Below are 72089 nucleotides of genomic sequence, written 5' to 3' on the forward strand. Positions count from 1 at the left end.
ACAAAAGGACCAAGGCACAATTACTCTTATACCCAAACCACATAAAAAAGAATTATAAGCCAATTTTCCATATGCATACTCTCAACAAAATGCTTTCAAACTTATTCAAAGAACACATGAAAAAGAATATCATGATGCTGTGTGCTTCATTTCAGATATGCAGGATTGTTAAAGTATTCATACCTCAATACATGTAACCCATTATATAAACAAACTGAAAGTCAAAGGGCACATAATCATATCATTAAATACAGAAAATTTTCCTTTGGCAAAATTTAACACTCCTTCCTGATAAATGTTCTAGAGAGATAAAGGATACAAAAGATATTCAAAAACATGATAAAAGCAATTTAAAGCATTCCATAGTCAACATCAGATTAAGTGGAGAGAAATTCAAAACAATTCCACGAAAAATCAAGAACAAAAGAAGGCTGTTCTCTCTTCATATCTATTCAATATAGTACATGAAATCTTTGCTGAAATAATAAGAAAACTAAAGGAGATCAAGGGACATAAATTAATTCCAAAGAGTATCTTTGTTATTGACAATATGATATCATATATTAGTGAGCCTAAAAATTCCTATCAGGAAACCTCCACAGCTGATAAACACTTGTATCAGTAGCTGAATTTCAAAACTAACTTATAAAACTCATTTCTCCTACATTCAAGAAACAAACTTACTGATAAAGAAACCAAGGAAATAATTTCTTTCATCATAGCCTTAAATAAAATATCCAATCAAGCAAGTGAAATACTTGCATGTTAAGAATGTTAAGACATTGTAGAAAGAAATGGATGAAGATATCAGAAGATGAAAAGATCTCCCATGTTCATGAATCAGTAGTATTAACATAGCAAAAATATTCATCATATCAAAAGCAATCTACAGGTTAAATGCAATCCTTATTAAAATTCCAACACAATTCTTGAAAGAACCATTCTCAGCTTCATTTGTAAACACAAGTATACACAAAAACAGGATAGCTAAAGCAATATTGAACTGTTGGAAGTACATTATCCCTGAGATCAATTTGTACTACAGAGGTAAAGTAATGAAAACAGTATTGTATGGATGCAAAATAAACATATATCCATATGCCTATTGACATCTGGAGAGATAGATAGATAGATAGATAGATAGATAGATAGATAGGTAGGTAGGTAGGTAGGTAGATAGAGAGATAGATAGATATAGATGATATAGATATAGATTAGAGATAGAGATAGAAATATATGCATATAAATATATATATGTATATATATATGTGTGTGTGTGTGTGTGTGTGTGTGTGTCTGTATAAATGCACACTGGAACAAAAGCATTTTTAAAAGTGGTGCTTGTCAAATTGAATGACTGCATGTAGTACATGTAGTAGAATTAAAATAGATCCATACATATTACTGCAAACAAAATTCAACTCCAAGTGGCTCAAAGAACTCAACATAAAACCAGATTCACTGAATTTGTGATAAAAGAGAAAGTGAGAATAGCCTTGAACTCAGTGACAGAGGAAAAGACTTTCTGAATGGAACACTGTTATCACAGGCACTGAGATTGACAATTAGTAAATGGTACCTCATGAAAATGAAAAGCTTATGCACAGCCAAGGACACTCTCACTCAAAGGGACAGTCTATAGAATAGGAAAATAGTTTTCACTGACTGCACCCTGAAAAGGAGCTAATATCCAAAGTATATAAAGAACTCAAAAATCTAGATATCAAGAAAACAAATAACCCTATTTGTTTACAATATTGAGTACAGATCTAAATGGAAAATTCTCAAAGGAAGAAATTCAAATGGCTAGAAACACTTAAAGAAATGTTCAATATCCTTAGCCATCAGGAAAATGTAAATCAAAACTACTTTGAGATTTCATCTTAACACCAGTCAGAATGACTAATATCAATAAAACAAATAACAACTCATGCTAGCATGTGGAGTAAGAGGAACATATATTGCTCGTAGGAGTATAAATTTGGACAGGCACCCTGGAAATTAGTATGGCATTTCCTCAAGAAAATTATAATCAATCTATTTCAAGATGTGGCTTTACCACTCTAGCACATAAATCCTAAGGATGCATATTTTTTCTACCACAGAGACACTTGTTCAACCACGTTCATAGCTGCTCTATTCATAATAGCCAAAATTGGAAACCATCTATATTTCCCTCAATAGAGGAATGGATAAAGAAAATATGGTACATTTATGAACTAGAGTATTACTACACTGTTAAAAAATGGAAGTATGAGACTCACAGGTAAATGGATGGAACTAGAAAAACTAATCCTGAGTGAGATAACCCAGACCCAGAAAGACAAATATGGTATATATTATATATTCTCCTTTTCACCCAGTGGACATCTTTATTGTTAAATGTTCAGTGTCTCCAAACTACAGCTGGAATTTCATCTTATTTCCATGCTAAGTCCTGAATTTTGACAAAGCTAACCAGAGGCTACAAACACCAGAGATTTAAGCTTTTACAGCTCACTTCCTTTCACAGGCAGAATAGAAATAGATGCCCTCTACAATGCACGATGGTTTGAATCACTAAGGAATTTAAAGGAGATCTTGAAGAATGTAGACAAATCCCAATGCAGCAAAGACAAGCTGAGATGCTTGGAAGCTGTTTGAGGAATCCTGGTGCTGCGTCTTGCACTAACACCAAATGGAGATGCAGGGAACATGGGCTTAGGGGCTGTGTGCAGGAACCAAAGGCAGAAAAATACTAAACATTGCTGAAAGCATCCACCCCAGGAAGGACTTCACCTTCCAAGAGCTCTAGACTGGCACTGCCCCCAGTGCTCACATGGCTGACATTATCCTTTGTGTTCCATTTGGCACAGCAAGTGACAGTGTCTCTACCACCTATGATAGAGATGCAACCCCTAGAAGTGGCTTTCACCACCTCATCCATGAGTGACTTGATTCCCCTAGCAAAGGCTTCCCATTCAAATACCCCAACAGGACCATTCCAAACAACCTGCTTAGCTTGAGGCACAGCCTCATCATATTTCTTGCTGCTCTCAGTACCACAGTCCAAGCCCATCCCTCCAGCAGTTTTCCGGAAGCCACCGTAGCTTGGCCAATCTTGGCATTCTCATATTTGTCAGCAGTGACAAAGTCAAGGTAAACTTCACACCATTTTTCTCAGCTTTGGACATGAGATCTTTGACAATCTTGGCTCCTTCTTCATAACGCAGAGATGTGCCAGTCTCTGTGTTGTTGAGCGCTCTAAGGAAGGTAAAAGCCATTCCACCATCAATGATCATCTCATAGACTTTTTTTTAACATATTACTGATCATCTGGATCCTGCCTGCAACTTTAGCTCCTCCCAACATAGCCAGGGAGAGTCACTCTGGACTCTCCAAAGCCTTGGCAAAGTAGTTCATCTCCTTCTTCATCAAAAATCCACCAGACTCACACTCACTATGGAGCTGTGGGCTCAGTGTGCAGTCCCAGAAGCATCATTGACATGGACATCTCCTAGTTTGAATATTCTCTTGTATGGATATATTAGCTAGGTCAATGTTTTTCAATCTACAGTTCATAGAACCAGAGTTTAAGTACAGAGTAAGGGACAGATAAATCTCTGAAGTAAAGGGAAATAGAGTAGGTAGTTATGGGTGAATGGCATGTGATAGAATGGGAAGATAGTAGAAACAGGGAGAAGATAATGAGACAAGGGTGGAAAGATGGGAGAGATACCTAAAATTAAATGTCATTTGATTGGGTAGTATGGAAACCTAATGCCGTCAAAGATTCCATATATGGTGGTCCAAATAAAATTGCCAAATAACTGGTGAGATAGAGCTCCAACTAGCCATTTCTTGTCATTAAATGAAACCCCTAGTAGCAAGATTGGGTTACATCTAGCTGATTTGTTGGCCAAAAAGGTTTCATGAATATCTGCCCAAAATCTAAGGCTTTGCTAAGACTAAAGCTTGCTCCCCACAAACTTATGACAAGGTCCTATTTCTGAGAACAATACCTACAGAACTCAGTGAACATAGAGAAGTCAAGTGGGTACCTACAGAGATCCTTTACTCCTATGTTCCAGCATCTTTGGTACATAAGGGACTCTGCATGCTACCAAAATAGAAACAAACACCAACCCAGGCACAAAGCCTTTGATATAGTATTGCCCTGCCTGCAAGATATGCTAGTGGAGGCAGTGGTGGCACAAAGCTCGTGGGAATAACTAGTATCTGATTTGTCCCACTTAATGAGATGAAATTCTTGCCCAACTCTGCTTGTATGACCAAGTATCTCAAACTAAATATCCCAGGGATCTACAGTAAAACCAAATATTACTATTCTATGTAAATAATTAAATGTAGCAATAGAATCCCCCTGATTACATTCTATTATACTCACAGACCTTCTCTTTTTATCTCTAGGATCCCATCTTGTACAGACTCATTCAGTCCCTGTTCATGCTGCTGTAGTCTCTGAGTTCAAATGTGTGCCCATTGTGCTGATTTAGAGGGCTTTAATTTCTTTGTGCCTTCTTTCTACTCTTCTTCTTGCATGCTTTCTGCCTCTCCAAGGTTCACCAAGCCCTGAAGTGAGGGATTTGTTGGAAACATCTCATTTAGAGCCGAGTGTTCCAAGATCTTTTATTCTCTGCAGAACACTCAGCTTCCATTCTCTTCATTTGTTTCCAACTGCTGCAGGAGGGAGCCACTATAGTATGGTCGAAGGGAATATATAAGAAGAGGGCCTCTGCCCCATCCATAACCCAGAAATAAACTATACCCAAGCATAAGCTGCATGCCCATTATAGATCACTAATAAATAAATCAGTGGCATCTTTGGAGGTTCCTTGTCTCACAGTGTCATATTAAGGCTTTTCCTTGGTTGTTATTTTCTGGGTTTGTTCTTATTTTTTAATTTTATTTTAATTATATTTTCTATTCCTGCTTTCTATGTTACAAGTCCTTTGTGTACATATTATGGCTTTCAATTTAGTCTCAGAGGGAGCCCATGTGGTATCAATTGAATAGGCTAAGCAGAGAAATCTAAGGGCTTGTATTTAAGCAAGGTTATACAAAGTAAGCCATGACTCTCTTTTAAAATATCCTTTTCAGAATTTATTTTATTTTTAATAATCTGTGTGTCTCAGCATGGATATGTGCATGTGACCCTAGGTGCCTATGGAAACCAGACATATTGGATTTTCCTGAAGTTTTAAATAAAGCATTAACTTTGCTTTTCATTCATGTATATGTGTATGTGTATGCATGTATGTGAACAGGGATGCTCCCAAGGGCTGTAAGAGGGCCACTACCTGGAATTCAAGTTATAAGAGCCTGCCTTCGTTGCAAGCACTAAACTTGGTCTTCTGTAAGGGCAGGAAGTGCTCTTACACAGAGAACTGTCTCTCGAGCCCCAACAAACACTTTTAATATCAATCTCCTTTAGTGCATGTTCATCTTGAAATAAATCTTCTGACTTCTTTAATGTTTTGATAAAAGGAACTTTATAATGACTGTATCTAGAACACAGGAATATTAATGAAAATATAGAGAACTGCATTATCCCGTTATTTGTCATTGCTTTCTCTGTACTCTTTACATAGCATTCACCCATTTTTAACACTATATCTGCGATCTTATTTCTTAACTGCCTCCAGTCATCTCATCTTTGTATTTGCGTTACATGATTTCCTGTGAAGAGGAGTTAACAGTTGTATGCATTCTAGGTGTAAAACACTATAGCATTTAGTACATTCGTAATCATGTAGGACTCACTACAACCAGCTTGGCATGTTTCATCCTTCTTCCTTCAGCAGTCTGCTCCCCTCCTCCAAGTTCATCAGCTAGCGAATATTTGGGCTGTTCTTAATTTTTGCTTCTTGACAGAGTTTAGAAGCTCCGGGTAGATAAAAAGTTTGTATCTGTTCCTCAGAATCTGTTCGCAGAGAACTCAGGGAAGCCATTCTTACATTCACAGAGCTGTGAGATCACAAATTTGTATTTCTTCATTGTGGGCATGCGTGTGTGTATACCCAGGCAAGTGCGTGCTGCAGAGCACATGTCGTCAGAGGACAAGCTTGAGGTGTTGGTCCCCATCTTCTGCCCTTGTCTGAGCCAGACGTCCTCTGTTTCTGCCTTAATCAGGCTAGCTACCTAATGGGATTCTGGAGACTGTCCAATCTCCACCTTTCGTCTCCTGTTAGGGCACATGGATTATAGACCCTGCACTACTGAATCTAGCCTTTATGCAACTTCTAGGCATAGGACCTCAGATTGTTCGGCTTACACAGCAATACTGTGTATCTCCTGAGCCATCTCCCAAGACTCAAATTTGTATTTTCTTAAATCATTAAATTCATTATGACTTGTTACGTGGTAAAAAACATGTAGCTAATGCAACAACATCTCCTGTAATATAATCCCATGAAATAGTGTGCCCAAGGTTCAGCCGTTAATGGAATTTATCCCTCAATATACCATTGGTGTTCCATAAATTATATCATATGTGAATGAGTAATCATGATATTTGGGAACTATTAATGTAACAGAAGATATAAATAAATTTGTAAATGTGATTAAAATGTAATATAACTTATTCTAGACACAGTTTGGAGAGATTGTACATTCAAAATTTTATTTATATCAACTTGTCAACAGTTGTTCCATATTCTAAATACATATATGTTGGATATGCATTTATATTAACTGCCATTGTATCATGGTGTGTCTACTATACAAAATTCTGAGTATATAAGCATTACACATTACTTTAAAGACTTAATAAATGAAGTTAAAAATATAAAAATGTGTAGGAATCCTGGGAGTGTGAATGAATGAGTCTCTGACTTGTGTGCCTACTCTTGAAACTCCTTTTTCTCCCTTTGTGTCCTAAAGTTTTCCCAAAGTTGTGTACAATTTTAATATGATGAGATTTGCTTTATCTTGTATTTTATTTTGTCAAATTCGGTTGTTATCTCTTAGATGTTTCTTCTTTTCTAGTCAGAAACAGAAAGAGAGTAGATCGAGAAGGGAGGGGAGGAGAGGAGAAACTTGGAGGAGTACAGGGAGGAGAAACTATAGTCAGGATATATTGTATGAGAAAAAAATTATTTTTAATAAAGAAAATAAACTATAGGTTTCTGCACCTTGAGATTTATTTTGTAATTGATAATGATATAAAACATTTTGTGTCGGTATCTATAAAACAAGAAAGTATAATATTTGTCAGCAAATTTCTGTCTTTCTGAACCCATCCCATGTGCAAGCACCAATCTCTGACACTATGAATGCTACTTTACTATGCTTTCAGACAGGAGTATGATGTCCTCTGAGGGAGTCAATCCAGCAGCTGACTCAGACAGATTACAGACACCTACACACAGTCAAACAGTAAATAGAACTTGGGGACTCTTATGAAAGCATAGAAGGAAGGATTTCCGGTCATGCCAGAGTCTGATATGTCCCACTGTATCAAATAATTTAATTTATCATGTGATGTTTAGTGCTGTGACAGAGACATGAGTCAACATCTTTGAAAAATGACTGAGAGATGTGGGCGAAGGTTCATGAAACTTATTCATTTGTTGAGAATAGACACTTTTGATTAAGATGATGTTACTGTTAGTGGGCACTGAATAATTTTAGGCAAGAGAAAATTAAGACACAAATGAAAACAAATGCTATGATGGGGGGGGAGTACACCACAAGTGTTTTTGAAAATGAGATGAATGAAGACGGAGAGAGGGGCCAATTATCAGCTGGTATGTGGAGTCTGGTATTTTCTTTAATGGAACAGGACGTTTAAAAGTGCTCCTCATTCACACTAGACATTTTTCAACATACAATGGTCACATGTGGCAGGTGACTATTACATTAGGCAGTGCAGGTTATTGAGGATTTTCATCACTGCAGAAATTTTTATCAGCTGCACTGTTCTTGACACATAAATCTTCCTTTTTATAGGTGAAATTTGAGCATTAAGAGTGAGACCTGGCTCACTGTGCATGATGACTAAATATTTATTTAAATGAATAAGAATGCTGGATTTTTTTTTTTGAGTTATTCATTGCTACCCTTCACGTATGAGTGTTTTGAATTTCTCTATAATAGAATTTTGGTATATGTTTCCAGAATGTGAAACTACATGCCACAGTTACACAGTTTTCCTGTACCATGATGTCTGAAGTGGAACATGCACAATCCCATGTGTTAAAAAATACTCTCAGCCCATCATAGCAGTTTACTGTTTTACCCCTACTATCAATGACTGGGAAGATGTTTGTAATTCAAGATTACAATAAGGGATGATTTCTACCTGGTTTCTCCTGTTTTGGCTCTTGAAAGGCCTTCCTCTTCCAATAGCCAGCTACATGCTAGGACAGTAGACTCCTTTCTACCTTAGCCACTACCAATAGCCCTGCCACCCAAAACTGTCACCAGTTCAAAGACACATGAACAAAAGCAATAATTCAGTGATTGTACTGAGTGCAAAGAACTCACACCAAAGTTTTGGCTTTTAGTTTGTTTGATCAGATCTCTAATGAAGACCAAAGTTATATAAATCTGCTCAAACAAATTCAGGCAATTTTAAGTCCACACACCTGATATGTGGAACTATGTTCCATAGTATAACAGTATCTGATTGGATCTAAGGCCAGCTCTACAAGAAAGAACCCATACCTGACACTGCTTGAATACTCAAGAGTCAGAGACTCATTCATTCACAATCTCAGGAGTCCTGTAAAAATGCTAAGCTAATAGCTATAATACATACACAGAGGACTGCTGTATACTCATGCAGACCCTGTGCTGCCTTCTTCCAGTCTCTCTGACCTCATATGCACCTTGCTTAGGTGATTCAGAGGTCTCTGTTCCCCTGGTCTCCTCCATAAACTCTGGCTCTTGCAATCCTTCCACCTCCTTTACCACAGGATCTCCTGAGCTCTGAGGAGAGGGATCTAATGGAGATCTCTCATTTAGACCCTCTTTCTCTGCCTAATGTCTGGCTGTGGGTCTCTGCATCTGTTCCCATCTGCTGCTGGAGGAAGGCTCTCTGATGATGCCTGGGTAAGGAGCTGATACAGGAATAAAACAATATCTTTAGGAGTTACTTTATTGATTTTTTTTCAACCCAGTAGTAGTGACAGTGCAGCTCTGGGAATCTACAATCCAATTCCTGTTAGGGATGAAGATAATCTGTCTTAGTGCAGTGTGGACACTGAAAGTCTTTGAACTTCTGAGCAGATATGTAGAAAGCATAAATCACATCACTTGCTCTACCCATACTTAGTGCACTGGCTGGTTTTGTGTCAACTTGACACAAGCTGGAGTTATCACAGAGAAAGGAGCCTCAGTTGAGGAAATGCCTCCATGAGATCCAGCTGTAAGGCATTTTCTCAACTAATGATCCAGGGTAGATGGCCCAGCCCATTGTGGGTGGTGGCATTCCTGGGTGTGTAGACCTGTGTTCTATAAGAAAGCAAGCTGAGCAAACCAGGGGAAGCAAGCTAGTAAGTGACATCCCTCCATGGCCTCTGCATCAGCTCCTGCTTCCTGACCTGCTTGAGTTCTAGTGCTGACTTCCTGTGGTGATAAACAGCAATGTGGAAGTGTAAGCTGAATAAAGCTCTTCCTCCCCAACTTGTTTCTTGATCACGATGTTTGTGCAGGAATAGAAATCCAAAGACACTTAGTTATGGAATGCCCGTGTGTCGAAATCATGGGGAGAATAAGAAGATGGCTATATCATGGAGCAAAAGTGGGGTCTCACCTGTGGGCTTCGCAACCCTATAGGAAGAACAACAATATCAACCAACTGGAACACTCAGAGTTCCCAAGAACTAATCTACCAACCAAAGAGTACAAATGGAGGGGCCTCTGGTTCCAGATGCAAATATAGTAAAGATGGCATTGTCTAGCATCAATAGAGTGAAGGTTCATTTTGCCAGTAAGGAAGAATGCCAGGCTGGTGAGGAAGGAGTAGGTGGGTGGGAGGGAGAGCACACAGGAGACAAAAGACATATACTCCCACAGACTTTCACGGCACCGTTGGAGCAGACAGGGAACACTTATCCTATATGAAATCGTTAGACACTCATTCCTCAGGAGGTGATTATGAGCAGTTAAGGGCATAGGAGAGTGTACTGAAGAGGAGGGGAGGGTAGAGGCATTGGTGCCTGAATGATCAGGAGATGAGTAGTTCAATGGAGTAGACTCATTTACTGAATAGTTACAGACAATTTAGGGAGTTTGGACTCTTCTCATGAAACTGAAATCAAATATATATATTTCCATAGTGTAGTGATGTCATGATACAGCTGTGTAAAATATGTCAGCCAACTGTCAGCACATTGTCTAGAAAACATTTCAGAGCTCCGAGTATCCTCCAGGAACTTCAACAGCTTTGATATTGATGGCCGTCTTTCCAGTGGATCTAAGCATAAAAATATTACCCCATTATCAGCTGTCGACAATTTGCACCATTCTTGTCCCTTAAGAAAAATTTGTATAACTACTGACTTAAGTGGACAAGTGTCCCCATTTACAGAGAAATGTTCACAGGCCATTTAAGCATTGGTGCCAACCACTTCTTTTTAGCCTCAGTAGAAACCGTAAATGGACTTTTGAATCCAGCACACACTGCCTATCTCCCTTCAATTAAACTTCCAATCATGGCTCATTCACACCACAACACCAAAATCAAGTGCTTTTTACTCTGCCTTTATACTGAATTACATGTAAAAAAATGTCTTCTGAGCACAGTCCTAGAATTACAGGTGGCACCTGCATGGTTAGTCTTCAAACCTCCCTGAGATACATTTTCTGTCGTGTACTGGGCACTGAAGCTCACATTTCGGGCTGTCCTCTAGTTAACTCTCACTGAAAAGACTGTATTCTCCTGACATCGTCTTGTATGAAAATCTTTCTTGAAGCTTCTTTACGTGAAATGTTTAATTTAAAATATAATGTGACACCTTGGCTGGCAGATGTGTAGTATTTTCATGCATGGGGTTTTGAACATTTCATCGTTCATCTCATTTGTTATATTAATGCATACGCAACCAGGCCAGACACTCAGCACTTTCTATACATTACATACTCTCTATACATTACTCTGCCCTAGTTATCTTTCTTCATGTCCATTCAAGGCTGACAGCCAGTTGACCATATACCAACAAAGAGGGAGCAACTTGAAAAGTGAAAGGGTGAATTGAGTGTCACTGAAGATATAAATCACAGGACTGGGTTTCCAACTAAGCTGGGGTCATCTCAAAGCCCAAGCCCTAAACCAAAGCCTGCTTTTCTGTCTGCTACCTTCCAGCCTTTTTTTTTTTTTTCCTAAATTTGGGGGCAAATAAATCATAGGTACCATCTGTGAGCAGCTTGCCAATTTTCAACAATATACTGGTGTTTTTATGAAGGGAGTTTAAATTAAGATTAAAAGATCTCTAAAACTCCATTTTATTTTAATGTTTCTAATCATTTCTGGGTGCCTCCTCATAAAAATAAAAATGAAGTCTTGTGTGGGAAGTTTCTTCCTATGTATAAGATCCACAAGCACTTATGTTTTAAAAACATTATTCCAATAATAACAAATACAACGAGAAGAGAATGTATTATGGTTTTGACTAAAGATTGAAGTCAAAGTTATTACTTGTATTTATTAACATGTCTTTATTCAGTTGTATCGAAACATCACCTAATGAAGTCAGAAACACATTTCTGGTGTTCATTCCATACACGTGTCTTATTTAAAAAATATATCAAATTTCTTTTCAAGTATTGAACATTTGTCTGTGCTCTACAATGCAAAAATTATCATTATTAAAATCAAGGGAATATTGGATTACATATTTGAGATGTCTAAAATGATACCACCTTTGTGGGAAATTGGCAAGTCATCATCTTGCAGACGGACATGCAATTTAAAAAAAAATTTTTTACTGAATAGGTAGCAGATAGAAATGTAATATTTGTCTCTATATATGTAGTTACCTCATAAATTAATATGAAAAGAGTCACGAAAACTTAAGTAATAAGAATCACATTCAAGAATAAAGTTGTCTTGGGAGACCTCATCTTGGATTCTAGTCTTGATGAATTCAAATTCTTTCTAATCTAAGCAAAAAGTTTGTCGAAAATTAAATACAGCCAAATTGGACATTTGGAAAGGTGGAGCTGGTTGAGGACCCAACCCACGAGAGAGTGGTATTGGAACGTGTTGCTCATGCAGTATCTCTAGCATTTAAACACCTGAATGAACGCAAGGATCAGGGAATGTTGGCTTGAGGCAAAATTGTGAAGTAAACGAGTGTTATTCATCTCCTCATACTTTTTCTTTCTTCCTTTTAAAAGCATGCTGGTCTATGTGGCTTCTTTCTATTTCAAAAAATTCCAATAATAATCCTCCTATTTAAGAGTCCCAGTTTCTCACAGAATCCTGACCATTACAACTGAAAAGTCTTCCATGAATCATCTTCTTCCTTCTGCCTTCTCACAGCTTCAGAAGCCCTGATGAGAAACGAATTAGATGAAAAAAATAATAACAGAAGTCTGATAATATACCTAGGATACTTGGGATAAAATCGAGTATATGAGTCAACCTTTGCTTCTTACAGGTTTATATCTCTAGAAGAAAAAAAATTCAAATATGAGTGACTAAAATGTGTGGGGGAAAAACAAACAAACAAACACTGAGTTTCAGGCATTGTAAGGCATGCAATCTGACTTCTGGGGTCAGGGCATGTGTTACAGTGGGTTAATTTCTAAACTAGTTCTGAAGAAATGAAAGCAAACCAGAAGACAGAATATTCTAGGCAGAGGGCATGGCTCTTCAAAGACGATGCAAAGATTGTGCAAAGAGAGCATGGGTGTGTGAAGAGTGGAGTTTTAATGGTGTGCACACAGTCGGTCGGGACTGTACAGGAAGGACCAGGAAGGCAGGGAAGGCAGGGATGGCAGTGAGGATGTCTCACTGAGCAGACTGTGATGGTCTTGCCTGTGATGCCAGGGAGTTAGATGGAAAGATGCTGGCATGGTTTAAGTGAGAGTGCAACACAATTAGATTCTCAGTCTGAAGGAGTTCTTGGGTGCGTTGTACAGAACAAATTGAAGAGGACACAAACTGGAAATCAATAGCCTAACTCAATGAACACAGCAAAGGTAACTGCACACAATGAATGGACTCGGGAAATATGAAGAGGCAGAATCAATCAGGTGATCGATTAGGCACAATAACTACAGTGAAGAATTTTTTTTTTTTTTACAAAAGGAAGTCAAAGGAACATTCAGACTTCTTCATGCGTGAGTTAACACCTGTGATACAGCTGCCGACAAAGAGCTCCTTGAGATTGTTTCTGCAGGAGACTTCTGGAAAACAGAAACACTGGATGTTTTCATCAAATTTCAAAACACTGAAGACACTAGGAAACTCAGGTGTTCCTTATTTTTCAAAGGGCAAGCTCTTGTCACAAATTTTTATAATTCTCTCATGCTTTATGTCAAAGGTGTCTCCAGAACACACTATCTAATAAGCTCACTTATGCTCTTAATCAATGACTTAGTAGAGCAAGATGACAGGATACCTTATCTCATTTAGTTTTCATGGAAAATGAAGTTAAAAGGACTCAGTTTGTGACAGGTCCATCTTCTTTCATCTATGGGTTTTCCAAAGAAGAGCATGCCTGACACAGATACCAGCAAATAGATTTCTTTTCAGTTTGAGAAAATTCAGATTCTCTCTTCTTTCCTCAGCTTGTAGAATCTTTAAAGTATAGATCAGATAGAAGTTTCTAGACAAGAGGTCTAGATTTCAGAAAGTAATTTAGCATTCTTTTTCAAAAGCAGAACGCATATATTCATGGATGACGCAGGTCCTGTATAGGAAGCAATTATTCATATGCCAAAGCAGAGTTGTATGTTTGCTTACCAACTGTAGGGCATGATCCAAAGCATTTTCCCCGAGACTGAGGAAAATACACAGTTCCCTCTGAGCATGTCCGTCTGATCTAAAACGGATACTGATGATCGCATCCAACTTTATTATTTTACTTTTAGATGAATATTTCACTAAGGAAGTTTGAATAGATTTTGTGCTCCATTTGGTTTAAAAAGACTGAGATGTTATACTTAAAGACTAGCTTTGAAATCATCGTTAACACACTATTTAATTCATCTCTTTACCTGGGGAAGGATAAAATGATCCTTATGATGAGTGAATTTCAACTATATACAGGAGAGTTTGATTAGGACCTCTTGGAATAGAGCACCCTAACAAACTTTATTTTAAAAAGAATATTTAATACAAAGACCTGAACATATAAGAAGGACTAGGTGGGAGACCAGTGAGGGTGGGAAAGGGAAAGAGAAGATAACAATTGTGCTAAATAGTTTTATGTCAACTTGACATAACTAAAGTCATCATAGAAAAGAGAGCCACAATTGAGAAAATGTCTTTATAATACCAGGCTGCAGGTAAGCCTATAGGGATACTTTCTTAATTAGTGATTGATGAGCAAGGGCTCAGCCCATGTGAATTGTGCCGTCCCTAGGGTAGTGATCCTGGGTTCTATTAAAAAAAAAAAAAAAAAAAAAAAAACAGGCTGAGCAAGCTATTAGAGCAAGACATGCCTCTGCATCAGCTCCTGCCTCCAGCTTCCTGTCCTGTTATAATTACTGTTCTGACATTTTAAAATGATAAACATAGATTCGGAAGTGTAAACCAAATAACCCTTGCCTCCCCACTAGTTCTTTGGTTATGGTGTTTTATCACAGTTATGGAAACCCTAACTAAGATGCTGGGGTGGGGGAAGGTGATTAAAATACATTATGTATATGTATCAAAATGTCACAATGAAACCCATAAAATCAATATATATTAACAACGACAACAACAAAAGCTCTTTAAAAGAAACTGCATCACTAAGGAGAACTGCTAGTTTTTAAAATCACCAAGAGGAAGTCACTTGTTCACTTATGTGGTTACTATGTAAAACGCAGTGGATGCTGCTGGGTATCAAAGTTTAAGATGACCACAGGAAACTTTAAGATGAAATGTTTTAGGAGAAACACTCCAAATTCCCTTTCAGTATCAGTTCTTTATAACCAACAAGTTAAGGTTGGTTTTTCTCAGAGAAGCAAGTAGAATTGATATAGGGTAGAACATTTCTGTTGTTCCTAAGAAAAGAACTGAGTAGGTCCTGGTGCAGAAACTGCAATAAACAAGAAAGTAAGCCTGTGACATTTGGCCTCCTGTAGCTAATGATCAATCATTTATTAGAATCTTTTTCTATGTTAGGCAAATGCTCTACCACTGAGATGCATGCCAAGAACCCTGTTTCATTGTCTTAAAATAATTTAAGAAAAAAAATTAATGCTCTCTGTATCCTTAGAAAGTTGAAGAACTTTTATGACTGGGTGTAATGCAGGCCTCAAGTTATGATACATTGTAAGTAATAAAAGAAGTTGAAACTCTAACCCATCTGCCACCAACTCTTGTAGATCCTGGCTGTTTTCAAAGTCTCAACCCTTGGCTTCAGGAAGAAAACATGAGTTCAATCTCAATCTCCAGCTCAGTCGGAAAAGATGGGAGGTGTTCTTTTGTCTTGGAAGACCCTCCAAGTAGTGAAACAGTTAAGTACAACCACAGACATGAATGTGTATATACACAGAGCAATGCAAAAATACCATTTTGTTATTTCTTCCAATCTTCTTGATAAATGTGTCACTGGTACATGAAGCCAGGTGGTCTAAACCTGTTCCAACTGGTCCATATTTTCTTCCCTCTCCACATCGATCTCTTCTTCCTACTCACTTCCATGTTATTCCTCCACAGTTGCCTCCTCCCTTTTTCTCTCGTGCCCCTGGTTACCCCACAAGACCTTTAACATCTCCTATATGGGAGTTTTCTCTAGTCTTCTTCAGGTGTATAGTTTTTTTTCCAGAACTTACATAGAAATTAAATCATTAGCATCTATTTTCCTTTAGCCACGCCTGCTGGTAGTGTGAATGTACAGGCATGCAATAAATATGCTACTTCACATAGATGTTTATACTTTTATGCTTGCTTTATTGAGTGACAAATGTTATTTCCCTCTACTTGTCGTGTGTGTGTGTGTGTGTGTGTGTGTGTGTGTGTGTAGCATGTGCACATGTATGCATGCATACAACGTGATTCTGTCTCCCTTTCTATGGTACAGTGAGGTGGCATAACTGTCTCTAACAGATTATTACCATCCCAAACACCCTTTAAATCCTTAAAGAAACAACTCTCAAGTTGAATGGCTCTGCACCATGTACAATAGTTTCTCTTACGTTGTATAACTGTTTCCTGGACTCCATACTTAACTTTTCTATCCATGTAACATTTTGAATTTTGAATCATTACCTGTTGTACCTACAGTATATTAATCCAAGGAAATGATCTTATACAAAAACATTTCATAAGCAAGGAAATGTTTTCAATATGGAAACTTTGTGGAAGATAATTCTTCAAGTAGCTGCGTGGTGTTCTCTAATAGAGAACTCCTCTCCAGTAACCTCTAGAAAGTACTTGTAAACCCATTTGAGCATATTTATATTTTTGGCAGAATCCTCATCTCTCTAAGGAACAAACATTGAATAGATACTCACAGTATCCAAAGCACTTTAGTTTTAAAAAGTATTGCAGCATTGTACCAAAAAAAATTAAAAAAAAAAAAAAAGAGTTCACTGTGATGGATTGAACAAGGACGGTCCCATAGGCTCATATATTCGCATGTTTGGTCTCCAGTTGGTGAGCTCTTTGAGAAGGATTAGAAGGATTACTCTTATTAGAGTAAGTGTGGCCTTGGAGGAAGTGTGTCATAGGAGGTGGGCTTTGAGGTTGCATAATCCCAGGGTAAGCCCAGTGCCCCTCTCTCTCCCTGCTGTTTGGATATAAAGCTCTGAGCACTATGCCTTCCTTCCAGCCTCGATGTTCCTGGCCATAATGATGGAGTAGTCCTTTGACATGTAAACAACCCTCAACCAAATGCTTTCTTTTGTACAAGTTTCCTGCACTGAAATAGAACAGTGGCTAAAACAATCACCTAGGTTTCTAAATGATAAAATGAGTTCTAGAAATTTAGAAGTTTCCCAAACTTTGTTGCTAAGCAGACTTTAGGTTTAGTTTTGACTTAACTTAGCTCCCAAGCTTCAGGTTTTTAATGCAGACTTTTATCCTCTGGGGAGAGGAGGGACACTCAAACCCCAGGTGCTGAGTTTGAATGAAGGAAATAAATTACATTCTTTCGGAAATCGCTCTTGCAAGAAGATGAAGGTTCATATTGAAATGTAATGTAGCAGAATGCCTTCTAACATTCCAAAAAGTAGTCAGCTATGCCAATATTTTTAGGCCACTTGTTGTCCAGGAGACAGTAGATGAAGACACTCCCACTGCACTGAATGGGAAGAGCCACCAGCATCAATCACTTAGCTGTTACTCTATTCTTCTCTTTTACTTTTCTTTGATGCCCCAATATTCTATTTAAAACATTAGTGTGCTGGGTAAATCTCCCCCTTCTCAGTGCCCTAGTGCTGAGTGTGTTGCTAAGACTCAATAAACAGAAGTCAATAACAGACTCCCTAATTTTGCACCAGGGGAAATTTCTTCCCAGCAGGAGCTCATGATTGACTTCCAACCTGATGCCTCATATAACCTCTGGTACCCTTCCTTTCACTGAATTGTCTGAGAAGCCTGGCCTCTCCTCTGTTGCTAGTACCCTGTCTCCTAATGGACATGTTTTGGCTCACTTTTGCTTTTCTAACTGAGAATTCAATTTCACTTTGAATTTAGTGTAGATGAAATATAGCCTTTGAAGTAACCTTTTACCAATTAGCTCTTTTTTTTTGAAGTTAATGAACACAGCCGTATATTGACTTCACCATTCCACCCATATGAATACTCTTTGTACTGCAAGCTCCAGAGCATTCAGATGTAGGCAGACTGTGGCTCTTTTCAATGCCTTGCAGAGCAACTTGTTCCAATAAGGGAGGGAAACCTTTAATGTATTTTTTTCTTTACATCCATATTTTTGATAAATCACAGCAAATAGAAAAGTAGGTAAAAGATTTATTTGGCCTAGTAGCCAAAGGTTTTGACCCTCTCCACACATCAATTTAATAAGGAAAGGGAAATGCCATCTTTTTCCACTTAAAAGAACAGGTCAATTTTGAACATCAGTGACCTTCATTTAAGGTAAAAGTCTAATCCTTAATTGTGATTTTTTTTTTTTACTGGTTTTCTGTGGCTCAGCTGCTATGCTCACTAAAAGTCTACCCAAAACATAAGATGTTCAAGTCCTGGCTCTATCCCTTTTACCTGGAAAATGTTGGGTATACTTTTTAGCAGCATCATGTTGTCGCACAGAGTCAATATGCATTTCACAGATGATTGTGATACTTGAATGAAATCATCTGAGTAAAAACCCGGAGTGCACATATAGCAGTGAGCTCTTCATAACACTAGAAAACACAAGATCAACATGTGGGGAGAATAAAGGAGTATAGGAAAGGGCTTTGTTTCTCTAGGTAAGGCGTGGTGGCTTCGACATATGGGGAAACATTTGAGCTGAATCTTGGAGAACACTGAGGGGGATAAATAATAGAGATGGGGAAAAGTAATAGAAAATGAGAAGGTCCAGCTTGTATAGCCAGATGGGGAGAGGCCCAGAGTGTGCGGAGCAGATCCAGCTTGGTCCTTCTCAAACATGCACAGACTGACCTTCCTTCTAGAGGCTATGAGATTCCATACTCTAAACACTTGTCCTAATTAGCAAACAGGAAGCTTCAGGGAGCATGGAGGATTTGGAAATATGGATTCTAGGATCTGAGAAGTTTATCCTCACACCTCCTAATAACTCAAAACTATATATGTTTTTAAGAATATGATAACCTTTGTGGCTTTATTTTTAATAGATGCATATATAAACATATAAACATGGCATTTAAATGCCTAGCTCCTGCAGTATAGAAAAATATTCAGCTATCAGAAAACAAATGTATTAGAGTGATTTAGTTTTAAGCCAATCCCACTAATGTGCAATCTTTTACTGAGAACAATATACCTCTCCCTGGACTTTCTGGCATCTAATGAATAAAGGAAATTGAAATTTGTAACTGTGAAATTTCCTGAGGCTGTTGGCCAGGAAAGTATGTCTAAAATATCAGTTTGCTTATATTTCTCCACAAGCCATAGGTGTGTAGTGGAAGCAAAATTCTCTTGGGTGTGAAACAGAAACTTTGTATTATAAAAGGCCACTCCAGTCCACCATAACTTCAGTAGGGAAATGCTTAACAGGCTTCTTGGCAGCTCTCTAGCTGATACTGAAAATGATACTTATTGAAGGGTCAGTTTTGAAATGTTATTAAGATTCATATGTAATTAACCCAGAAGTATTTTGTTGCAAAGCATGGCCCGCTTAGAAATCAACCTTCATGTGGGTTTAATGCAAAATTCACTATGATGAGGTAAAGGTTCTGAAAGACCCCTCTCCAGGTCAGACAGCTCTCGCTCTGGTCCTGAGGGTACTGTGAACACCTGCCAGAGTCTGCTATGCTGAGGACAGAGGGAAATTACTAGGACCCTTTCGCTTCACAAATTTAACCTGGAGGTAGAAAGGCTTTGACCCCACACAGTGATCAGATTCTTGATAACATTGCCCCCAGTGAAGAAATGGATTAAAAGAAAGGATGGTTCAACAGCACAGAAAAAAAAAAAAAAAAAAAAACAAAAACACCTTAATGGATCACCAGATAGAGTGGTCCTGAGCCACCCGCTGAAGAGGCAGCCCTCGGTGCCTCACTGTGAACGGATCACGTCCCTGCTTCACTGGGTTAAATGAGCCACCACCAGCCAACTAATCAACCCAGGGCATCTCTTCCGATCTTATCATGAACAGAGTTTTCCATTCATAAAACAGAAATGGCAAAATCTGCCAAACTGTGTGCAGGGAGCATTGTGAGGACTCAAGTAAATGTGAGTTCCTGAACTCAGAAATCTCGGGAAGCACGCTAAGTAAATTTGAAGAACGGTTAACTGATTTTTGCAAATTGGGTTTCCGCTACGGAAAAGATCACAATCGTTGCTCAGTTAATCTTTATCTTGTAGTAAGCAAGACGTTCTGCTATTTTCCGTGAGTAAAAATCGCCTTGGGGCAAAGAGATAACAGGTTTTATTTAATTGCTTGTATTAAGGGAATTCAAGCATATTTAAATGTATGTTGTTGACTAATCAAATAAATAAGCTATACAGAAATGTTTTACAATCTGAAATACACTGTGTATAAACACAGTATTATTTTTTAGTACTGTGACTAGTTTACTCTCCCTGTGGGATAATTGTTTTGAGCATACAAAAATAAACTTTTCAACACCAAGAATTAAACTATGTTGTACTACATATATTTTTGAAAAATCATTTTAAACTCGATAGAATCTCAAATTTGTGGTAAATGGGTATATTTCTAAAACACTCATTTCAACAACTATAACTGTTGGGATTTTTTTTTTTTTTTTTTTTTTTTTGTCTTCTTAATTCATATTAAAATGTGCCTTGTTTTGAAATACCTTTCATTCATTGGGAACATTCATTGGTAGCCTGAGGTCAGAGGCAAGAACTAACTGGGTTATAGCTCCCATCTCTGACCATCGCAAGATAAAAGGAAGCTCTGCTCTTTCAGCCCTTTTAATGCAAGAAAAGTTTAAAAACTCCAAAGCAAGCCTGGAAGACAGCTATAGAGTAAACTTTTAGCCTTCCCAGAAACTACTTGACTCTAATAGGCTGTGAAAGTCATTCCGAGTCCTTGAAAACATTACCCTGAGTGTTCTGAAAGAGTGCTCACAAACCAGTAATCCAGAGATCGGGTGCCCTCCTTGCCAAGTCTCTCTGCAACTAAGTAGGCCAACGTTTTGTTCCTGCAGGCTCCTAGGTAAATCTCCCCGCAGCCTAAAAGCTTCCCCTAAGTTTAAAAAAAAAAAAAAAAAAAAGGTTGGCAGTGCGTTGAGGTGACTTCCCAAGGTCAGAGACACAAAAAGACAACCACCAGAGTGATCCTGTTCCTAGGGTATCATGTGACTGGAGAACTTGGCGCGGTGTTGGATGATCTCCACACTGCAACCAGGACAAGTTGAGGGGAGCCAAGAAGCTCCAGGTCCAGAGCCGCAGTCATCTTCCTGTGACAGTCACAAAGGGTGCTTGGATGGCTTTGCCCGCGGGGCACTGCGCAGGGCCCAGACGTTTCCCGTCCTTATAGAGAGTAAAGACGTAGAAAGACTGGAAAATTCCAAAGTTCCTAGCAGTTCAAATGGGTACTAGAACTTTCTAGTTCTCGTACTTTGTTTTGCTGGACTAGCAATTGAGCCCACGACCTTGAGCATGCTAAGGAAGCTTCTTTCCAAAGCGACTGTCTGTGCCCTCCTCTGAAAGCTAAAGAGTCAAGGCCAAATACAAGATGAGGGATGAGTCAACTCTAAGTCTAGGCTGATAGAGCACTCTGCACAGAAAGAAGGCAAATATGGAAATCTAGTGAGGGTCTGGAAAAGCACTCGAGATTTCAATTCCATGATCTTCCTTAGATTTCCATTGTAAGGTGTCCTCCAGTAAGCAGGGAATGGATTATCTCTTAATAAAATTACCAGCTCTTTAAAGCCCATCCTTATAGTTGCTGCTAACAGGAAAACTATTCGGATTTTTTTTTTAAATTAAAGTCTTTCTGTACTAAAAATCAGCATTTTACACATTGCTTTTCTTTGCATAAGCAAAAGAAAACAGACCAAAGGTTAATGACAGAAAGCTACTTGCCTCAGCCTTGCCTTGTCAGACCCACTCTTTGTCCAACATACATTACAAACTAAAGGGCCTACTGTGACCAGAAACCCAGAGCATAATGCGGCTAGCAGATAAACAACAAACCTCCAAATGATTGTCTCACTGTGCCATTGGATTTGTAATATCCACAGGAGTGGTTATATATACATGGAAACCATCTGAATTATACACCAATATGCTAAGCCATATGTTTATATGTGAAGCACCTAAAAACCTGTTGGTTAAAGGGAAACAGTGGTGGGAAATGTGAGAGTTAATCTGTTCAGGATCTTGAAGTATTTTAAAGTGTTTGGTATTTTTGTCTTGGACAGTAAGTACATTAGCACTATACAGATTCTTCTAGGACTGAGGGTCTTCGTTTATTCTTTCAAAATCAATTTTTAACAGAACATAGTTCGGTTTCCAACCTAACTGCGGTTTCTTATATATAACTTGGTGCAAACTTCTCTGGAAGATTTGAAATTATTAAATCAATGTGGCCCTTTTCTACCATCATTTGGGATGACCCAAGATGTTAGGAATTTTAGCCAATGTGAGGAAGAAAGAGCCAAACCAGGGAAGAAAAGTCATGGTCTGTGGGACATTATGTAAATACACAGGAAGACAGGGGACCCCTAGTTCTACGCCTGTCTCTGGATCCCAGCCCACTTGATGCTGGCCATTGCTAGAAAGAAAGAAGCAGATTTTAGTCAAGGACACATACCGTTCCAGTTGTGGGAATGATGTGTCAGTAGGGCTGGAGGTAAGCACAGGAAAAGGACTCTTCAGTATCTGGAAGAGGACTGCTCACAAGATGCTGTGTGGTCACCTGTTTGGGATACAAAGGGCAAACAAGGACCCAATGTGTCTGTGCAGCATACCTGTGCCCTCTTTCCACTACGTGTTAGAAGAAACCAGCATTTTCACGTGGCCGTATGCTTAACTGGGTAATTTGACATCACAGATAGTTGTGGGTATATAAGGCCCTGCTCCTCCACTAGCTTGGTACCTGGTGCCACTGTCACATAAATCTTGCCTTTGTGCTGTGAAGGCAAAGCCAAAATTGCCATACACTCACCAACCACACCATCAGCACCAGGTACCAGAGGGCTGCCAAGAGCAAGCAGACAAAGCACCCAGGAAAGAAGCCAGAAGATGCTGGGGAGCTACAAGGGCACCAAATGTGTCTCTGGGCTCTCCTTGTCCTTTCCTATTTATTCCACTGGCTTCACTGTCAAGTTCAAGTGAGCATTTGTTTCAAAACTCATGGACATTGTGTAAAAGAGCACTTAGCCTGTTGGGAAGCCTCAAAACAACCCGGAAAGCCCAGAGCTCACAAACTGGCACTTGCTCTGATGCAAAAAAATTAAGATTTTCCTAGGCTGTGAATGAGGAAAATTGAAGCCACAGCTATTGGTTAAATAGATTACTTACATCTACTTTTTTTGATCGGCAGGTATTTTAGAAAAATGATACTTTCTTGTCTTTTCCTTCGGGTTCATTTAGACATAATTTTCTGACCCAAAGTAATATTTTGCACATTAAGTGACTTAACTGGCTTTCTTTTCTCTTTGTTATTTTTTTTACTTTCTTTCTTTTTTCATTCATGGTAAAAGGAATGAAGTGCTACAATCACAGGCGAACAAAGAGGTTACACATGTCGCACACAGCGTTGTCTGTGGTCTGTCTGTAGATAGATGTGAGTTGTCATTCTTCCTCTGGCTGGGCTTGAATTTTTTTTTAACCTGTGAAGTGAAGAGTCAGGCTCTTTCAGACTTCCTGATGCATTGAGGATTTGCTGCACATTTAGCTTTGGTAAAAACAGCAGCTTGATGTTTTCCCTAAGCCTTGATGTTGGTGGAGAATTGAGGTCACAGAGCAAGGCTATGAAAACGGGAGAAGGCACACCCCATCCTCAATGTTCTGACATAAAATGAAAAAAAAAAATGTGAAAAAAAATATGGCTTTTGAGCTAAAAAGAAAAAAATTCTCAAAGCTCAGGCCACCCGGAGAGAGCTGAACATGCTGCCTCTCTAGCCTGCCTCGGACAGTTCCTGGAGCAACATCTCTCATGGTCTTTCCTTTTAAATTCTTCTTCCTTGTCATGTGACACTTCCTTCAACCTGACAAACATAACTGGCTGCCAATAATTCAAAGTTGTCAGTGGAAAGAGGTCAGAGGAATTTCCTTATTCTTTAGAGAAAATACCCTTAACATTATTGAGACTTGGGGGGAAAGGCTTAGATGGTTGTAACTATCAACTGAAAAGACCGTTATTTTTTTCATATCACGATGGAGATACATGCTTTTGAATGAGAGACTGTTGAAAGATATTATGTAAGGCAATAAAAAAATAAGAAGAGTGTTTTCATGGGAGAATTTTTTTCTATGAAGCTCAGTACTCTTTCATTCAAAAATGGCCTCTACTGGGTAACTGGAGAGATTTTAATATAACCTATTTTCCTATCAAACTCCGAGGCTATATTAGAGCTGTGTGCTGATGCAGTTTTATGACTCTAAACAAAGATCATTTCCCTTCACAGATTGATATTTCAATGAACATATGTTGTATTTGAATTTATTCCCCAGTAGCCATTCTTCATCACTATTTCAAGAATATTTTATAAACTAAAAAGGAAATATTAATTACCTCATTTGTAACACAACGAATTATTCCATAATATCTATTAAACTATTGGGTACCATTAAGCAACCTGCATATAAGTCATATCTTTTATTTGGGGTTTGATGGCATGGCCCTGGGAATCTCATGCAATTTTCCAGAATCTTGGCTGCAAAACCTCCAAGGGATAATCAAATATAGCTGCCAGGTCTACACTAATTTTCATCTACTTCTTAATAGAGTGAAACTCACTGTTGGAAACGCTGTAGCAGCAGGGTGTTTACTAATTACAGCCAAGTAATGAGCTGCAGCTTGGGGAGGCAGCTGGGGAATATTCTAGAACTTTCCATCTATTCCTCCTGCCTTCTTGGATATATCTCCATGTGGAATGCGTTAGAACACCCCTGACAAACACACACACACACACACACACACACATTTACTCACTCACACACAGTCTCATAACTGAAACAATTCAGTTTTTCCTTTTTTGAAACATACATTTTTCTTAACATGGACCAAAACTCAAGTAGCCACAAAACTCCCTGCTTTAAAGCCACTTGGAAATGCCAATTGGACTGAGTCTTCCTGAGATTTCAAGTTTGACTTCAATACTATCTCAACAAATGCTTCTCTTGAATCCTTTTGAAACTGGGCGAGTTTTTTTTCAGTATTAGAAGTGGTTTCACAAAATGCAATCAAGAATTTTAAAATGATTTTGGAGCCTTTTTTCTAATTCTAATAATTCTCATGTTCTTCTCTTTCTCATTCAGTTGTCTTCCTGTCCCTCAGACAGGGTCTTTATGCTCAGCATGTCCCCACCACCACAATTTTTGGCATCTTAGATGTCATTTCAAGTTTGTCACTGTTGACTTGATGGAAATGTATGTGATCATCCTGGTGATGATTTAAAAAAAAATGAAGATGCTAGGGTTATTTATTCCCTAGATATACAGAGAGATCATTTATTCTGCTGAGATTACAGATTAAGATTTATATATTTTTTAATTTAGTTCATAAAAGACATAAATCACAGGAAGCCAAATCTATAGATGTATCAAAATAATTAGCCCACCTTCTATTCATGCTAACAGAGACTGCAAGTGGTGGAAAAAGAGACCCATGTCTTTGTCAAACCTCCCTTATTTGGTCACCATCAATGAAGAAGAATTTGGAAACAAAAATCTGGTTTAAATTCCAAGTGTCCTTCTTACTACCCAGATAAATTTGCAGAATTATTTGTCATCAAATATTTATAACAACAAAGAATTATTTGTTCTAAAAAAATAAAAAATAGCAAGCATAATATAGCCTATCTACCAACAGTTATTATGGGGATGAAATAATAATAGTCATAAAACAATCCATCAGAATGTTATTAACAAGACAATATGGTGGCCAGAGTCTAGAAAGAGAACTAGAAACACATAGGGGTCCAGAGCATGATGTTTGGGATCAAGAGGCAGATCTGAGTTTCATTTCCAGTCCTTCACTTTGTGGCTATGTACAACGTCACCATGACATGACAAAGTGTTTTTCTACTTGAAGAGGTGGCTACAGTGAAATATGCTGTGTAATACTTATAATATACTCTGTGGTAGATAACAGTAAGAGCTCAATAACTGAAAACCAGGAGAGGTAAAGAGGTTGCAAGTTTTACTCTTAACTATCTATGAATAAACACTTGTGACCACATTGTCTAAAGTGCCAACTTTGTATGCTTTGGTAGAAATCTAAATAAAGTCCAACAAATGAAGGAGAAGCCAAGACTCCTGATTAAAGGAGAGGAAAAAGGGTCAAGTCTTAGCCAACCTGCTGCAATCGCTGGACCTCTGCTGTGCATGATACTTAGCTATGATCACAATGTAGTGAAGCTACTGTTAACAACTCATCCTTTGTCATAAGAACAAAAGAAGAGGAAGACATCTGACCCAACTTCATGACCAAAATCATTGATAAAGATGGGCAGGTGGAGGAGAGGAAGGGTTTTAGTATTGATTTAAATCCGTTTTATTTTAAAACAAAGACCAACTAAATTTAAATTATCTTGGAAAGTGCTTCCATGTTTATATATAATATGTTAATATTCTAAGGATTGAGAGAACAGAACTTGGGTTCAGACTCCATCTTTAAGGACCTGACCTAAAGTTGAACTCAAGTTAACTAACAAGCCTGTACCTAGCACCAGTTTGAGGCTACCCCCCAACAAATCTGCACCCCCAGGTTACAAGCCTGCCCCGACACTCCATTTCCTAACAGCCATCAATACCTTTGAAAGCAGAAGTTAAGTTTATGGATTGGCTCCTAGCACCAACCAATTATGCTAAAGGACAACGAAATTTCATAATGGCCTACCCAATCAGATGCATGCCAGATTAGAAATCCCCTTACTTGTTCACTGTTTCCTAAAATCTTGGTCCCCACTAAAAGCTCACAGACCTTCAGCCCCACCACAACCTCCACCCACCACCCCACCCACCCCTGCTCCCCTGCTGCATCAGGAAGGGCGGTAAGCCCAAGCTCCAACTTGAATAATGACCCTAGAACCATTGCATCAGAATCAGCTCTTTTGTGGTCTCTAGGAGTTTAAGAATATTTGTTGCATGGGTACAACAGTATATTAATGTGATGGGTCAAAGCAATAGTTATTTGCTTGATTATCTTTCGATCTACCCTGATTGGTAGATCAGTTTGGCAGGAGAGGCTGTTTCCCTGCCCCAAGGTTCCCAACTGTGGGTGGCTCCCAGTCTGGTCTACATCATTTTCATCCTTGTTTTCCCCATGTGAACTATAAAGAAACATCAGCTTCTGTTCTTATACTGAGACTGTCTCAGCTGGACAGGGCTGTACATTTTTCCACCCTTCTGCTTTAAAAATATGGTTGTTGTTTTTAATTTTCATCTTTTGAAAGGGATTATTCTTTGGAGCCCAAGTGTCTTTGTAGAAGTTTCAATGTTACCATTCTTTCTATTTTTAGGTTTTAGTTGTAAGGCAAGCAGTTAAGGAAAAAAAAAACTAATAGGTTTGCTGTGAATGCAATAGATGTCTGCAAGGTCAGAAGTGCAGCCAGCTGGGTCAGCAGCCCAGTAGCTCGTGGCAAAGGCATGGGTATTAAAATGGATCTTGCCTTCAGATTCCCTCCTCATACTTAGTCACTATGACCTTGAGAAGGTCACTTGTGTACCCTAAGCCTCAGTTTCCTCTTATACTCAGTGGAGATAGATGGCAGCAATGTTGTCAAAAAAGGGAGTGCTCATTCCTTAGTAGTTCTCTACTGCAGACTCGGCATGCAACAACTTTTCAAAGTCACAACTAAAAGTGGCTTTCTCTTTACTCTCTTAAAAGTCCCTTTTCCATGTCACCAGTCAAGTGTTCTGCATACTAAACAGACCCAGCACGGCCTTTTAAAATAAATTAGACTCTGATACATCACAGTGTAAAGCTGCCATGGCAAGGGGGTACTTAATATGTTGCATATCCAGGTTAATACTTCCCAGCTAACATTGTACTTTTAGTCACTAACGTCCCTCCCACACATACAAAGAAGGGATGGATCTGATCATTAATAAATGTACTGATTCTGAGCAAGGTTCACGTTTTTACCCTGTGGTGGTGAAGCATTAGCTGTGTCCTCAGCCTCACTGCTGGCCAACCTCTAATCTCACAGAGATCAAAAGCTTCCATCTATTGAATTTGCTGTGTATACAGTAAATGTGTATATAACTGTAAAAGAATCTTCCAGGATATTTTTCAACATGACAAAAAAAATCTCACATTCCCAGAAGAATATAAGCAAGTCCCACTTGTCCTATGATATTACAACCACTTGGAATAATCATAATTTTTATATTAACCATTCTAATTGCTGGTTTATACTCTCCTATGGTCAAGCTGTATTTTCCCCATGAGCAATGATATTAAGCAACGTTTAATGTTTGTTTATGTTTGTAATGTCTGCCTACCTTCCTCAATGAAGAATCTGTTTAAATCTTTTGTTTATTTTCTTAAAATTCAACTTGCTCACTTGTCAAATCTTGAATTGTAACAATACATGTTCCAGGAAACCTGGTTTTCAATTGATGGTCATTTAGCAAATATTTTCTTTCTGTCTCTAGTTTGCTTTTACAGCTCACCAATTCCATTTCGAAAGTAAAAGAAAGACACTTATAATGTGGAGTCCAGCTAGTAATTTTGTTTCTTTTCTACTTCCACATTTCTGTACCTTAGCTAATATATTGTGATTGACAGCTGAGAATCAAAGCTCAGAGATGAAGCAAGCTGTTCCACTGTACCCATGAGGAACTAAGAGCTACTTAATTTTTCATTCATTTTGCTGGTGTAAATTCCTGCATGTCTTTTTCCCTAAGTAAAACAAAATCTGTTTTGGATTATCTAACAACAGCTGAAGTCATCCAGCTGACTTCTTTCAAAACCAAATTCCAAGCACAGCTACATTCAGAGAAGTCACAGATGAAGTTTGCTGCACGGGGGCCTCTCCCAGCATCCCTGAGTCATTTGATCAAACCCTGGAGTCTCAGGAAGAAATGCTCCCTCTCTGCTCCCCTGCTTCAAGCAAAGGGAAGTTTCTCCTTCCTGGCATTAGTTGTTCAGATGGTGTGAGATGCTTGGCCGTGTTAAAGAGAAACTTCCTTGCTTTTCATCAGCATGATCACATCTGCAGAGTTTTTATGTCTGTTTTGAAGAGGGCTCCCAAGTAGTAGGCTGTGATGTACACTGCTTCAATGAACTAGATTACTAAAGAGACCTAGCAGGATGCCAGGCATCTGGCCAGACTGAATGAGAGCCTAAGTACCCATTACGGGGGTGTCAGTTGATATATCCTTTCATGGTCTGGAAGGGGGATATTCATACACACATCTTGAAAAACTTAACCTTTTTATGTAATTTGGGCATGATGACCTAGACATATCTTCCCAATTCATCTCTTTTAAAAAACTAAGATGCAGCTGATTTTTAAAAGATAAAGCTATTGGTACAAACTTGATGTAGTAAGAAAACATAGCATGGTTGATGATTGAACTAGAGACCTCAGAAGTCAGGAGACCCAAGCACAAGCTCTAGTCTGCCTCTTACCATCTATGAGACCTGACTTAGGCTTACTCTCTTGAACTATACATTGATAAGAAGAAAACCTAATCAACAAATATTAAATGAGATTCTGTCCTTTAGCCACCATGCTCACAATACAAATGCCACATAGACACAGCACTATTTATAATCCATTATTGTTCACATGGGTACAAATTACACAAGAATGGTGAGTAATAGAGCCCCCTATTCCCCTGCGTCGGTAATTACCTTCACTTCCCAATGACTGGTTCTCACCCTCTTCATTGTATATAGACAAATCTGAGAAGCAGATCTCAGGGGTGTAGGCTGTGCAGCCTGTCAGACACACTGTTTGCTCTGACAGACCTTCTCCAACCCTGACATGCTTTCAGCCTCGCTTTCACTCAGCATCAATTGATTGTGCCTGTGCAGTGCTGGCCCCTGCTCCCCTCTCTGCTGCTGTTTCCTCTAGGCCATCACTGTCCTCCAAACGCTCTCTAAAGGGTAGCATTTCATGTTCTCTCTCCTAATGAAAGATTTGTATTTATTTAACACAACCTGCGTCCTGTGGCTCATACCCTCTGGGAACCCAGAACTTAATCCTAACCAATAAATTTTGATAATGGCAGGAGCTGTGCATCTGGAGTTCTTTGTTTGCTCTTAGACTGGATGACTTGCAAGCCTCCCACTTGCCCTGACCCCTGCATCTCTCCCTACTCGGGCTTCTTCATAAAGCTGTCTTCTAATAAATGTTGGCACTAGGATGCACACAACACAGAGATGTGGAAGATGACCAGAAATGATAACACTTCTACTCTAGTTGCTTTAGAAAAAGTTACTTCACTGTAGTAGTTCCAATTGCTGATACTTGATTTTTCTATGGAAGATCCAGCTCTTTTGGGGGGTGTTCCCTGGATGATCCTGGCTCTAGACTACTGGCCTAAGCACCATAATTCAGGTAAAATATATTTTCTCCTTTGGCTGTTCCACACAGAGAAAGCAGCAGGGCATTTTGCAGATGGTAACAACTAAGTCATCCCATTTTTCCTCTGCTGCACAGCTCTTTTTAAACCTTTGTAACTAATACTGATGTAAATTTGCTTTCTTCAGGAACCTAAACTGTCATTACTAATACCAGTGCTGAGGGGTATATCTATTTCTGGAAAAATGTCTACCTTCCTAGAATGCATATTCCAAATTAAAAAAAGTTTGAATCATTTTATGTTGAAGAATAGTATTAATTTCATCATCCCAAGATCCTTCCTTTGCCAACATCAACCTTGTTTTCAAGACACATAGACTTTCTTGTATAAATAGAACCCAGGTCAGGCATAGGAATGCAGTTGTTTTTAGCAGTGACAGAGGCAAACTGACTATCTTACAAAGTTCTAAAGCACAGAACTTGTGGATATAGTCTCATAAGCAAACCTTAAGACTTTGCCAGAAGCAGACTGCCAGGGTTGCTTCTGTGAAAAAGACATGGTATTTATGGAAGACCTAAATTTTAAAATAATATGTGGTACAATAAAAATTACATATATCACTGTTGGTGGGGTTGTAAGCTGGTACAACCACTCTGGAAATCAGTCTGGTGATTCCTCAGAAAATTGGACATAGTACTACCTGAAGACCCAGTTATCCCACTTCTGGGCATATACCCCAGAGAATCTCTAACATACAACAAAGACACATGCTCCACCATGTTCATAGCAGCCCTATTTATAATAGCCAGAAGCTGGAAAGAACCCAGATGTCCTTAGTAGATGTATGGATACAAAAATTGTAGTATATTTACAAAATGGAGTACTACTCAGCTACTAGAAACAAAGACTTTATGAAACTCCTAGGAAAATGGTTGTACCTAGAGAATATCATCCTGAGTGAGGTAACCCAATCACAAAAGAACAGAAATAATATGCAGTCAGTGATAATTGGAAACTAGCCCCAGAAAGCTCTGAATACCCCAGAAACAAATCACAGACCATATGAAGCACAAAAAAAGAAAAGCCAAAAAGTGGAATCCTTAGCTCTTCTTAAAAAAAAAACAACAAAAAAAACCCAAAAAAACAAAACAAAACAAACAAACAAAAAAAAAAAGTAAGTGTATAGCACCCTCTAAGAGTGGGGTATACCTAGAACTTAAATCATTAATAACTCAAGAGCTAAGAAGATAGCTTTGTAGCTTTTTTTTTTGCTATTTAAAAATCATTATGTTTAATCTATGCACACCAAGAAAATTTTGACTATTTCCATGTTACATTTTGTTTTACATGTACTTTATGCTTATTATAATTAGTAAGATTTCAATGGATACTAGCAAACCTTTAAAAAAACAAAGTACTGACAAAAATATATTCATATAGTTTTATGACAAAATGCCTTTTAAAATCTGTACATGTATCTCTGTTTTTTAAAATAAAGTTGTAAGAAAAAATTACACACACACACACACACACACACACACACACACACACATATTCTCAAATGTATCAGTTTTCTCCTTTCATTGTTTCTAAACTATTAATTGACAATTTAGAGAAATCTCTGTTGCTTGACCGTGGTTGCCACTTCTACGGTAAGAATGTTCCAGTGTTAGTTGGACGGACACTCACGTCTGAAGTCAAATTCTAGACCCAATGAGATGTGTATTTCCTATCCAATTTAATACAGAACTAATATTTTGTGTCATTTTATGCCTGTTTTACTTTTGAAACTCTTTTGAAAATACTCACAAATAAAAATGTTTTTTTTTTATTATGGTTGCTGACCTTCAAGGTAATAAAACCTGTCTCTTTGGTCTCCTGTTTTATTATAAAGTGACACATTTGACTTTTTCTTTTTGAAGGTCATGAAGTGAATCGTTATGTAGGTCCCATGTCTGTCCTCAGTGGCAAAGGTTGCTTTAATTCAGTCGGGGGAAAATGGAACTTTTTTGACAAAGCAGTGTTTCTAACACATCCTTAGTCATAAATGCTGTGTTGGAAATTATATGTTTACAGGAATTTCTCCAGGCCAGTCAAGGCTACATAGTGAGACCCTATGAGAAAGAATACACACTCACAAGAAAACCTTTCTATATATCTTAAGATATTAACCCAGTTTGCTTTCACCTAGAAATTCAACCTTTTGTATAGAGTTATTATCTTTGTTTGTGAAAAAATGATGGATCAGCTGAATCTGCAGAATTGTTCTAAGACTTCCAAGTGCTTCTGTAGATTTAAACTAGGTAAGAACAACAGGATCAAGTTATTCTAAGAAATAGAAAGGGGCAGGAAGTAAAGAAACGTGGTCTATGGTTTAAAATAAACATAAATAGTATAGCAATAGTATGCATTTTGCTTCACACTGCACTGAGGATGTTAATGTCAGTGTGCTCTTGCTTTCGGTCTCTATAACAACTTGAAAGAAAGAAGCTGGAAAGAGGCTCAACAAATGCAGAGAATTGGAAAATTGACCAAACAAACAAAAACAAAGAAATAAATAAAAAAAGGACCCATGGTTTTATTATTCGGTAATTCATCAGTTATTTATAATAAGACCAAGTGATAAGAAGAAATTTTCAGTCTACAAAAGTCCTGAGTAGCAGCAGAGACCGTGGGACCTGGATGCTTTTTTATATCAAAGTAAATTTACCTTCAGTGAATGATAGTGTTGATGCATGCCGACAGTATCTCAGGGTGGAAAGAAGAGGTCAGTGACTTAGGCACTTGCTACATAGTCACGGGGGGATCAGAATTGGGATCTCAGCTCCCTACATAAGAAAGCTAGGCACCCAGGGTATATCTCCAGCTCCAGGATGTCGGAGGATTGATGGCTTCCTGCCTAGATGAGAAGAACCAGGCCACAGGATCAGGGGAAGAGCTCCCCTCCCCCACACACATGTGTGCCACCTCAAAAGAACAGGAGAGAGTGATACAGGATATCTGACAACCTCTTCAATCCTCCATGGAGAGATACAGCCTTTTACATGTATGTGCGAGAGCACACACATGCACATGCGCGCGCGCACACACACACACACACACACACACACACACATACATACAAATAAACCTTTTAAAATTAAACAGAAACAGAAATAAGAGCTGCGGAGTATAACTCAACTGATGGAATGCTTATTTAGTGGGCACAAAGCCAGTATTTGATTCCTAGAAACCCATAGCTAAAGAAATACCAGATATAAAATATTCTGAAATGATGGTAGCAAACTACCCTTGCTGAGTAAGGATTTGGGTGATATGTAGAAAGATGGGTAGATATAAACATATATGTATTTTCCATTTTTGTCTACATTGTCCTTGTGATATTTTCATAGCAGATAGGAGTATTAGGAGTCCAGGAGAGAGTTCAATGAACAAGTATGAAAATCATAGTTCAGATCTTCAAAACCCATCTAATGAAAGCACTGAGGAACCAGAGACAGGGGATCCCTGGGACAGACTGGTGAGCTAGACAAGACACAAATGGCAGGTTCTTGTTTCAGCAAGAGACCCTACTTAAGTAAAATGAATCAGGAAGACTTCAGATGTTAACCTCTCTGCATAGGCATAAGAGCACATATCTGTACACACATGTGCATAAATATATGTGAATGTACATAGATAGATATATAATAAAAAACATAGAGGAGAGATATATAAACTAGATAGATGGATGGATAGATAGATAGATGATAGATAGATAGATAGATAGATAGATAGATAGATAGATAGATAGATAGATAGATAGATGATAGATAGGTTTCAGCTCTTCACTTGTATTGTAAAAGTTTTTTTAAAGTTTGAGATTTAAAATGGCCTATACATGATATATGAAATTCAACTATGTTTTATGTTATAAACCACCTTTAACCATTTATTTGTATATTTACTTGTATAGTTACTTACTTATGCTCTAGAGATCTAACTCAGAACTTTATCCATGCCAGCCAAGAACTCTACCATTGACTTGTATAGCCAGCCCTTAGCATTTTACAATCAATATAATGAAATATGACAGATATATGCCATAGTGACATTGTCAGGTATGCAAGTGTACAAGTTCTGGCAAATGCATACATTGTCAACACAATATCAAAACCAAACACTAGAACATCTCCATCTCTCTAGATACTTCCTAGTGTCCCTGGATCTGTCACCAATTTCAGATCTAAGAAAGGTATACCTGTTCTGTTACTTTTATTTCTTTCAGAAGGATCCAATGGATTTGTGATCTGTAGCTACTTGAAATGGCCTTTCACTCTCAGTGCACCTAGACTCACAAATAATGTTACTTCATTGCTCTTAGTGTTGACTGATAATCACTGAACAAACATGCCAGGGTTGGCTTATCCACTCATTAACTGATGAACATCTCAGTTGCTCTAAGACCTTATCCATAAAGAGTGGAGTCAGCACAAACATTGATACAATGCCTTTTTGTGGCCATACATTTTCATTTCTCTTAGGGAAAAGAAAAACACTATAGTTAAATCTGTGAATTGTGCAGTTCAATGTGGCGTATATGCTTCCAAACCTTGGCCTTAGCAAGAACATTCCAACATTCCCTTGGCCTTAGCAGCTTGTTGCCTTTCCACTTACTGTCATATCATGGTAAGCATCTCTAGGCTTTAAAGTCATAGGCACTTAGATATCTGGGTTGTGATTGTAATCTTTGTCTCCTGCTAGCAACTGCTTCTGAACATGTCGTTGTGGTTTTTTATCTTCTTTAGTAGAGTCAAGCCATTTTGTTTTAAAACCTCAGTATCTTGTCTGAGTGGCCAGGGATTCCAGATATGTGCTGAGAGTCCTATTGTTCCCTAATTTATTGACTTGTGAAAGCTATTTGGTATTCTGTGGATAGTGTTTGTTATTCCATGGATGTTTGATGACTTTTATTTTCTTCATACTTCTTATAAAAAGCAGACACAGTTGTAACCAAGTCCGTGTTATCAAACTCAACATTTCTAACTACAATCACCTGAAATATTTCCAGTTACTTGGTTATCAGCTTCTATTTTCAGCAGTCAAATCTCACAAATACTTATGACATTCACACAAAATGTGTTATGCTCTTAATATTATTATAATATACAGTATTGTGATATAATTTCAAATTTATTACTAATTTACAAGCAATCTTATACCTTAAAGTCTACTTCTTTACCATGTTTGATTTTCAGTCTTTTCAGTTGCATTTGGAAATTTTAGGTAATCAAATTATCTGTAAATAAATAAAATTTGAGTTGTACTTTTTGCAAGCACAAACATATTTCATCTATTTTTTCTGTCATCTTTGTTCTGGGTAAAAGTATAATGCTGAAAAGGGGGAGTTGAAAGTTGATATCTTTACAATATTCCCAACATTAATAATGTAGTCTTTTGTCATTTAGTGTGAAGTCAGCTGTGGCAGTTTTACATTTTACATGGCCCATTTCAGTCTGAGCATGTTCTCCTGTGTTATTTAATTCATGAATGAATTTGGAATTTGTCAACAGATTTTTTGAATCTTTACCAACTAAGATTTTCTTCTTTATCTGTTGATTTATTGCTGACAACAAAATTCACTTACAAATTTCTAAATGTCAAATAAACAACGAATTTCTAGATGTCCCAGTTGCTGTCACGTTTCTTTTGAGCCAACCATTCTGACTTGGCTAATATCTTAATGCAGAGGTTGTTCATGATAATTTTTATTGCATTGATTTTTCTTATAACTTGTTTAATTAATTTTTCCACAAAGGTATTTTTGTCCTCATGTAATCAACATAGGAAATATTTCCCATTTTAGAGGAGATTATAAGTAACTATTTTTTAAAGATTTTTTTAGTTGTTTACATAGAAAACTCTGAAACTGAACAGTAAAACCAAATCATAACATATAAATTGAATAAACTTCAGGATATAATGTTACTTGTACTACTGTACATTACAAATAAAAGTGGAAGTCATATAACAAAACTATATACTATAATAACAATAAGACAGTTTGTGCAAATGTAATAAAACATGTTTTCTAGAATAGGATTTTTAGACTTGGCATTTCTCCTTTACATATTTGAAAACATCTTATAGCCAATAGTTTTCCCAGAGAGAAATGACACTATTCCAGTGATTTAGCTAATTGTGTTAGTAACTTTATTTTGTAAAAGAACTTGTGCATCTCAGGTAAGATACAGAATTTGTCATGACTTTACTTCATGTGTTTCTTTATTAACAGAGTTAATAACAGTAATTCAATGGTGCAGACTTGGAGCCTCCCCTGTACTTTTCAAGTGAACTTGAGCAGTGGCCATTGCCTTTTATTGAACACATAGCAATACCTGGAGACCTTTTTTTATCATTTTATTGGATATTCTCTGTATTTACATTTCAAATGTTATCCCCTTCCCCTGTCCCACCCCCTCTGTTCCCCTTGCTTCTGTGAAGGTGCTTCCTTTCCCAATTACCCTCTTTATCCCTTGGCATTGCCCTACACTAGGAAAACAAGCCTTCCCTGAACCAAAGGCATCTCCTTCTACTGATACCAGACACTGCTATCCTCTGCTACATATGCAACTGGAGCCATGAGTCTCTCCATGTGTGCTCAGTGATTGGTGTTTTAGTCCCTGGGAGTTCTGGAGGGTTTGGTTGGTTGATAATGTTGTTCTTCCCATGAGGTTACAAACCCTTTCAGCTCCTTCAGTCCTTTCTCTAGCTCTTTCATGGGGTCCCCATATTCAGTCGGATGTTTAGCTGCAAGCATCCTCAACTGTATCTGTATGACTCTGGGAGAGCCTCTGAGGAGACATCCATATCTGGTTCCTTCAAGTAAGCCCTTCTTGGCCTCAGCAATAGTGCTTGGGTTTGGTGGCTGCATATGGGGTGGATAAATAACTCAAGAAGTTAGACTCCAGAGAATGAAATAATTCTATTTTAAAAATGGAGTACAGAGATAAACAAAGACTTCTCAACTGAGGAATACCTGAAGAAATGCTCACCATCCCTAGTCATCAGGGAAACGCAAATCAAAACAACCGTGAGATTCCACCTGGACACGTTTTTAATGATCTTAGCTACAGTGGAGAAGCTAGGAGCATAGCGGTGGCAGAGGCCAGGGATGCTGCTACTTTCCCTATTTCATCGCCATCACCATCTCCATCATCACGCTCATGCTTCGGCCGTTCAGCTCAGCAGCCTTTTGGCTTTTGCTCTTACCAGTTGTCAGTGCCATCGGCTCCAGTCCTTATGATTTCCTCTGACTGCGGTGTGGGGTTAGTTGCTTTGTTTTTCTCCCCTTCTTGACGTGGAACGTTAAATGATACTAATTCAAGGCTTTTCTTCACGTTAAATGTAAGGCTTCACTTTTTAAGCACTGCTTTATATGTCAAATTTTATTTTGTTTCAATTGAATTTAATGTAAAGACTCATTCTTATTTAATTGAAACTGCCTTCGATTTGCCTTGGACCGCCCCTCCTCCCGACCCTCGCTCCCTGTCCACTGCATTAGCCAATTATTTACAAGCATGCTGTTTAGTTTCCAAATATTTGGTAATCACCCAACTAGATTGACAGTGATATTTAATTCAATTTCTGAGTGTCCATAGGACATACCTTACAAGATTTTAATTCTTTTGAATTCGTGACCAATTATTCAAATTCTTGGATATAGTCTCTTCTGGAGAACGTTCTCTGAGTGGTGAAATCTCTGCAGCTGATGAAATCACTTAAGAGCACCAAGTCCTGTTGATTCCTCTGTCACTGCTGATCATGTGTCCATTTGCCAAGTGATTGCTGGGAGAAGCATCTTTCCATCTTACCATCACTACAGCTTAAGCTTCCTTTGATTAATCAGCGGCTTTTCCCACAAATTCTAAAGCTCTTTTTTGAATAAGACATATATAAAATTTAAGTCATTTTTATGAATTGATTATCTTATCATCATTTTCTGCTTTCTCTAATTATAGAACTATGCCTTTTTCCCCTGAAATTTAGCTTAAATGGTATCAGCATTAACTCTCTTAATTTGCATATATGTGCTATATGTGTGTATGTGTGAGTTTATTGTGTCTGTGTTCTTTTTACAAGATTAATGTCTTTAAAATGAATTTGTTGAATTAAATCCTGCCTGCTCACCTCTTCAAATCTAGGAATCTCTCGTTTTTACCTTGGGTGTTTGGGATTATTTCATATAAGTGTTGATATGTTTATATTTAAAACTGCCTTTGCTTAGGTTGCTTCCTATTTCTTAACCTGACTTTATTTATCTCTCTTTCTATTTACTACTTCTATGTTTTAGTGATTAAAATTATCTTCATCGTGTACTTATATATGTAACCACTCCCAGTTGCTTTGGGTTGCCGTAGGTGGCATCTTAATTTACAATTTACTTTTAAATAATATCACACCACTTCAAGTGTAGTATGAAATCCTTTCAGTCTACATTTCTGGTCTCTCCCTCTTACTGTGCTGCCATCTTCCTGCATTCTCATTTTACCTGTGCTGCTTGTACAACAATGTACTGATTCACTTCTAATGCAAGTAAGACCAGCCTAATATTTTCAACATCTGGAACACCTGCTTTATCCCCGTAACATAAGGGACTTTTAAACATTCCTGTTACTGTAGATCTTGTAGCAGTCGTATCTTCTAACTTTATATTGCTTTAAAACTCTACTTACCACGGATATTGTCTGAGTGATATTTTCATCTGCATACAGGCCAATCGATGAGGCACGTTCTTAACATTAAAGTTGTCACTCGGCTTTCTTCTGGTACAGACAGTGTCTGATGAGCAGTAAATAGTCACCTTCACCTTCCCCCGCTCATGCTCACTTCTGCTTCTATATGTAATGTGTTTTCAGCCCTGGAAGCTCCTGTACACATTTTCATCTCAATTTCCAGCAGTTTGGGTATAGGTCTCCCTTAATTTTATATGTGTATTTTAATCTTTCTTTGTGGTTCTTGGGGCTCTTTATTCTGTGATTCAATACCTATTTTGACATAAAAAGTCTAGTTTTATTTCTTCTCTTCTACCATCTCGCTCATGCCTCCCGAAGAATAATCCTGTTATCTCCTATGAATCATCAGTGTTACTTTGGAAAGACTGGGAAAGTTTATGTGCCCATCAATAGGACCAACCCTTTCAGCCAGGAGAAAGATCTCATCAGTCTAGTCGGGAATTAGCTGAGTTCACTGTTCCTTTGCTCTGCCTGCCATCCGTGTTTATGCTATCTGAATATTGAGTGGCCTTTGGTGTCAGCTGGCAGGTACTTTACCACAGTGCCTCTCTAGTATTAAGGGAGTTTTGACCCAACTCACTTTTCAGCCACAGCTTCATACCTCAGACAGCACAAACTTGAGAAGAGGAAATGCCTCCTGGGCTTTTCACCCCTACTTAATTAGTGGTCAGAAAAGTGGTGTCCCTGCTAGGCTGCTGGTCAGTGGGTCTGTAATGCTATTAATCTTAGAGAAGCTTTGAGCATTGGAGCCAGGCGCTCTCACTACTGTGCTTGTCTTCTCCAAGGTGACCAGACTATGATCAGATCTATGATGGGCATTTGTGTTGTGCTTTCTACTTTCCCAACCAGGAAGGAACACTCCAGTCAAAACAGAATACTTCCATATGGAGGCATGTTTTGGGTTTTGTCTGGTTTGATCTTGTTTTGTTCCTCTACCCCCATCTTGTTTTATAAACATTTTATTGATTTTTTTGAGTTTCACATCATGTACCCCAGTCCTGCTCATCTCTTATCCCCTCATATCCACCCTTCACCCTTACAACACCCCCCTCCAAATAAAACACACAATCAAGCAAACAAACAAAAGGCATTGAAAACCATCTGATTGTGGGAGCTGTAGTGTTTTGTCAGTGTGTCCCACAGTGTACAACTCCGCTGCACATCTTCACTACAAAATGTTCATTCCCATGAGTCATTGATCTGGTTTGAGATCTCTGGCTTCTGTGACACCATCTACAGAGTCCTCATCTGGACTCTTCCTGATATCCTGTTGTTTTCCTGGTTCATGAAGATCCTGCAATGTTGGAACACCAGGACTGGCCCTTTCACATATGTATAAGGTTGATTTGTTTCTTAGTCCTAGCCTTATGTTCCTAGAAATAAGACTCGGACTCAAAATATATTTACGTGTACCTTGGCCATACAGCTAGGCCCTTCTCTGACTAGATCATAACTTAAAATAACCCATTTATGGTAATCTACATTCCATCACATGGCTGGTTACCTGTGCTCAAGCACCATGTGTCTATAGTTGTCACATGTGTCGCATGCCTGTAATTCATCTGGGTGTTTCTCGCTGTTGGTGAGGGATCAGTGTTATATATTTTGAAAAAGCTTACATTTTGTGTTTGTCGTTTGTTCGTTGTTTGACAGGAGCAGATGACAAACCCAATGCAGGCATTAGTAAAGCACTCTTTGCTGAAGAGGAGAAGGAGGAGGAAGAGGAAGAGGGGGAAGAGGAAGAGGGGGAAGAGGAAGAGGAGGAAGAGGAGGAAAGAGCATGGAGCACAAGATGGAGGAGACTAGTGTCAACCCTCCAACTCACCTTCATCAAGTTGTGTGAGTCCAGCATCAGTGATAAAGGCAGGATCTTACAAGAGGACAGGCCTTATGAGGTAAGTGTATGTACCTGCCCATGAGGTTGAAATGGTGAAGTTCTCAATTAACAAGGTTACCCTTCTAAGAAAAGACAAAAATGTGGTCTCCCTTTTCCTCCTTCTCTCCTATATCTGCATCTGTCTCAGTGTATGGTCACCATCGTGTGAGGATACAGTGAGAAAGCAACTTGCCTTGATATGTAGTGTACCACTCACAGTACTTGTTCTTGAACTTTTGGCCTCCAGACTTAGGAAAATACTTGTGTACTGTTTATGCTACCACGGCAAGAGTAAAAGGAATATTAAGTGGCCTGGTGACTAGGGATTTTCCATTTTGGAGTTGGACTTCCTACATACAAATCTGAATCAAGATTTAAAGTGTAGCTGAAAAAGCAAGTAGTAACTGAACCCTAGTCAGCTTCCATTCTGAGTAACCTCGCTGAATGCCATTCTCCCAGCCTTTCTTCTTGAAAACCTTTTTGGAGTACAGAAAAATCTTTTTGTTTCACAAAAATGTATGATCTGATTTCTACAGGGAACAAATAAAAAGTCAATTTATTCACATTAGAAACAAAAACAAACAGAAGACCACAACCAAGGAAAGGAAGGAACTCCTGTCTTAGCTACAGGCATTCAAATTGCCTTCCTCCCACTATAAGCATCCTTGGCACCCCAGACACCCACTGACAATATAATGAATAGCAAAGGAAACAGAACAGCAAAGAACTGTCACTTGTCAATTAAATGTGTGGTTTCATTACTGACACAATAAAGCAAGATTGTCACAGAGGAGCCTGGCCGATTTTTTTTTATCACATAAAACAGGAACAATTAATTTGAAATATGTTCCCCCTTTGGCTTACCAGGCTGCTGGAGCCTCCTGGGAATTTTCAAAACACACTCCTGTTAGGAGGTGGTTCATCAGCCTGCAGTTGCTGCAGTTACAGTGTCAGCATGACAGCATGTGACAGTGTCCAAACTGTGATGCCATGACATCCCCCCTCTTAGACCAGAGAAAGATGGTTTTCAAGTGCCTAGTCACCTTTGAAATTAGTAAAATATCTCAAAGTGGACAAGGTTACTGGATCAGAAAAAATTTAAGTCTCACCATAATACAAACATCCTTTCTGAATTAGGATAAAGAACTTTGTCCTGTCTGGGTAATTAGTAACTAAAAATTTCCACTAGAAATTAGGTATAGCATCTTATGAGATGTCTCAGTGGTTACAGGAATTGTTATATAAGCCTACAGACCCAAGACTGAGCCTAGAACCTCTGTGTGAAAGCTCACTGTGATATCACACACTTGTAATCCTGTCCTGGGGACTGAATATAGCTATATTCCTGGGGCACATGGGCCAGCCAGTGAAAAACTCTAGTCTCTATACACACATGTATATAGGCATATGCATTCCCTGTCCCCTCATACACACACACACACAAACACACACACACACACACACCAAAAAGGTGCAATTCAGTAGACATTTTTTTTTTTACTTTTAAAATGCATTTGTTTTAAAACAATATTTTTCAATGAAATCTAATATGCTCCCTCTTGATGGAATTATGAAATTATGCCTATTTTCTTATTAACAATATTTCTTCATTCTCATGATCTCTAGTTAGCGAAATTTACCATTTTAAGATTACGGGTTGTCAGGACCTGTAAGGATCTGCATCAGATGAGGCTCTAGAGTGGAAAGGAAAAGTACATACATGTCGCTATCCCTGAGCCAGAAGCAATTTCTGATGGTTGGCCACCTACAAAGGAAAATTTAGGTTCTTCCAAGCAAGTCCCACTCGAGAAGCAAACTGCTCTCAAAGATAGGGTGCATGATCAGAAGGAAGTGGCCAAAAGAAAAAGGACTCACTGGCAGGGTTGGGGTTCTTTGTCTCATAATGTCATATCAGGACTTTTTTCTTCTTCTTCTTTTTTTTTTTTTTTTTTGTTTTTTATTTTATCTTTTAAAATTTTTGTTTAACTTTCTTTCTTTACACTTTAGGTAGTTTGCACATATATTATAGCTTCTGGTTTTGTTTTTTTTTTATTTTTAAACGACTTTATTTTACAAAACAAAGATAAATGTACAGATTTTAAACATTTTTTGCTTAAAATTATACATTTTTGTCAGTACTGTTTTTTCAGACATTGAAATAATTTTTACATAAAACCATGTGAATATATTTTGTTAGTCAGTACTTGATTTTTTTCAAGGGCTTGACAGTATGCATTGAAAACCTAATAGTTACAATAAGTGTAAAGTACATGCAAAACAAAACGCAACATGGAAATAGTAAAAGTCTTCTTGTTTTGTAAATATATGTATATTTTTTTGTTTTCTTTATTTCTTGGACTTCATACAGTCTGTGAGTTGTTTCAAGGGGAGTGCAAGCCTCTGGGGTTAGCATCCCAATATCAGTGACTGCATATTATGTCTGTTCTTTTGTGACTGGGTTATCTCACTCAGGATGATATTCTCTAGATGCAGCCATTTTCTTAAGAATTTGGTTAAGTCATTGTTTCTGGTGGCTGAGTAGTATTCCATTGTGTATATGTACCACAATTTTTGTATCCATTCATCTTCTGAAGGACATCTGGGTTCCTTCCAGCTTCTGGCTATTATAAATAGAGCCGCTATAAACATTGTGGTGCATATATCTTTGTTGTGTATTAAAGTGTCTCTGGGGTATATGCCCAGAAGTGGAATAGCTGGGTCTTCAGGTAGTACTATATCCAATTTTCTGAGGTATCGCCAGACAGATTTCCAGAGTGGTTGTATTAGCTTGCAACCCCACCAACAGTGGAGAAGTGTTCCTCTTTCTCCGCAGCCTCGCCAGCATCTGCTGTCATCTGAGTTTTGGATCTTGGCCAATCTGACTGGTGTGAGGTGTAATCTCAGGGTTGTTTTGATTTGCATTTCCCTGATGGCTAAGGATGTCGAGCACTTCCTCAGGTGTTTCTTGGCCATTCGGTGTTCCTCAATTGAGAAAGTTTTGTTTAGCTCTGTACCCCATTTTTAATAGGGTTATTTGATTCTCTGGTGTCTAGCTTTTTGAGTTCCTTGTACACCTTGGATATTAGGCCTCTATCTGATGTGGTGTTGGTAAAGATTTTTTCCCATTCTGTTGGTTGCCGTTTTGTTTTCTTGACGATGTCTTTAGCCTTACAGAAACTTTGCAATCTCATTAAGTCCCATTTGTTAATCTTTGACCTTAGAGCTTGAGCCATTGGTGTTTTGTTCAGGAAATTTTCTCCTGTACCTATGTGTTCTAAGGTTTTCCCTACTTTCTCATCTAATAGTTTCAGTGTATCTGGTTTAATGTGGAGATCTTTGATCCACTTACACTTGAGCTTTGTACAAGGAGATAAGAACGGGTCTATTTTCATTCTTTTGCATGCTGAGTGCCAGTTGGACCAGCACCATTTGTTGAATAGGCTGTCCTTTTTCCATTGAATGTTTACTGCTCCTTTGTCAAAAATCAGGTGACCATATACATGAGGGCTCATTTCTGGATCTTCTATTCTATTCCATTGATCCACATGCCTATTTCTGTACTAGTACCATGCAGTTTTCAGCACAATTGCCTTGTAATATAGCTTGAGGTCAGGGATAGTGATTCCCGCAGATGTTTTTTTGTTGTTGAGGATGGATTTCGCTATTCTAGGTCTTTTGTTATTCCATATGAAATTGCACATTGATCTTTCCAATTCCATGAAGAACTGGGTTGGAATTTTGATGGGGATTGCATTGAATCTGTATCTGGTTTTGTTTTTAATGGGATTTCTAAGTATTTGAATGAGTGGGTCTCTGTGTCTATATGATTCTTAGGCCATTTCTTAGGCTTTTTTTCTTTTGTCCTCTTCAGACATATTTGTTTTTGTTCTATCTTATTATATTTTATTCTTTTGGAAAACAGTGCTGTTGACATGAAGGAACGTTCAATCATCCCAGGTTTGTCTCTCTGTTTCGGTTCTCTAATTAGTTCCTGCCCTTTCACACCATTAGCAAATCAGTTCCCACTTCCTGCCAAATTTCTCACATTTCAAAAGAAGCATCTGACAAAGAAGATGAATTTTGTTCTCACATGAACGCTTTCAAATAGGGATGAATCAAAAACAGCGTTGTCCTATACTTCTTTGGTGTTCTAACAAATCAGAAGCTTAACTATAGGAAAACAAAGCAAATAAGCTATTTTCCACTGAGACTGGCATTTGGAAAATATTTGAAAATATTTAAAACATTGATACCAAACAGAGGAGGAAAAAGGAAAGAGAGGATACAGCATGGATGTAATGTTATTGTGTTTTTCCAATAAGAAATTATGTATTTGGCCAATTTGTTCTTTCTTTTAGGTGAATATAACTATATCTACAGAAGCAGTTTCACACAGGTACATAAAATATAATCTCCAATTTTCTAAGTATTATAGTTCTTGAATAATTACAATAAACACTATTGAGCAATATTTTTATGTCTCCCAAACACTAAAGGAAACACAAAAGAAAACAATGTCATGTTTCCTGACAGTCAAGATTGTCTCTTCCAGTTAAAACAAGGATGTAAGAAGAATGCACGTATTTAATTGATGACTAAGTTATGAAGCCAAATATATAAGTGATAAAAAAGAAAGCACACAGTAAAAATAATACTAAAAGAAGTTGTCTTATTGTTTCTAATGTTGGGATAAAATGTCATGACCAAAAAGCAACTTGGAAGGAAGGGCTTATTTCAAGTACACTTCTACACAACAGTGCATCTAAGGAAGTCAGAGCAGGACCTCAAGGCAGGCACCAGGAAGCAGGAAGTGAAGCAGAAGACAGAGGGGTGCTGCTTGCTGTCTTGCTTGTTCTGACATCTTCAACCTACTTTCTTATACCACCCAGGACCACATGCCTAGAAATGGCACCACCTGCATTAGGATGATCCTTGCCATACCAACCATAAATCAAGAAAATGCCCATAGACTTGACAAAGCTTGATCTTATAAACATATATTTCAAGTAAGGTTCCTCCTCTCTAATAACTCCAGCTTGTATCAAGTTAACGAAAACAAAAACTAGCCAGCACAGACTTCATAAAGGAAGTAATTTACACTGAGTCTTAGAGATACTCACAAATGTATTTACTCAACATTAATTTATTCAAGGCTACTTAACTAAATATAGTAATACATAAAAACACAATAATTTCATGTACACACAGTCATTCTTGGAAAAGAAAATATGTTTAAACGGGAGTGAGAAATAGACATGACATTTCTGGGATAAAGTACCCTGACAAAGTGAAGAAATATGATGATAAAAGAGAAAATATTTTTAAAAGCTATTGAAAGCAAAATCGGTATTTTTCAAGAATACTCACTGATAAGTGGATATCAGCCATAAAGTATAGAATATCCATGATACACCTCACAGACCCAAAGGAGTTAAATAAGGAGAAATGCCCAAGCAAGGGTGCTTGAATCATAGAAGGAAGATCAGAATAGTCATAGGAGGCAGAGAGAAGAAGTGGGTGGGAGAGGAGAAGCAGAAGCAGAATTAGGTGTGGGGAGAAATAAGAGAAAGGCTGAGACGCCAGGAGAATGAATGTAAATCTCAGCTGCCATGGATGGGGGATGAGGAGGCATCACTAGGAAGTCCCAGACTCCTAGGGCTTGGGAGTCTCACAGGAGTCAATTTTGGTGATCTTACCAAAGATGCAGAACAGTGGGGACATGGAACCTGAAGAGGCCACCTCCGGTAACCAGGTAGGGCCCCCAGAGGAGGAATAAGGACACCAACACACCAACAAAATTTTAACCCAAAATTTGTCCTGTCTAAAAGAAATGCAGGGACAAAGATGTAGCAAGAACTGAAGGAAACCCAACCAATAACGGGCACACCTTAATACCCATGCCATGGACAAGCACCAATCCCTGACATTATTAACGATACTTTGTTAGGTTTGCAAACAGGAGCCTAGCACCACTGTCCTCTGAGAAGCTCCACTCAAAGGCTGACTGAAACAGATGCAGAAACCCACACCCAAACTTTGGTCAGAGGTCAGAGATTCTTATGGAAGATTTTGTGGAAGGATTGAAGTCCCTGAAGAAGAAGAAAACTCCACAGGAGGACCAACATAGTTAACTAACCCAGACCCCTGGGAGCACTCAAAGACTGAACTACCAACCAAGAACATACCTGTTCTGGATGGAGGTCCCCAGAACATATGTAGCAAATGGCAGCTCAGTCTCTATGCAGTTCTCCAACAACTGGAGAGGAGGCTTTTCCTAAGTCTGTAGCCTGGCTGTGGTATCTGTTCCCCAACAGGGTTGCATTGTCTGGCCTAGTAAGAGAGGATGCTCCTAACCTGGCAGACACTTGGTATACCAGGTTAAGGAGATACCTAAGGGTGGCACACCTCAGAGAAGGGGAGAGGGAATGGAGGAGGAATTCTGTGAGGAAAGAACTGAGAAAGGGAAAAGCATTTAAAATGTAAATAAAAAACAGAAATAACAAAAAAAAAAAAAAAACGTAATGATTTTTAAATACTAAGAATTGTCACAAGGCTACGTTCTTAGCTCTTGAATTATTAATCATTTAAGGTCTAGGTGTACCACGAAACCTTTCTAAGAACTGAGGTTTCCACTTTTTGGCCTTCCTTCTTTTTGATCTTCATATGGTCTATGAGTTGTTTCTGGGGTGTTCGGAGCTTTCTGGGGTTAGTATCCAATTATAAGTGACTGCATATTATGTCTGTTCTTTTGTGACTGGGTTACCTCACTCAGGATGATATTCTCTAGATGCAGCCATTTTCTTAAGAATTTATAAAGTCATTGTTTCTGATAGATGAGTAGTACTCCATTGTGTAAATATATCACAATTTTTGTATCCATTCATCTACTGAAGGACATCTGGGTTCTTTCCAGCTTCTGGCTATTATAAATAGGGCTGCTATGAACATAGTGGAGCATGTGTCCTTATTATATATTGGAGCATTTTTGGGATTTAAAAATCATTATGTTTAATCTTTACACACCAAGAAAACTTTGACTATTTCCATGTTACATTTTGTTTTATATGTACTTTATGCTCATTGTAACTAGTAAGATTTCAATGCATACTATCAAACCTTTAAAAAAATCAAGTACAGACAAAAATATATTCATATAGTTTTATGCAAAAATGCTTTTAAAATCTGTACATTTATCCCTGTTTTTAAAAAATAAAGTTGTTTAATTAAAAAAAGAAATAAAATAATTTTAGAAAGTTAGAAAGAGGGGATTTGGTTTTGTTTACAGTAAGAGGAAATAGAAGGTTAGTGAGATTCAGTAAAAGGAATCTAACACAGCTTTGTACATTGTCAGACCTTTTACGTGACTGATTTGGCTGAGGTTTTTAACCAGCTATTGGAGTTCTCCGGTAGAATTTTTGGAGTAACTTGTGTACACTATCATATCATCCACAAATAGTGATATTATGAGTCTTTTTCTTTCCAATTTGTATCCTTTTTACCTTCTTTGGTTGTCTAATTGGTCTTGCCAGGACTTCAAGTACCATATTCAATAGGGAGGGAGAGACTGGCCATCCTTGTCTAGTCCCTGATTTTAGTGGCATTACTTCAAGTTTCTCTCCATTTAGATTGATGTCAGCTACTGGTTTGCTGTATATTGCTTTTACTATGTTCGGGTTTGGGCCTTGAATTCTTTATCTTTCCAAGACTTTTCACATGAAGGGATGTTGAATTTTGTTAAATGCTTTCTCAGCGTCGAATGAGATGATCATGTGGTTTTTTTTTCCCCTTTGAGTTTGTTTGTATAATAGATTACGTTAATAGATTTCCATATATTGAACCAAATCTACAACCCTAGGATAAAGCCTACTTGGCCATGATGAATGACTGCTTTGATATATTCTTGGATTCAGTCTGCAAATATTTTATTGAGCATATTTGCATCAATATTCATATGGGAATATGAATGGATCTTTGTGTTGTTTAGGTATAATCATAATTGTGGTTATATAGAAATAATTGGGTAGTACTCCTTCCGTTTCTATTCTGTGAAATAGTTGGAGAGTATTGGTATTAGGCCTTTTATGAAATTTGATAGAATTCTGCAATAAACCCATCTGGACCTGAGCTTTTTTTTCTGTTGGGAGGCAAGGAAACTTCTGATAACTACTTTTATTTCTTTAGGGGTTATGGGACTGTTTAGATGGTTTATCAGGTTGTGATTTAACTTTTGTATCTGGTATCTATCTAGAAAATGGTCTATTTTCTCCAGACTTTCCAGTTTTGTTGAGTATAAGTTTTTGTAGTGGGATCTGATGATTTTTTTCAATTTCTGTTTTTATGTCTCCCTTTTCATTTCTGATTTTGTTAATTTGAACACTGTCTCTGTGCCCTCTGGTTAGTTTGGCTAAGGGTTCAATCTATCTTGTTGATTTTCTCAAAGAACCAACTCCTGGTTTTGTTGATTCTTTGTATAATTCTTTTGTTTCTCCTTGGTTGATTTCAGCCCTGAGTATGATTATTTTCTGCTGTCTAATCCTTTATGGGATATTTGCTTCTTTTTGTTCCAGAGCTTTCAGGTGTGCTGTCAAGCTGCTGGTGCACGCTCTCTCCAGTTTCTTTTTAGAGACACTCAAAGCTATGAGTTTTTACAATTTTCACTGCTTTCATTGTGTCGTGTAAGTTTGGATATGGTGTACCTTCATTTTCATTAAATTCTAAAAAGTCATTAATTTCTTTCTTGACCATATTATCATTGAGTAGAGCATTGTTCGGCTTCCGTGTGTATGAGAACTTTCTGTTGTTTTTGTTGTTATTGAAGATCAGTCTTAGTTCATTGTGATCTGATAGGATGCATGGGATTATTTTGAGGTTTTTGTATTTGTTGAGGCCTCTTTTGTGACAGATTATATAGTCAGTATGGAGAAGGTACCATGAGGTGCTGAGAAAAAGGTATATTTTTTTGTTTTAGGATAAAATGTTCTATAGATGTCTGTTAAATCCATTTGTTTCATAACTTCTGTTAGTTTCATAGTCTCTATTCAGTTTCTGCTTCCATGATCTGTCCATTGATGAGAGTGGGGTGTTAAAGTCTCCCTTTATTATCCTATGAGATATAATGTGTGCTTTGAGCTTTAGTAAGGTTTCTTTTATGAATGTAGGTGTTCTTGCTTTTGGAGCACAGATATTCAGAACTGAAAGTTTACCTTGTGAATTTTTCCTTTGAGGAGTATGAAGTGTCCTTCCTTATCTTTTTGATAACTTTTGGTTGAAAGTCCATTTTATTTGTTATTAGGATGACCTTTTCAGCTTGTTTCTTGGGATCATTTGCTTATAACGTTGTTTTCCAGCCATTTACTCTGAGGTAGTGTCTTTGTCACTGATGTACAGTTTTTGTATACAGAAAAATGCTGGGTCCTCTTTAAGTATCCAATCTGTCAGTTTCTGGTTTTTTTTTTTTTTTTTTTTTTTTTTAAGTTAGGGAATTGAGTCCATTGATATTGAGAGATACTAGGAACCAATGATTGTTATTTTCTGTCATTTTTGTTGTTATTTTCTGTTATTTTTGTTGTTAGATGTGCAATTTTGTTTGTGCAGCTGTATTCTTTTGGGTTAATTGCAAGAAGATTACTTTCTTGCTTTTTTAGGGTATAGTTTCCCTTTTTGTTTTGGAGTTTCCCATCTATTATTCTTTGTAAGGCTGTATTTGTGAAAAGATAGTGTTTAAATTTGGTTTTGTCCTGTAATATTTTGGTTTTTCCATCTACAGTAATTGAGACTTTTGCTGGTTATAGTAGACTGGGTTGGCCTTTGTATTCTTGTAGGGTCTGTATGACATCTGCCCAGGATTTTCTAGCCTTTATAATCTCTGTTGAGAAGTCTGATGTGATTCTGATAGGTCTGTTTTGCTTGTTTCTTGACCTTTTTCCCTTACTGCTTTTGACATTCTTTCTTTGTCTTGTGAATTTGGTGTTTTGACTATTTTGTGACAGCAGGAATTTCTTTTCTGGTCCAATCTATTTGGAATTCTGTAGGTTTCTTGTATGTTTATTGGCATCTTTTTCTTTAGGTTAGGCAAGTTTTCTTCTATAATTTTTTTGAAGATATTTACTGGCCCTTTAAGTTGGGAATCTTCACTTTCTTCTATACCCATTATCCTCAGGTTTGATTTTCTCATTGTGTCTTGGATTTCTTGGGTGTTTTTGGTTGGAACTTTTTGCATTTTGAGTTTTCCCTGACTGTTGTGTCAATGTTTTCTGGCATATCTTTCCCCCCTGAGATTTGCTCTTCTATTTTTTGTATTCTGTTTATAATGCTTGTGTCTGTGATTCTTGATCTTTTTCCTACAATTACTATCTCTATTGTTTTCTCCCTTTGTGATTTCTTTATTTTTTTTCTATTTCTATTTAGATCTTGGATGGTTTTATTTAATTCTTTCATGTTTTTGGTTGATTTTTGTGTTTTATCTTTAAGGGCTTCTACCTATTTACCTGTGTTTTCCTGTATTTCATTAAGTAAGTTATTTATGACCTTCTTAAAGTCCTCTAACATCATCATGAGTTGTCATTTTTTAAATCAGAATCTTGCTTTTCTGGTGTGTTGGAGTATCCAGGACTTGCTTGGGGGGATTGGGAGAGGTAAAGGGGGTTGTTTTCTAATGAGGCCAAGCTGCCTTTTTCTGTTGCTTAGGTCTTTGGACTTGCCTATTACCATCTGCTTATCTCTGGTGTTAACTGGTCTTGCATATTTTGACAATGGCTTCACCCTCCTGTAAGCCTGTGTATCAGCACTAATGGGATATCAGCAGGATCTGGGCACACAGAGCTGTGGCACAGGGTCAGCATAGGGCACAAACAGAAACTGGAATGATCTTGTCCCAGAGTTCTAAGTTCCTGTGACCTGGGGGCTCCAGGCAAGTTCCTTTCAAGCTAGGAATTTGAGAAAAAGTGGTCTTATTTATGTTTTCAAATGTGTCAGTACTTCTGGGGGACCAGCTCTCTTCCAGCGGTGTCTGGGTACAGAGAGCTCTGACACAGGGCCAACTCTCAGGCATAGACTCAAACTGGAAGAATCTTGTCCCTGGCTGATTCTTGATTCCTGTGTCTTGAAGGCTCTGGGTAGGCCTCTCAGAGCAGAAGTGGTGGTCTCACCTGTGTTTTCAGATGTGTCAGCACTCCTGGGAGACCAGCTTTCTCCCAGCAGGGTCTGGGTACCAAGAGTTAAACGTCTCTTTTCAATTCTCAAGAAACTACTCAAGACTGGGACAGCCTTCTTCTACTACATGCCAAAATTTTCCTGCTATGTTGAGCCCTGTCTGCTAGCTATATATACAATAGCAAAGTACAGCCAATCCGACATAATCTTTTGCTCTTTAACCAAATTCCTACCCCAAATTCCAGCCTTACATTGCAGCTCAGCTATGCTCTAGTTAGCTGACAAAAAAATACTAGAGAGGGCACCGTCTTCTCCTTCCATGTTTCAGGAGTGGAGTTTCTGGAACACAGACTCAATGACTAATATGTCCAGTAAGATCAGACTGGACTTGGACAATACCATAGATAATTCAAATAAAAGAGGTAACATTTGAACAACAACAGGAGTATATATACATACATACATATATATGCATACATAACTAGTTGGTGGCCAATATCACATGAAAAATGTTTTTAAAAGAGGTTTTTAAACTAATATAAAATATTAAATTCCAGTGTTTGAGAGAGATTGATCATGCTTTAATATGACCAAATAATTTAGAAGGAAGTTCAGTTGGAGCAAAAGGTCAATGGATCTCATTGAAGAAAAGAAAAATAAGTTTAAGGGAATGAAAGAAATGCACGTAGAATTAAGCTGTTAACTAAAACCCTAGGCTGGTGAAACAATAAACATCACTGGGTACTGCACATTGGAATTAAACCTTATGGTGAGAGCTGAAGACATGGTCTGAGTACACATGGGACTGCACATGTTTCTAAGGAGATTGTGAATCAAGAAGAGTTAACAGCCTCAAGCAGCAACTACAGGAAGAGAAGGTTGGAGGACCATTAATTAGACATCCAGAAGAGAAAATAATTAGAGGGCAGAGAAACACACACACACACACACACACACACACACACACACATAATAGAATTGTATCAAAAACAGACAAGATGGGCAACAACATCTGCCTAAACTTTATTAGTGCCCCTTTGCTTCCTGTTTCTACTTCTAAAAATGTAACTCTGAAAGTTTCAGTCCTAGTGTTAGGATATGAACATGCAATGTTCCCACAAGCTGCATGTTTGAGCACTGGGCCCCCAGGTCCTTTTGTTATGTTAGGTCTGTAGAAAATTTTGGTCATGAATCCTAGTTGGTGGTGTAAATCACTAGGAACGAGCATAAAGTGCTCATAGCCGAGGAAAGGCTTTCTGTCAAGCTCTGTGAGTTCATGGCAGTGTTACATAACTTACCACAGACTGAGATGCCTCAGCTGTTGCCGTGATGAACTGTATCCCTCACAGTGTGAGCCAATATAAACCTCTATCTGGGAAACTTTGTGTTTCAGTGATGAAAAAAATGTAACTACATTTAAAATTCACTGCTTGTTAAAGAGTTTGTCGGTTTCTTTCTTTTTCCCCCCAGTAAAAAATTACCTCTCGATAGATGGCTAAAAAAATAAAATGAAGTTGACTTAAACCACTCTTTCAGTAATCCACTTGCTTTATAAAAGACTGAGCTTCCAAACTTAAAGTACAGAATAGACACATTTTAAAATATTAGGAGCTGGTAAGAGAGACATGAACAGAAAAACTCTATTTCGAAAAGTAAATGCGAGGATATCTCCTCTTTACCCGCAAAAACAAAAGTGAAACTAGTTAAAACTTTGCCAGTCTTAAATTAAGAAGAAATAAATGAAATCTTCCTGGAGCCAAGTTACAGTAGGTCTGGATAAAAGACTACACTCTGTTGAGAATGCTGGTTCATTCACACTACACTATCGGAACATGAACTCGGCTCCCAGCTTTGTTCCTTCCTTGCAGACATTGCTTTTATTTTTAAAATAAGAAGCTAATACTGTGTTAAACCCAATAGAAATAGAACCTAATGGCGGCTCTGGCTGTTTAAGCTGCTTTGCTGCCTTATTGATTCCTGCTGAACTAAGATTTCCAAGAATTTTCCACACTAATTTCAGTAAGGTCCATTTGTCTCTGTTCTGTATTTAATTAAATGATTTCCTGACCCTGAACTAAACTTTTGCATTTTTTTTTGAAATGGTTTATATCTTTCATCTCAGCAGACACCTTTCAATATAACCTTTCTATAATTTGAGCTTATAAATTGTTGAAGACATACTGCTTTCATATCTTTCTGGAAGCTACCAACATAATCACCATGCCACATCCCTCCCTCAGTGTCAGACACATCCCTAGCTGGCTGTAGACTTAGGAGAGGAAAAAGAAGTCTTTTCTAACATTATGATAAATGCAGTAACATGAATGGCTTGGTCAGTGGGCTATAGTCCTCAAAGGATGCTACTCTGCAGATGTGTGAAGATACAAAATTGTGTGAACAAGCCAGCAGGTTGAGATGGTAGGAAACAGATACAGCATTGTTATGGAGAAAACTTTCTACAGAAAACAATCTGAACCTCCTTCCTAATCTCCAGAGTGGTTTTGTGGTACAGCTAAAGTCCTGAAATAAGCATGGGGAACTGTCCAGACTTGTGGCCTTCTGAGCAGTTCCATTGGCATTACTTTGATGTATATTGGCATTGTGAATTCTTGGACCTCACCCTAAACACAGTGAACTTGGAACTAGGAGGTAGGTAGAGAACTCTGGGTTCTAGCACACAGTCTCCATGGCACCCACTCAAGATGAGCTGTGATATACTCAACTCTAATCCTTTAATCTGAGCTTTACAGATGACATATGCCTCCCATGGTAGCTTTAGAGAAGTAGAAAGATGAGGATGATGTCGAATGGCCTCTTTTGCTCTGAAATGATTGGAAAACTATTTAACCATGATATTTGGATTCCTACTCAGCCATATCTACCTAGGAAGAGTATAGTGATTTTAAAGGAAAATAAGTGTTTGTTATCTTTCATGGTAACTAAAATTAGTAACATGATAACTAATACTTTCCTCTAGAAATTTAACATAAAAGTTGTCTTCCACTATTTGAAACAGCAAGACCTTCTCCTATCCTGAGATGGTGTTTTACTTACTATTCTTAATTTAAAAATTGGTGAAATTGTGGTTTGAATATGAAATGTCCCTTACAGTCTCCTGTGTTTCCTCAGCTGGTGACTCTGTTTGGGAAAGTTATAGAATCTTTGGGAGGTGGAGCTTTGTAGGAGGAGGTGGATCTCTAGGTACATGCCTTGAGATTTCATAGCCTAGCCCCATTTACTGTTGCCTTTCTGCTTCCTGACAGCATGTAGAAAGCCCTTGATGCCTCTTCAAGGATACTGGCAGGAATATTTACACTGGGCCAAGACAAGGCTCAAGATGAATACAGCTGAGGAATATATTGTATTCCTTGTGTCTTGGTCATCCTGATAAAGCCCTAGTGACCACACAGTGACCACAGGACTTTGTTTATTGCCTTGTTTGACTACTTTGTCTATGCTTTCTTTGTTCTTTGACTACATTGTGTTTGATCTAAGAACTGACCTTATTCTTTGCATGTACCTAGAATTGTATAAGAGCAGATTGGAAAAAAGTAAACCCACTTCAGCCCTGGCTGGAGTCATATAATAACGTTGTCTAATTGTTTTTTCTTTCTTTAACCCTCACTCCCTCCCTGTTGACTGACTGAGGTGGCTTCACCAACAGCAAATAAAATGCTCTAACCAATTGCCTGCTCCTGCTGTCAAACTTTCTACACTAAGGTTGAACCTATTTCTTCAAACCATAAAGCAAAATAAACCCTTCCTGCTTTAAGCTGTTTTGTTAGTATTTCGATATATCAAGATCAAAATCAATTAATATGATTGGTAAGAAAATTTAGAATCAGACCAGCGAAAATGTTCTCATAATTGAAGGGACTAGAACCAAGGTTAGGAGGGAGTCACTAAACTTTGCTCCTAGCTAAGGATGGAATTTTACTCTAGTGCCAAAATGTACTGTCTACCTTCTCCCAAAAGTCAATATCTAATTCCTCTCACTGCTGCTTAACAAATACAGTGCATGGTTTTTGATGACCCCCCCCCCAAACATTTCATGTGCATTCTATAAACAAAAAAATTCTTAAAGCAGCCAAAACATCTATATTGTCTATATGTTGTGCATATAGAGGCATAAATGTATAGTCTGTGTTTTCTGGAAATTTTCATGACCTACTTTATCTGTAGTACTAGTGCTTTGAGTTTACATAAACATACTCTATACCTAATCTTTGCTCAGATTTTTACAAGGAAAAGGTGAGTGTATAATGTATTAACTTTACTAAAATGTAGGCAGTTGTTTCATATTTCAGACACTGTGAGGACATGTGCTATGTTAAAATAATGAATGTCCTCTTAACTATTCTTTGCATGATGATGGAGTATTTCTTCTTTTCTAAATGAGGTAAATGCATTTTTTTAATCTAAGAAAGGCCTTGGATCTATAAAAAGGAAAGTTTCCGATGAGATTAAATTTCATTGCTCAAAGGGCTGCATCAGAGCAATTAAGAAAGAGTGGGTTAAATATAGCTTTTCCCTGACAGAGAGGCTGCCCTTAGTAAGACACATTGCTATATTCTGTAACCAAACACTCTGCCCCGGTTTACTTTAATCCTCAACAAATTGAAATACCCTATAAGTGGTATGCTTAAGAAGCTAATAATGTAGTTATTTGATTCAGTAGTAGTGTGAGTAGCAATAATTGTGCTTGCTGATACAAACAACTAGAAGGGCCACAGACTAGATCCCAGTGACAATGAACACACACTTTCCACATAGGCTGCACAAGGGAAGAGTGACAGTGAGTGACAAGATATGTTGGGAAATGATCTACTGTACTGAAAGTAGATCACCTATGGTTTACCTCCACTATGGCCCCTCCACACTCCTGAAGCTAAACAGTAATAGTAAACTTACAATAAAGCTGTTTGCTATATTTCTGAAATTCCTAAGGACTTGATCTTGTCTGACCCATTTTTGCATCCTCTGGGATGTATTAGACAGTATTTCTTTGATGAGTTGTCATTAGCAAGTAAGTAAACAAGTAAAACTTTTATTTGGTTGATTTTATTTGAAACAAGATCTTAGTATGTATCCCTAGAAGACTAATACTGCATAGTTTAGGCTGGGTTCAAACTCATGACAATTCTCCTGCTTCAGAATCTTGAGTTCTCCTCTTCCAGACAATCCTTTCTGCTAGAGCAGACTGCTAGCTAGTCGGCTCCCCTAAAAACCCACAGCCTGAGGCATCTGAAATGATCCCTTGCACTCAGAGCATCTAGTAAGAACCCTCCCAAATTTCCATAGCTGCTGCTTGGAGCCCAGTAGACTTTGGACACATCACCCCCCAAAATCCCTGCCCACAGAACTCCACTCCCCTTCTAGTCAGTCTTTTCTTCCAGGGCAGATTGCTAGCTAGTCTGTTCCCCTAAAGACACCATAGCCTGAGGTATCCCAGGAGATCTATAGCCAGGGCCACAGGCCTACCTGAAGCAACCCAGGAGCAAAAGAGGCAGGCTTCAGACAGAACCACTCAGACCAGCAAATACCAAGGATAACCAGATAACAAGAGGCAAGCACAAGACCATAAGAAACAGAAGCCAATATACTTCTCTCTAGTTCTCCCACTACAGCAAGCCATGAATGTACCAACACACCTGAAAATCAGGAAGCTGATCTAAAATTCTATCTTATGAAAATATTAGAGTCATTTAAAAGGGATGTAAATACCTCTCTGAAAAGAAATATGTGAAAACACAGGTGAACAGGTAGACGCCCTAAAAGAGGCAATAAATAAATCTCTTAAAGAATTACAAGAAAACACAAACAGGTGAAGAAATTGAATAAAATGGTCAAAACCTAAAAGTGGAAGTAGAAACAATAAAGAAAACACAAATGGAGGCAAACCTGGAAATGAAAAACTAAATCAGAATAGAGGTCAGGAATTACAGAAGTATCACCAACAGAATACAAGAGATGGAAGAATCTCAGGTGTAGAAGATTCCATGGAAGAGATTGACCCAACTGCCAACAAATTCAAAACATAAAAAATTCCTAACCCAAAACATACAAGAAATTCAGAACACAATGAAAAGACTGAATTTAAGAATAATTGGAATACAGAAAACTTAGATTTCAGGTCAAAGTACCTGAAAATGGCTTCAACAAAATTATAGAAGTAAACCTCCCCAAGTTAAGGAAAGAAATGGCAATAAAGGTACAAGAAGCATATAGAACACCAAATAAATGGGACCAGAAAAGAAAATCCTCTTGTCACATAATAATCAAAACACTAAATGCACAGAACAAAGAAAGAATATTAAAAGCTGCAAGGGAAAAGGGCCAATTATCATAAAAATGGAGAGCTATCAGAATTACATTGGACTTCTCAAAAGAGACACTAAAATTCAAAAGACCCTGGTCAGAAGTTATGCAGAATCTTTGCCAGATCAGGATACTAAACCCAGCAAAAATCTCAATGAACATCGATGGAAAAAGTGAAACATTCCAGGACCAAACCAAATTTAAATGGCACCTATCTACCAATCCACCCCTACAGAGGATTATAGAAGGAAACCTCCAACGCAAGGAGGGTACCTATACCAAAGAAAAGACAATATATTAATCATCTCACAACAAACCTAAAGCAGATAATGCTACCTACAAAAACAAACTTAACAGGAACTAACAACCATCTGTCATTAATATCTCTCAATATTAACGTACTCAATTCATCTATAAAAAGGCATAAGCTAACAGACTGGATACATAAACAGGATCCAGCCTTTTGCTGCATACAAGAAACTCACCTCAACAACAAAGACACTATCTCAGAGTAAAAGAGTGGAAAAAGGTCTTCCAAACAAATGGTCCCAAGAAATATGCCGGAATTGCCATCCTAATATCAAAAAAAAAAAAAAAAAAAAAAAAAAAAAAAAAAAAAAAAAAAAAAGGCATACAACAAAAAGTTATCAAGCAAGATGAGGAAGATCAAAGGGAAAATACACCAGGAGAAAGTCTCAATATTGAAAATCTATGCCCCAAATCCAAGGGCACCCCCATTCATAAAAGAAACATTACTAAAGCTCAAAACACACATTGAACCCAACACAATAATAGTGGGAGACTTCAACACCCCACTTTCACTAATGGACATATGATTGAAACAAAAGCTAAACAAAGACACAGTGAAACTAATCAAGGTTATTAACCAGTTGGATTTAACATATCTACAGAACACTGCACCCTAAAACAAAAGAATACACTTTCTTCTTAGCACCTCATGATACTCTCTCTAAAATCAACCATATAATTGGTCACAAAACAACCCTCAACAGATACAAGAAGATTGAAATAATACCATGTATCCTATCAGATCACCATAGCCTAAGGCTGGTCTTCAATAAAAATAAAAACAGCAAAAAGCCAATATACATGTGGAAACTAAATGACTCCCTACTCAATAATAACTAGACTGGAAGAAATAAAGAAATTAAAGACTTCCTGAAATTTAATGAAAATGTTGACACAACATACCCAAACTATTGGGACACAATTAAAGCAGCCCTAAGAGAAAAATCCACAGCACTAAGTGTCCCAGTAAAGAAACTGGGAAGATCTTATACTAGCAACTTAATGGGACACCTGAGAGCTCTAGGACAAAAAGAAGCAAAAACACACAAGAGGAGTAGAAAGCAGGAAATAGTCAAACTCAGTGTCTAAATCAACCAAATAGAAACAAAGAATCAAGAAAATCAAAGGCTGGTTCTTTGAGAGAATCAACAAGATAGATAAACCCCTAGCCAAATTAAATAAAGGGCCCAGAAGCAGTATCCAAATTAAAATTAGAAATGGAAAGGGAGACATAACAACAGAAAGGGGGGAAACAAAATCATCAGATCCTACTATAAAAGCCTATACTCAACAAAACTGGTAAGTCTGGAGCAATGGATAATAATAATAACGAGATACAACATTCCAAAGTTAAAACAAGTGCAGAAAAATTATGAGCAGGCCCATAGCTCACAAGGAAATAGAATAAGGAATTAAAAAAAAAAGCCCAAGGCCAGAAAAATTCAGTGCGGAATTCTACCAGACCTTCAAAAAAGATCTAAGACCAATATTCCTCAAAAATTTCTGGGGGCTAGAGAGATGGCTCAGCAGTTAAGAGCACTGACAGCTCTTCCAGAGGTCCTGAGTTCAATTCCCAATAACCACATGGTGACTCACAACCATCTGTAATGGGATCTCATTCTCTCTTCTCGTGTGTCTGAAAATAGCTACACTGTACTCATATACATAAAGTAAAATGTTTTCTTAAAAAATTTCCATAAAATAGAAACAGAAGAAACACTATCAAATTCACTCTATAAAATGACATTTACTCTGATACCTAAACTATACAAAGATGGAACCAAAAAAAAGATAACTTTAGACCAATTTCACTTATAAATATTGATGCAAAAATGTTCAATAAAATTCTTCCAAACCGAATCCAAGAACACATCAAAACACATCGTTCACCATGATCAAGTAGGCTTCATCCCAAAGAGGCAAGGTTGCATCAGTATACAAAAAAAAAATCCATAAACATCATTCACTATATAAACAAACTCAAAGAAAAAAAATCACATAATCATCTCATTAGATGAAAAAATAAAAAAGCATTTAACAAAATATAACAGCCCTTCATGTTAAAAGTAATGGAGAGATCAGGAATACCTAAACATAATAAAAGCAATTTACTGCAAAGCACCAGGCAATGTAAAATTAAATGGAGAAATACTTGAAGCAATCCCATTAAAATTGGGGACAAGACAAGGATTCCAAATTTTCCCATATCTATGCAATATAGTGATCAAAGTTCTGTGTATCACAGTAAGACAATAAAAAATACCAAGGGATACAAATTAGCAAAGGTATCATTATTTGCAGATGATATGATAGTGTACATAAGTGACCCCAAAAGTTCTACCAGAGAACTTTTACAGCTGATAAACAACTTTAGCAAAGTGGCTAGATATAAAATTAACTCAAACAAATCAGTAGCCTTCCTTTATACAAATTATAAACAGGCAGAGAAAGAAATTAGGGAACAACTCCCTTCACAATATCCACACCATTTTATCTTGTCTCATGTTTCATGTAATTGACCTTATATATAATGCATGTAAATATTTGAAGCATAATTTAAAGCATAATGTGCCCACTGCTATTTTTGTCTTCTAGTGAGTATATGCAAAATCTGGATTTGAGATAAAAGATGAAACAAAATCTTAGTTAGGTGGAACGGCAGATGCCTGAAACCCTGTCACCTGAAGAATTGAAGCAGAAAAATTTCCAGTCCAAGGTCAGCTATAGAAGAAAAAACTCACATACTACATAAAGAGAAAGACAGAGACAGAGAGACAGAGAGACAGAGAGTCAGAGAGACAAAGATACAGAGACAGAGATACAGAGAGAGACAGAGACAGAGAGAGACAGAGAGACTGAGACCTATATAACTAGCCAATATATACACATGAATGACAGACATATCATACCCTGTATATACATAACTATTTTGTATCAATCGGAAAATAACAAAGAATTCTTTCTTGCCCAGGTGACAGGTGAGAAAAGAACAACATATTGTTGTATTTGTCTGTTTCATTTAGAGACACACACCCACATAAGACTGTGTTGTTTCTTTCACAGTTTCCAGTTTCCATATTTTCACTTTCTGAAGCGCTTTCTGTCCAGTTTTGAGCTTCCAGGATCCATCTCTGATGTATAGTATTTTCTTATATGTTTCGCAGGATCATGGGAATTTTTTTTCTGTTGTTTGTTTGTTTTTCTTGTTGGACTGCCCTGGTTTCCTGTCAGCTCTTCAGTCTGTTTCCATTCCATTCCATGAAACTCCTTTTGCTTTGGCTTTGCTTACATTTTGTCTCAAAATATCAATAGATCTGATGTCATCCATGGATCTTAGAAAATGTTATGTCTACTGATCATCCCTTCTTTATCCCATTGTTTTTGTGAAATGTATTTCTTTAGAAGAGGAGGGAGGAGAGAAAAAGGGAGAAGAAGGAGATGGAGAAGAAGGAGGTGAAGAAGGAGGAGGAGGAGGAGAAGGAGGAGGAGAAGGAGGAGGAGGAGGAGGAGAAGGAGGAGAAGAAGGAGGAGAAGAAGAAGAAAAAGAAGAAGAAGAAGAAGAAGAAGAAGAAGAAGAAGAAGAAGAAGAAGAAGAAGAAGAAGAAGAAGAAGAAGAAGAAGAAGAAGAAGAAGAAGAAGAAGAAGAAGAAGAAGCTATTTCTGTTATTAGATCACAGAAGGAAAAAAATTGATGTTTTCCTTGGTCTGGTATTTGAAAGTTAAAACTAATATTTCACTTCAATGATTAATCTTTTTTCATATCTATCTCACAGTGCCTCTAGTTCTTCCTTCCACTGCGAATCCATGTCCCTAGAATTTCACTAACTTCTGGTCATTAGTCAAGTAATTGAACAATTGAATTGTTCAATTGAAGACTTGATCTTAGCTTTGAATGACCCACCTAGTTCTTTTACTATGTACAGTGATTAATAACTAAATTGTTGAAAATACTAGATTTCCTGTTCCTTGAAATTTTTCATAAAAAGGGTCATGGGCAGATAATTCCCAAATCTAGCAATCTGAGCCAGCACTGACCGCTCCTAGCAACTTTCTTACTCCTTCCTTCTCTGAAAATCACCTTTGTTTCCATCAGGCCATTCCAACTTTAGAACCAGGAAACCAGGGCAGTCCAACAAGAAAATAACTCTCAAGTAGTTGTTTTCTACTGTTATGTTTCCATTCATGTCTAGATAAATGGGGAAAGAAAAGTCCTATTGATTTCCTAATGATTCCAGGCAATATTTTTGGAAGTTCCTGATACAAGTAACCCTACTCCCCTCTCTCCTATACCTAAGGGTTTTATTCAGTCAAGAAAGTAACAGAAAATGGAAATACATTCTAAATTATAAAATATAAATTGGTTACAAATTTACGATATGTGATTTGGGCAGAGTCATTTGTATTAGCTCCAATTTAGTCCCTATAAATGAGTAATAAAATTCACATTACAATTCAAGTTTGTAGACAATGTTCCTGGGTTGACAGATTAATTAGTCTGAGTGTTTAGGTTTTGAGATCAATATAAATATAAATTACTCTTAAATAGGATTGCTGAAGTTGGGAGATTTTTAGTATTTTATACATTTAAGTTTTAATATTCTCATGATCAAAAAAAACTAATTTTATTGCTTTCACATTAGTTTTCAAATGACTTTTTCATGAAGATAGCCAGTTTATCAGTGCAAGGATGAAAATATAGGAAAGAGGTTAGGAAGATTAAAGGGAAATGATGTAATTCTCTCATAATCTAAAATATTAAATAATAAAAATTGGAAGAACAGAGATGTTTTTACAGATTCATAATTTTGCCAGAAAAGTAGGGTGTATAAAGTTGGTACCAAGAACGATGTAACTCCTGAAAAGAGTCACTCACTAAGAAGATGCCAAGTTCTTTGCATTAGGACAATAGGAAATAGTCAAGTCACTTCAACAGTTGAGCAAGCTACACACACTGCACACTGGAATGTGCAGGTGCTTGACTCATTTGTAAGATTTTAAACATAGAAGAAAACTCAGAATCTCCCTGCTTGACACACAGGGAAATGTTTTTCCAACATCTATAAGCCAGGCATAAAAAGGCCAATCCAGGAATAGCCTAAGAGGTTCAGTTTTTGCTCTAGCTGTGGTAGACATTGGTGTCATGCATGTGATACTAGATTTGCACAAAGAACTATGAGTACCAGGGTCCTGAGGCCATCCATACTTCCTTCAAAAGGAAGTACTGAAAAAAGGGTAGTATATGCCAAGATCATGATCAAAGGTCTTACAGGGCAGGTAATGTATGACAAGGTTAGGGTCCCTACGAATGAAATGAATGAAGCTATAAAGTGAATCACATGATGACAAAGTATATCAAGAAGTTAGAAATCTCTGAAACTCTAAAAGATGCAGAGGCACTCAGCCCATGTGCACTTCAGCAAGGAAGGCCATAGAGGTGGAATTAACTAATGTTTTAGGCACTCACATAAGCCACCGTGAGCCATGCATGCCAAATATGGAGCTAGAGACCTTGGTGTTTTTATCACTGGGTTTAGAGTTTGCTTTGGTTCTAGTCTTCTTTCTTTTAAAGTAATATTTATTATTTATTATCTATCATCATCATCGTTGTCATTATTGTTAGTAGAAGTCATTAGTAATAGAGGTAGTAGTAGTAGTGTGTGTGTGTGTGTGTGTGTGTGTGTGTGTGTGTGTGTGTGTGTGTGTGTGTGTTTGGAGCATGTATATGGAGGTCAGAGGACAACTGAGTAGAGTTGAATGTTTTCTCCCACCTTCCCAAGAGTTGAATTCAGGTTGTAAACGTGGGCTGCAAGCACCTTGATCTACTGAGCCAATTCACAAGCCCCTACTCTTTCTTTCTGTACATTCATATTTCCCTTTTGGAATGGGACTCTTTATTTTTATACTCCTGTATGTTGGAAGTTTTGAATTTTAAATGAGCTCACAAGCTCAGGTTTGATTTTGTTTTTAGTAGATTTCTAGACTAGGACTTTTGAATAATGTTGAAATTGCTAATACCATGGATATCCTTACAGACAGACTGGATGCATGTTGCCTTAGAAGACAGGCATGAGCCTTTTGGAGGCCAGTGCTGGGATGTCACAAGTTAAAGTGATATGTGGTTATCAAGTTGACAAGGAGTGGACTCGTGCTCTAGTTTAGTCTTGATCATCGACTTGAAGGGGCTGAGAAGCACCTAGCAGAGTAGTAAACACATCTCCAGGTGTTTCTATGAGGGTTTTTCAAAAACAAAAATTGAAGTGATAATATCCATCCTAAATGTGAACAGCACTGTCTCTTGAGTGAAGACAAAGAAAGAAGTCACAGAAAGTAGGCATTCTTGGTTTCTTCTTCCTGTTGTGTGGCCTGTTCTATCTACCATGCCTTCTCCTCCTATCTATGAGTAAGCGGACTGAATTTCTTTACTTACATTTTATTATTTACATTTATAGAATAGTTACTAAAACTATATTTATCTGTCATGTACATTATAAAGACTTAACATTGATTTTATTATACCCCAAGCCTTTAATACAAATAGCAATACCTGGATTTGCTGAGCACTCTACTCTCAAAATTTAACTAAATTAGATAAAGTTCTACCCTATGGTTAAGATCTTTGGGTTAGTGGGTCTGACTGCTGTGATCTTCTCTGACTAGTGGCCACAACAACCATTTCCATTGCCTAAGTACAGCCTTAGGAATGAGAATAGAGAGCAGGAATGAAAAGCTATATTATTATTTCTGAAAAATAGCTTGATTGAAATATAATTTGTGTAGTATAGAATTAACTACTTAAAGTGAACAACTTGGCGGCTAAATATAGCCTGTCTTAAAATCACCATCACTACTAGATGTTAGAGAATTTTTACCACCATTCCCCCCTCCAAAGAAAGACCACATCCATTAGCAGTTCTCTTCTCCAGGCACCATCTGCTTTCTTTCCCTGCAGAACTGTTACACGCTCTTTCACTTAGCATGTTTCAACATCTATCCTTCTGGGAGCAAATGTCTATCTACTGCCATATGGCGATTGATGCATGCTGTGGTTGCTACTACTCTGGGGCCACTATGAAGAGTGTGACTGTGAATATTTGCATACTCGTTTCTTTTTCTTCCCTTTGGATCCACAACTAGGAAAGAATTTGCTGGAAGCGTTAGTTACTCTTCTGCTGCTGTGAGAAAATGCTATGACCGAAAGCAACATATAGAGGAACAGGTTTATTTGGCTTATAGTTCCGGACCACAGTCCATCACTGAGGGAACGTGACATAGGAAGACAAGCAGACACCATGGAGAAGCAATGTGCACAGGTTTACTCTCTAGCTTGCTCAATCAGACATTCAAGACAGTCCCTCACAGGCACAGGCTATTTCGATCTAGGAAATCCCTCATCTGAGGCTCCCAATAGCTGACGGGTAAAGCTAACTAGGATGCTGAGAATGGTGAACGGAATAATAATTCTCAAATGTATCCATGTTCAAATGCACAAAACATGTTAATTTTACTTTATAATTCAAAAGAAATTTGTCTATATGACTGTTTTTAAATACCTTTGAGGGAGAGATTATATTGAATTACCTAGTTATCTTGATAAAAATGAAACAGGATAAAAGAGGAATACACGTCAGATGAAGAGGAAGCCAATGAGTTGGAATTTGAAATACAGAAATAAGGTCACAAGGCAATGCAGCCTAAAAAAGAAGGGGACAGTCAACCTGCCAGCTTTCTTGACAGGAGTCAGTCACACAGACTTCATCGTTTGGACATGCAAACTGCAAGATGAGAAAGTTATATTATTTTAAGCTGCAAGGTTTGCAGTGTTTCTTTTCATTAGTAATGGGAAATCAAGATGGTAGGTTATTTGATAGCATATTCTTTTTTTAACTTTATTTTAAAAAACAAAGATAAAAGAAAAAATTTTAAACATTTTTGCATAAATTTATACAAATACATTTTTGTCAGTGCTTGGCTTTTTTTTTCCTCTTTTTTTTAAGGTTTGATACTCTGCATTAGGGTCTTACTAGTTACAATGAGCAAAAATTACATGTAAAACAGGATGTAGCCCTGAATTAGTCAATGTTTTCTTGGTGTGTAAGGATTGAGCATGATGTTTTTTTGTTTGTTTGTTTTCTTTTCTTTTTTTCTTGAACTTCACACAGTCTGTAAGTTGTTTCTGGGGCAATCCGAGCCTCTGGGGTTAGCATTCAACTATCAGTGACTGCATATTATGTCTGTTCTTTTGTGACTGGGTTATCTCACTCAGGATGATATTCTCTAGATGCAACCATTTTCTTAAGAATTTGGTTAAGTCATTGTTTCTGATAGCTGAGTAGTATTCCATTGTGTAAATGTACCACAATTTTTGTATTCATTCATCTACTGAAGGACATCTGGGTTCTTTCCAGCTTCTGGCTATTGTAAATAGAGCTGCAATGAACATTGTGGTGCATGTATCTTTGTTGTATATTGGAGTGTCTCTGGAGTATATGCCCAGAAGTAGAATAGCTGGATCTTCAGGTAGTACTATATCCAATTTTCTGAGGTATCACCAGACTTATTTCCAGAGTGGTTGTATTAGTCTCCAACCCCACCAACAGTTGCTTTTCGGAAAAGCTTAGGGCTATGAGTTTTCCTCTCAGTACTGCTCTCATTGCATTCCATAGGCCAATCTGACTGGTTTGAGGTGGAATCTCAGGGTTGTTTTGATTTGCATTTCCCTGATGGCTAAGGATGTGGAGCACTTCCTTAGATGTTTCTCAGCCATTCGATATTCCTCAATTGAGAATGTTTAGTTTAGCTCTGTACCCCATTTTTTAATAGGGTTGTTTGATTCTCTGGTGTCTAGCTTTTTGAGTTCTTTGTATACCTTGGATATTAGGCCTCTATCTGATGTGGAGTTGGTACAAATCTTTTCCCATTCTGTTGGCTGCCGTTTTGTTTTCTTGACAATGTCGTTAGCCTTACAGCAACTTTGAATTCTCATTAAGTCCCATTTGTTAATCTTTGACCTTAGCATATTCTAACACTGTGGAATTTCCAAATTTTTTGAAAGGAGCTGTACCTGTTGGCCTATATAATTGGGAGATTTTTAAACCAGCTGGGCTGCACTTTCCAACCTTGTTGTTTTGTTTTAAAGTTCTCTTGAGTAAGAGCTGGAGATGAGTAAGAACAGAAAGTGACACTCAGTGGTGAGTAATGGCATTCCATTTCTGTAGGAACAAAAGAGAGTTTGATTCCTCTGAATGCTTTGCATTGTGGGACGATTTGCAGAGTGCTTCCATATTAACTGTAGCAGGGTTTTCGGTCTATTTAACACAAGATATTTTTCCACTCTCAACTCTTTTTTTTACATTTTTGTTGACAGTTTTCAGGAATTTTTTTGTTGTTGTTTATTTGGTTTTTTCCTTTGTTGTTGTTTTCAGACAGGGTTTCTCTGTATATGTATCCATACATGTCTTGGAACTCTTTCTGTAGACCAGGCTGGCCTCAAATTCAAAGATCCAGCTGCCTTTGCTTCCCAAGTGCTAGGCTTAAAGATATGCACCACCAACACACAGCATGGCGATTTTAAGTTTTTAATATAAACTTTTGCATTTCTTTTGCTAAAAATAGTCCTAAAAATAAATTCCCTATTTTTTAGAACATAATTATTTTCTTAATTTTCTCAGACTGTTCCACTAACCAGCCTTTCACCTTGTCTTTTATAATAACCCTTGTTAAGAAGTTTCTCCCCCTTTTCCTGACCTTTCTCTTCTGTCCATTAAACAACTTGGACTACTTTTTTGTATGTTTAAATGTCTAAAAGAGACTACTTATATATTTTAATGAAAAATATTCTCTTCTACAATGCACAGCCCTAGAATAGACTTTTTCTTTTTAATTTTTTGCAGATTCATAGAACTGAAAGCAAAGTATTGAGGATTTTGTCTAAGACATGCACAAGCCGGCTGGAGACTGGGCGGGGGACTAGAGTAATTATTAGAGATGTACCTCAGATATGAATGCTCTCGTTTTTATTAATTAATTAATTCACTTTATGTATACGGGTGCTTTGTACATTCAGTATGTTTATGCCTGGCACCTAAGGTTGGCAGAAGAGAGTGTCTGCTCCCCTTGGGGCTAGAGTTCAAACATTTGAAAGGGGAGAGGGGTGGTATTGAACTTGGGCATTGCAGCAGAGCCATCATTCCAGCCTCGATTTTTCGGATGCTTAATATAAAACTTATCATTTTGGAAAACTAGAAATCAAATTTTCATTTATGTTTTAAGTAATCAGGTCTGAATTTTCCAATTTAGTTCTTTTGTTGTTGTTGTTTTTGAGACAGTTTCAATTAGGGACTGGACATGTAGCTCCATGGTAGAGTACTGGCAAATGTGTATATGTAATGTGTGTGTGTGTCTGTGTATGATGTGTGAGTAAATGATGTATGTATGTATAAGATATCTGTGGGTGTTTGTGTGATGTGGTTTTGTATGTGTATGGTGTATGCATGTGTGTTAATGTGTGTGTGGTGTAGTATTGTGTGATGTATGTGTATACAAATGTGTGTTGTGTGTATATAGAATATGTGAATGATGTGTGTATGATGTGTATATGTGTGTAGTATGTGTGTGTATGTATGTGAATGTGTGTATGTAGGTGAATGTGTGTGTGTAGCATAATAAGCTTGTGGTGTATGTGTATGTATTTATGTATGTTTTATGTGTGGTGTATGTGTGATGTGATATGTGTGTAGGATGTGTGTGTGGTGTATGTAATTGTATACGTGAATGTATGTGTGGGGTGTATGTACTTCTGTGTGTATATGACTGTGTAAGTGGTGTGGTATGTGTGTATCCAGGTACACTTTTCTATGCTGGCACATGTGGAAGCCAAAAGCTAATATTTGGAATGCCTTTCTTGGTGTCTTTTTCACCTTATTTTTGAGACAGGGACTCTCACTGAATCCAGAGCTCACTTACTTGGCTAAAATTCTTGGTCAACAGCCTCTACCCACTGGTGCTGAGGTTCCAGGTCTTAATCACTATTAACCAGAGTTTAGGATGCTGGAGACCTAAACTCAGGAATCCTCGTGCTTTGCCAGCAAGTACTTTATTCGTTGAACCACCTCCCCAGTCCCTAACTATGGAATTATACCACCTGCATTTTCTTAACAACATATAGATGCTTTAACTCAGGTCCTTTTATCATGATGTCATCAATAAGACCCACAACTCTGTGACAGACTCCACCGTAGCAAACTCGCGTATCCCAAGATGTCTGTGTCAGAGTTTTCCTCTTCTCCCTGTTTCATAGAACATCAAATATGACTGAGGGAGAAGATAACACCATCCCCTTTTTCAGTATCTTCAGGATGATATATTCAGATTTATGGGTGTTGCCATTTCTTTTTATTGAAGAGCTAAAGAAGGTTCATACACCTTTTTGTGGTGATAAGAACCATAAATTATCTTTGATTTAATGGCTGCCTCCAGTCGCAATGACAATACCTTATGGTAGCGGTTGACTGCGCTTACTTCAGCTGTTCCAGGGCAGAATTATATCTTTGGAGTAAATTGAATGAGATGCTTTGCCAGCTAGTGACTTGCTATTAAGTGTAATTTTACCGTAAGGAATGGGTGTTGATTCCAACTGCTGGAAGAAGGGGGGAGGGGAACAGCGTTGGAAATGTACAATTAAGTCTCAGTGTCTGTGGGGGGGCCAGTCCTCAAAGCTGTCTTTTAGTGTGAGACTAGAGAGGAGATTCCCTAATTTAGTACTCAGTACTAAAGCATGAGATTGAGAAGCATAAAAGGTGAGTTTTGTGTTTATATAAGAGTGGGGGGAGATTCCAGGGTAGAGGGAGGCACAGATAAATGGCCTCAATAAACACAAATACATTGAGATATTAAACAACCTGTACAAATAGGAGAAAGGTTTGCTGCAGAGGCAAAGCCTACCAACACCAGAGTAACACCTTCCTCCCGCTGCTGAGCCACCAGAGGGCTTCAACGGCACTTCTTGAGAGGGCTTTTAAAGCCTGGCAGGCACCAGCTATCCCTCCACTGACAGGGCAGACACAGCTAAACTGAGTGAGAAGTTAACAGTTCAGAGATCTCAAACCAGCACTGGCCTCAGCGTTCTCAGGGAAACAGATTCTGAATACCCGGATGTAACTCTGTGCCTGTGGCCCCCGGACTTTACTCATCAAGCAGTTTCAAGGTAGTCTGCCTTCCTGTGTTTTTGAGTTCACGGAAGAATCCATCATAGCCTGAGTTGTCCATTTGGAGAATTTGCTATTTAAAAAAGGTGCTTGTTTTTCTCTCTGTTGACTCACAGGAATGCCATCGATACTCGGACGTATTGATGAGTGCCAGGACGGTGGGTATGACGGGTGTCAGGAACTGTGGAGCTGCTGTCTCTAACTCTGACTTTGTTATATTACCAAAAAAAAAAAAATCATTTCAAGAATTTACTGAAAGGGAGTATTTTGAATTTCAAATAGAATTTCCCAAATTAGAGAGCATGCTAACTTCAGAGGGAAGAATGCCGATGCAAATACCTCTAAAAGGAACGTCATCGTGGGCAAGATGGCCTACATTCAAACATTAACCTGCAGATTCAAGCTAGCAGATTTGCTTTAAGCCCAAAATGACAAGAACTGCTATTTATTTAACCTACATTTAATTAAAACCCAAATAAGCACATCATTCAAGTAAAACACGCTATGCTTTAGGAAACTACTGCTACATAGAAACACTACATGGCGCAGCATGTCTGTCTTTTAAGTTGATTATGATAGACTGAACCAAGTGTGTTGCTCTCTTTTCCTCTTATGGGATGAATATGCCTGGACTGTAGACAATTAGAGGCATTCAAAGCCACGGTGTACATTTTGGTAGACTGGGGGCAAGGGGGAATATGTAACTATTACCAATCATTCCTTGTCATCTAAGCAAGCTGTAAGAGGTTTCAAATTATTATTCTTTTAATATGCATTTTATAAGTATAATTTTATCGGTATAAGCAGAATTAAAGTGTTCTGTGAGATTCTACAAAGGTTATTTGTTGTGTATAGATATCCCAGATATGCTGGAACCAGAGTCTTCTATGTGAAGAACAAGCCCTTCATTTCCGGGCTGCTTCAGCTTTGAAGTTTACTATTTATTTTAATGGCTGATGGCTCTGGGGATATTGGTCATAAAAGTGGATTTTAGATGTCTCAGTGTTCAATGTCCGTTGGACACACTGACC

General features: G+C 37.8%; 1 pseudogene across 1 annotated transcript; it reads right to left on the bottom strand.

The window, feature by feature from the left end:
* Nucleotides 1–2737: 2737 nt before the first annotated feature.
* Nucleotides 2738–22881, bottom strand: LOC308437468 (phosphoglycerate kinase 1-like; annotated as a pseudogene). Its single transcript has 5 exons — nucleotides 22821–22881; nucleotides 21081–21250; nucleotides 20821–20963; nucleotides 5411–5507; nucleotides 2738–3530 (listed from the first exon to the last, which is right to left on the bottom strand). The product of its transcript is annotated as a phosphoglycerate kinase 1-like (transcript).
* Between the last annotated feature and the right edge of the window lie 49208 nt (nucleotides 22882–72089).

The sequence above is a fragment of the Micromys minutus genome (assembly GCF_963924665.1).
Source record: "Micromys minutus genome assembly, chromosome: 26".
Classification (NCBI taxonomy): domain Eukaryota; kingdom Metazoa; phylum Chordata; class Mammalia; order Rodentia; family Muridae; genus Micromys; species Micromys minutus.